The following is a 72,089-nucleotide window of genomic DNA, read 5'->3' on the forward strand; positions in this document are numbered from 1 at the left end:
CGCGAACCGTACCCATCGACCACGTGACCGGTTCTTTTTTTTTTTTTTTTTTAACTTCTTTGCCTAAAAGAAAAAAAAAAGGGGGGGGGGGGGGAAACGGGAGAGACTTCACTTCCCAGAAGCCTCTCGTTAAACACGCAGCCGCAGTCTTGCGCAGGCGCCGCCAGGGCCAAACGGACACGTCCGTCACGTGAACAGTAGCCGGCCAATCCGGTTTGAATCCCCTTTTTTTCCTCTCACCACCCCCCCCTCCCCTTCAGGAGCGGTTGTGCGATCAGATCGATCTAAGATGGCGACTGTGGAACCGGTGAGTATTGCCTTTGGCCCCCACCCCCACTGGTCCCCGCGCTCTGTCTCCCTTCGGACTGGGGGACCCCGCGGGACGGCGTTCCCGGCGCGCATGCTACCCCTTGCCGCCCCCTCCCCCTCTTCTTGGGCCTGACCTCCCCGCGGACAACTGGGGGCGCCCCGGAGGTTGGCCGCTACGGCGTGTGGAGCACACGTTCTGGTGGGGGCCCGAGAGCTCGGGGAGAGGAGTGGGGGAGGGGCGGCGCCTCCGGCGGAGCCTTAAGACCACGAGGATGGAGGGTGTTCGGGGCCCTGGGCTAGGGTTGTGAGAATTGTGTTTTCGGGATAGGAGGGCGCGGGGCCGGCTCCGAGCAGGCATCGGGATCCGCAGGGAGGGTGGGCGGCGAGCCGGCCAGGAATGAGATGGAGGAGGGCGCCCCGGGGCAGCCTTTCCCTCTCTCCCTCCCGAGCCTCTCTATAGCCCAGGGACTCGGGTGCGGCGCGCGTGCCGGGGTTCCTTAGATCGGTGGGCCGGGAGGCCGGTGGGCTCGCGTTGCCAGAGGGTGGGTTGGGCGGGAGTGGTGCCGCGGCACGCGCGTAGAAGCTTCGACCTCGCCGAGGGGAGCCGAGAGGGGCGAGCGCATGTTACTCCAGCGCGTCGGAGAGTTGCCGGGGTTGGCGGCAGGGGAGGCGAGAAAGGTTTGGGGTGGGGAGGGGAACCCCGTGCCGCGCGGTAAACCTCTGAGAGGAGGATGAAAGTGGGGGGGGGGGTGGTTAGAAGGGGGACCACATTGTCCTCGCCCCTCCGTGCTCGAGACCGGGCTGTCATGGAGGAGGGAAGGGGGAGGAGCGAGGCCTACGGAGAGCTGCTGCCGGTCTGGTTGCCGGCCGGACCGGCTGCATTTCACACGCGCCTGTCTTCATTCATTCATCCTTCCGCGCTGTGCGCACGCCTCAGAGAATGCGTCTGGGTCTAGATCTGTCTGTTCTACCGAGTCTTTATCGTCTGGAAGATTTCACAGACGCAGTTTATTGGAAATAGAAACTTAACTTTTCGAGTTCATTTTCCATTTGATTTTATCCGTTCTACTGGCTTCCCTCCCAATTTAGGTACCATCTTAGACTTCTCTGAAGCAAGTTGATCCCAGAGCACAAAGTTGATTGTTACCGCTCAAAGGAGAGAGTATCTTTGTCATAGTTTGGTTTTGCCTGCACTGGCTCACTGAAACTTCTAGGCCTATGTTGCCGTTTTAGGAATGTCGCATCTAAGTGATAATTTAGAGGCGTAATACATTCACCAGAAAACCTTTGATACTCTGGAACCAATTCCAGACCTTCGTTGCCAGATGTTTTCGTGTATCTTTAATGGTAGTTTGTGATTTTGATAATGGCTTCCCAATTTGCTTTGACTCTTTAAAGATTTCTATAACTACTTTGAAAACTAGGTATAGAAAGGTCTGTAGAATACACAAATGCTTATTTTTCATTACATTGATGTAAACTATCCTTAGCTTCCTGCCAGAGTTAAAGGCAGAAAGCTTGGTTATTTCTTCTTTTATTGGTACCAGTATGTGTTTATTTTCCTGGAAATTAGATTGATTACAGAACTCTCTTTAAGTTGCTGATACAATTAACTGATTTTTAGAACATTGATGTTAAATAGCTAAACGATAAATGTGTAAACTTTAACTTAAAACCCTTTAATGGGTTCTGGTATTACTTACAACTGATCAACTCTCTTGCCCTCTGTACTAGCATCAGTTAAAAGCATTACAGCTGGTAATAAGGGCAAGGCTAAACCCTCTAAACAAAACAATAATGTATTCTCCGAAGTTTCAGTAACATTTAGGTCCTTTGGGTTTTGCAAAGCTATGCTGTTTTGTTTCAAAAGCAGGGAGCAAAACCACAAAGTGTTGAAGGAGTGTTTTAGTTTTTAGTGTTTATTTATAGCCCCTGATATGTTTAGGAGTTTGTACCAGGTGCTCTTGAAGATACAAATTATACAAAATGGGATTTTATACCTTGTTCAGTGTAAACTTTTAGAAGCTTAATTTCTAATGATCCTGGTCAGTGATACAGTATAGTATTCCTTCTAGTTGCTGACCCTTGGGAGATTTGAATACTGCATTTAAATTTGGGGAGTAGGGAACCTAAAAATCTGGTTTGTGAAAGTCGAAAGCCAGATTGAAACTATGGTAGTTTGAGGATGCTTGTAAAATACTTTAAAGAGTTCATTTTTAGTGTAAAAAATGCGATTTTTTTTTTTAATGTACCCTTGTCCACAGATTAGTCATTTAGAATTCTTTTTCGCAATTTTAAATAGTCGGATTTTTTTTTTTTTAAGCAGCTGATTAGTATTTGTTGCAATTGAAGTATCCCTGTAAAGCCTACAAAAAAGTGTGTTTATTCATTGCTATTTCAGTTAGCTTGTGAGTTTCCTTATTCCTTTTTTGCTGGGCATAATCATAAGCACCTAAAGAGTCATAAGTTTTTCCTGCTTGTCCCACCTTGGTAGGCATTCAGGGAATTTTTGTCTCTGAAATAATGTAAAATATCAGTCACTGTCAATTTGATATTATGTGAATATCAAGCGTGTGCGTGTGAGATCAGTTAAATTAAGATGTGTCTTAGACGGAATCTAAAAAACATGATAAAAATGAACTTACTTTAAAAACAAGAATGGACTCGCAGACACAGAATTCTAACAAATTTATGGTTACCAAAGGGGAAAGGGAGGAGGAAGGGATAAATTAGGAATTTGGGATTAACAGAAACCCATGATATATAAAACAGAGCACAGGGACCTGCTTTATAACGCAGGGAAAACTATATTTGGTACCTTATAATAACTATAATGAAAAAGAAGGTTAATATATATGTGTGTGTGTGTATTTAAAACTTTGCCAGTATACCTCAAATTAGCACAACTTTGTAAATCAATGATACTTAAAAAAACACCCAGGACAGAACACATGGACACACAAAAGGATACTGAATGATACTAAATTTGTTAAGAAGGTTGATAGGCAAATTGGAACCATTTATCTTAACAGGTACTGTGGGAAAATTTTGAACAATACTCTCCTGTTACTCTTGGCATTTGAATTGTGGCCAGTTCAGAATTAGAGCTTGTGAGTAGATCAAAGTTAGACGTAATATCAGTTGATAAAAATGGCAGGCCATCTTGCCTCCATTGGGACATTGTTTTGGTAGCTTTTATCTTCATTCTGTTTTCTTCATTATTGGGTTGTTTTTTGACTTGTAATTCTTTTAAAGATAAGAGATTTTTATTTCTTTAGTTAAACTGAAGGTATGTAATTTTACTTGCTTTTACATTGTGTTTTTTCAATTTTTTTAACATAGGTGGAATCCACTTGGACAGTCAGCTAATCTAATGTTTCCTTTTTTATCCCTTAGAAACATGTTTTGCAGAGAGTTTATAAAAAGTAAATCTTAAATTCATGTGACAAATATGTTATATAATGCGATTTTTTTTGCTAAACAAAGACTATTGACAAGCAGATCTTGCATATTAATACGCGTGTTTTTGCTTTAAGAAAACATAGTGTTATCAGAGTTCATTCATCAGCCAAAGAAATTTGGTTCTAGTGTTTATATTTTACATTTTACTTTTTTACTCTGAATTAATATTATGCCTAATTATTTGACTTAGAGAAGTCCAGCTTAGAAACATAGTTTGTACTCCAGAGTTTCAGAGAATAAAATATTTAATGAATTATGTAACCATAATCCAGTTTGGATAGAAAATTCTACACAAAAATTTTTTTAAGTATCCTATATAATTTATATAAGATTAAGAATATAGAAGTACCTGCAGTCCTGGATGTAACAAGGAACCTGTGAAGTAGTAGTTATAGCAGTGGTAATTTCTTCCTTTCCTTCTCTGCTTCTATTAGAAATTTTCTTGCTGTTTTGGAGTTGCTCCGTCTTTGTCATAGAGAATTTTTTGAGAAGTGGAAATGAGCCTGAATTACAGTCTAATTTTAATATCTGTGTGACCTTGAAATTTCTAAGGCTAGCTGAAAAATGGGAATAAGATACAGTGATTTTGATTTTCAAATACAATATTCAGAGATGACAATTCGTCAGTTACGAAGAACTAGATAAAGTTAATATTCCATTGATGTGCTGCATGCAGGTGCATTCATGCATGGGTATGCTTACCTTTTCCTCTCTTTGCTAGGAGATTCACATAACTGACTTTATTTTTATCTTTTCTTTGCCATTATTCAGAAATACAAAACTTATTACCCATAACTGATACTCTTCTCTTTACAGTAAAAATCAGTAGTGTTCTCTTTAAAAGTTCCTATATGTGTCTAGAGAAAAAAGATGACTTTTGTCTCTTAAGTACTATGTAGTCATTTCTAGTCTCTTACTTCTAGAACCTGAGAATGTGATCAGAAAAATAAGATTTTTTTTCCCCAGTTGGAACTTTTGATACATTTTCATAGAAACAATGGGAAGCTGTAGTTTTTGTGCACTGTGTTCACTAAGAGTCTGGAATTATAACAGATCTAACCAGCTTTGCATTTCCTGGGCTACAGATTTAAAGTTCTAAGCAACTGACTTAATAGAAATGTTCTTTTAAATAATAGTCTGTAATAGTGAATTTTAACTTAAGCAGTCTTTATAGCTTAATAATAGTTAACACAGCACTTACTGTATGTCAGGCATCTTACTAAGTGCTTTACATGTATTCATTGAATTTTTTAGCAGCCTTATGAGGTAGGTATTATTCTTATTTCACAGATAAGGAAACCAAGGCACAGAGAGATGAAGTAACTTTGTGTGACTAACTTCCCCAAGATCGCACAGCTAATAAGTGGTGGGGTGGAGTTCAAACTAAGGCAGCCAAGTTCCAGAGTGTGTTAAACATGACACTGTCTTTCCAACAGGCATGTAATGCGTGTTCCTTGTGTGACTTGGAAAGATTAATTTGATAAACTTAATAGATATTTTGCTACAGCTCTAAAAGAAAATATGTGGACTTTTTTAGTTTCTGTTGTACTACAGTGTTTGCTGATATCCAAAGTATAGAATCTTAAGGAAATAGCAAAGTGTCCAAAGTCTGAGGGCTAAACAAGTTAGTTATACTGTTCATTCTTCAGTAAATGGTCTAGGACTTTGTGGGTTGATTTCTAAAGAAAGTGAATGATCTCTTCCCTTCTCCCCCTTCTCATTTGATTTCTGGACCTTGTCAATTCAAATGATTTGACAGGTAAAATATTTTGCTAGTTGAAACACTATAGTAAAATTTTTTAAAAATTTGCAAATATGAAATCTGTTCTCAGCTACCTTTGTACTTTAGTAATTTTGGTGAAAGGTCTGCCATTTGAAAAAGTTTCAGTTATAATATGTCACTCATCTTAAAAGCTGAATTATTTGGCGGAGGTGGTAATATGACTAAGATTTCTCTGAGTAATCTTTGCAGCAAATTCTTTGCAGTAATCTATAAAGCTAAAATTTCTTTAGTTATGTATTTTAAACTTGTTACTATAAAATGCTGTGCTTATTATGACAGTCAATAAGAATTTAGTATTTATGTGAACTAAATTGTTATAAAAAATTCTTATGGGGTTTTCCATGGGTCATCTTAGGATAACAGTTTATGTAACCACAAAGTCTGATAACTTAAAGTATTAACTAAGGCAAGAAATACTTCAGTAGAGAGAAAATACACATCTTTTTCTTGTAGTTTTAAAAAAATTTTAATGTTGTGGGATAAATACTTTTTATTGGTGAGACATTCACATTTCAAGTAACTAAAAAAAAAATTTCTGCCAGGGTCACTGAGTTCCTAAGTGAGAGCGCTGGAACTCAAACCCAGGTTCTGTCTACAGGCTTTATTACTACACTTAGAAAAACTAAAATTCAACCAATACTCAGAAGTCCAACTCTTTACCTTTAAGAAAAACTCTTACCTTAAGGATAGAATGACTCATAGTTCGCACACAAACATAAAATCAAATCTGAAAGGATGTATGGGTGGTGGCATGATGGGATTATGAGTGATACAATTTATTTTTTTGTTTTGAACTTGTACAACTTGTATTCTCAAACAGTATTAGTAAAATCACGCTTGGATCTTAATTTTTAATGTTATTTTAGGTTTTTTAATTACTTTTTCCTTAAAGGTGATGGATCCTTTTACCAGTCTGCTGGAGCCTGTGACCTCATTATCAGAATACTGTTTTTAAATGCATTAAATAAAATATTAATACTTAGGATTACAAAGGAAAATAATTGAAGTACAGTAAGGATTAAAACTGTTAACATGAAACATTAAGGATGCTGCCTGGCACAGGCCAAGTCCTATCTTACTGGTGTGAGATATCTCCTGTTCTTTCCAACCACCTAGTTCTCTCCAAAGCATTCAGATGTTAACTGGCTTTTTTGAGGATTCTTCTGAAAAAATGCTGTCCAGGAGAACTTTCTGTGACGATCAAAAGTTCTGTATTTGTGCTTCTAATACAGTAGCCACTAGCTGCACTGTTGAGCCCTTGAAATAAAACTAATCCAACAAAGAAATGATTTTTAAACTTTAAATGTAATTTTTAATTACTGGTAATTTAATTCCATATGTAGTAAATGGATACTGAATTGGACAGTGGCTCTAGAATCTAGATATATCCTGGTATATACAAACACATACTGTGTTACAACTTTGTAAGGAATAACTGGATACAACAAATGCCAGTTTCGTTGGGCAAGTTATTGTTTAATTTTATTCTAGGAAGACATCTTTCTAATTTTTTTCTATATTCAACTTGCAAAGATAATTATTTGGTCTTGACAAAGTTGTCATATGACCTTGTTTTGCTGTTTAAGAAAATGTGTGTGTGAATAGCCAGTTGTTGTTTACATTGTCCACAAATCAATTTTTGTACAAAAGAGTATACAATGAGGTTTGCTCAGGCTGTTCCTATCCAGATGGATCACTTCTAGGGGCAACCAGCATGGTCAGTTCTTATCTTTCTGTGGAGATTTGTATATTCAGTGTCCCTCCCACCCTCAGCACGGATTTCCATCCAAGGATTCAGTCAACTGGTCAAATTTTGGAGGGCTCTCTGTGCTGTGCCATTTTATTTAAGGGACTTGAACATCTGTAGATTTTGGTATCTTAGGGGGTCCTGGAACCAATCTGCCACAGATACTGAAGGAGATATATATATATACACACACACTATATTATATGTATACACAAGCAAATGTGATATTGGAAATGTGGGGCTCCACTTATGTATGGATTTTTTAATTTCACTAAATGCATTCTGTGATACTACATGATCTGCAGTTGTTTGAGTCCGCAAATGCCAGGTTTTGGATGAGAAGGGCTGACTATAAAGTTGTGTGTGGATTTTTGACTGTATAGGGTCGGTACCCCTAACCTCTACATTGTTGAAGGATCAACTGTATATCCTTTACAAAAAATAAGTGGTAGCCAACTCCATACACTATTTTGGCCTCTTGTGTTTTTAACTTATTATGTCTTTTAGAGCATTTCATATCAACAATCAAGTTTTCATTTTTTTTTCTGATGATATATATTACATGGTTTGATCTTAAAACATATTATTTATGTATTGATGAACACTTCCTGGGGTCCAATTAAGGCATATCAGTATATCAAAGTGTATAATCCTGAATTGATTATAAGAGGGAATGTGATTGTTAATCTGGGGATGAATTATAGTACCATTTGTGTTTATTGGTTTGGCTGTGTTATCCATACCTAAATTTAAAGAAAGATCGGGGAAGTGAAGTGAAGTCACTTAGTCGTGTCTGACTCTTTGTGACCCCATGGACTGTAACCTACCACACTGCTCCGTCCATGGGATTTTCCAGGAAAGAGTACTGGAGTGGGTTGCTATTTCCTTCTCCAGAGGATCTTCCCAACCCAGGGATTGAACCTGGGTCTCCTGCATTGTAGGCAGATGCTTTACCATCTGAGCCACCAGGGTTAACTACTGTGATTATTTGAGAAAGGCAATAGAAAATTCAAAGGTGTACAAGATTGTTAGTTATGCCCCCTAAAGAATCATACCTCCCTGTATCCATGTAGCCATACTTTTGAGTAGTCTACAGCTCCCCTCCTGTCATACACACACATCCTTTACCTCCCACCCTACTTCACATCCCCAGTTTAGCCATGTAACTTACTTTGGAATTCCAACCATGCTAGTTAAGTGCTATGATGAATAACTCTTACCTGTATTCTATACATGAGGTGGTATATCTGTAGGGTGAATGTTTTGTCAACAAATTGAAAATTTAAAAACTCCTCTGATAAAGCACTTTTGTTACTGTAGTTGGCTATCAGGCTACAATTTTTTTCTTTTTAGAATTCCTTTCTAACTGAGATATTTATATGTAGAAAAAATATACATGTGTCTGTAAGTTTTAGAGTAATAAACTGAAGACCTGTCATGTAAGACATCATCAGTGCTTCAGCTTTTTACTCCATGGTCACATTTTCATTTCTTTGCCTCCTTACCTATTCACTATCCTGACTTTCATGTTAATCATTTCCTTGATTTTTTTGAACAGTCTAATTATCTTTAGAGTTTAATATCCAGTGTGTATCTTTCAGCTGTTTTAATTTTGAAAAACTAAAAACTTAGATGATGTATAAGGAAAGCGCAGTATTGCTACTGTAGTTGAACACACCTTCTGGGTTAATAGCTTGGTTTCAACTTCCTGAAATTTCCACTAGAGCTCCTCTTGGGAAAACCAATGGGTAAGATTATGTTCTGTGAAACACAGGACTCTATGGTTACCTGGTGGGGCTGTGAAATGGGCCAGGCAGAGAACCTTCAGTTAAGAAAGAAGTCTCTTGGAATGAGTTGTTCTGTATTTAAGAATAGGTTAACTTTGGTGTCAAATTCCTAGCTGTTCCAGGGAGTAGGGCACAAAAGAGGGGGAAAGGAGCTTTGTTAGCCTATGTTTAAGTTGAGTTAAGTGTATATAAACACCCAGGCCAGACACATGTCAATCTGTTTTTTAATAGAAGGTAGCATAGTAAGCCCTTTGGTCATAACAGATGCAAAATGAATGTAGCCTGAATCGCACTGCTCCAGTCTAGACTGTTGTTCTCTATATCTGGTGCACACCTGTCTTGCTTGGATCCCTCTTGACTATGTTCCTGATTTGTTCTCGTGACTTCTGTGTTGCACCCCTCTGTTTGCTGTATCTCTTTTCTTCCTCTGATTATGGTTGGTTGTTTCACTATGGTGGATCACATCTTCCAGAAAATTTTTGAGAAAAGGTGCATGAGAAAGATTTTTGACACCATGCGTATTGAACATGTAGTTTGGCTGGGTGTAGTCTTTTGTTCAGAATTTTTAAGTCCCATGGTCATTTTCTCTCATAATTGTTAATTCAGGAATTATTCTGATGATTTTTTTTTTTTAACGTGACTAGTTCCCTTTCCATTCCCCAGAAATTTGTCGAGTTTCCTTGTCCCCATTTCACAGTGACATACTTTAGTATGAATATTATCTGTTGTGCTGGGTACTCATTGAACTTTTTAAATATAGTAACTCTTATCCATATATAGCAAATATATCCATCTCTTCTGAGAGATCTATTGGTGATTTTCCTATCCGTTTTTCTCTTTGAAACAGTTAATTATATATTGGAGTCACTAGTTCACTGAGTCGTTCATGTCTGCATGCTTTGACATGCTCTTGTGTGCTCTCTAAATTAAATATAAATTTTGCTCTCGTTTCCCGTCTCTTTTTTGTTTTGTTTTCTGTGTGTGCTAAGTTGCTTCAGTTGTGTCCAACTCTTTGTGACCCCATGTACTGTAGCCTGCGAGGTTCCTCTGTCCATGGGATTCTCCAGGCAAGAATACTGGAGTGGGTTGCCATTTCCTTCTCCAGGGCATCTTCCCGACCCAAGAATCAAACCTCAGTCTCCTGCATCGCATGTGGATTCTTTACCATCTGAGCCACCAGGGAAGCCCTGAAATGGAAGTAGAGGCATAAAACATAAGAGACTCTAATCCTTACTCATAATATAAGTGAAATCTGAATTAAAACTACACTGAGATACCGCTTCCCTGGTGGCTCAGAGGTTAAAGCGTCTGCCTGGAATGTGGGAGACCTGCGTTCAATCCCTGAGTTGGGAAGATCCCCTGGAGAAGGAAATGGCAACCCACTCCAGTACTCTTGCCTGGAGAATCCCATGGAAGGAGGAGCCTGGTAGGCTACAGTCTATGGGGTCGCAAAGAGTCAGACACGACTGAGCGATTTCACTTTCTGAAATATAATTTTTATTGTACCCATATATCCAGTCTGGTGATAGTGGGTTGCCATGCCTCTCCTCCAAGGGATCTTCCCAATCCAGCAATTGAAACTGCATCTGTTGTGTCTCCTGCATTGGCAGGCAGGTTCTTTACCACTTCAAACCTTTTCTGTCTCATAATTTAAATTTACGGATGTTCTCTGTCTCTCTGATCTTCTGAATGCTCATTTTCATAGCTTCCTGGAATAATTGTATGCTTTTGAATTGAATAACTTTTGGAGGACGTATATAGGTACATATTTTTAAAGGCATGATCTATCCCTGACTATTTTCTCCGAGTTGCTTTTTTTCTTTTTATTCTTGAACTCATGGCAGCAGTCCTGGGGACCTAGAGTGGTTGGGTGGGGCTGGGGATGGAGCTGCTGCTACTGCTAAGTCGCTTCAGTTGTGTCCGACTCTGTGCGACCCCACAGACGGCAGCCCACCAGGCTCTCCGTCCCTGGGATTCTCCAGGCAAGAACACTGGAGTGGGTTGCCATTTCCTTCTATAATGCATGAAAGTGAAAAGTGAAAGTGAAGTCGCTCAGTCGTGTCCGACTCCTAGCGACCCCATGGACTGCAGCCTACCAGGCCCCTCTGTCCATGGGATTTTCCAGTCAAGAGTACTGGAGTGGGTTGTCATTGCCTTCTCCATTGGGGATGGAGAGACCTAGTTATTTCCGAAACAGCTTTCACTGGATTCTTTTTATTTATTTATTTTTGGCTATGCTGGGTCTTTGTTGCTGCACATGGGCTTTCTCTAGTTGTGATAAGTGGGGGCTGCTCCTTGTTGTGGGGTGCAGGCTACTCATTGAGATGACTTCTCTTGTGGAGTACAGGCTCTAGGCCCACAGGCTTCAGTAGTTGGGGTACAGTTGCCACGCGGCATGTGGGATCTCCCCGGACCAGGGATTGAACTGGTGTTCATTTGTTGCAAGGCAGATTCTTAACCATTGGACCACCAGGGAAGCCCTCTCCAAATTCTTTTTAATTTACTCCCTTCACTCCAAGTTATAAAGGTGCTGCCAGGAGACTTTAAGGTGTATACTGATAGTTACCACTTGTCCATCTACATTCCACTTTTCTTTCTTTTTTTTTTCCTCCTGCTCTCCCCATGATTGTGGACCTTCTTTTTTTTTTTTTTTAATTCACTGTAGTTTTAGTGCAATTTTGACTGGGAACAAAATTAGAATCATTTATGCAAACATTTAAGTGCCTATCATGTGCCATGCACTCTTGAGTGCTTAACCCAGCTCTCCCTTAACCTACGAGATACTGGATTACTGAATAGAAGAGAAATAAAGAACTAATACTTACTGTGACATTTAAAAAGTAACTTGTTGCATTCTGATTATAGAATATAATGTTAACAATTTTTCTATATAAGTAGGCCAAAAATGCCAGGAATAATAACAAACCTAGGAAGTTCTTTGCAGCAATCATATGCTCAAATACCAGAGTCTTTAAGTGCCTAGAAATTATAAATCCTAACAGTTTGCAGGATTCATAAATCAAGTGAGAAATACAGTAGAGGACTTTAATAAGTGAAGAATCATAATTTGCTTTTCAAAGAGTTACTGTTGGAAAGATGTTGTTTTTTTCCTAAAGTTGATGTGTACATTCCGTATAAACTGAATCAAAATATTTGCTAGTGCAGTGGAAGCTACACTTGATGTTGGGGTTCACAAGCTGGCCTTAGGGCTGCTTTTTTGTGTGGCCTGCTAAGAATGGTTTTTATTTCACAAGATTGTAAAACAAAACAATGAATAAGTGATCAGATTCCCAGCCTAAAATATTTATTCTCTGGCCATTTAAAGAAAAAGTTTGTAAGTTTATTTGAAAGAATAAACAAATGAAAATGGCAGTAAATTTTTGAAAAGGAGGAGAAAAGGGGAAAGAAGAATGTCCCCTGCAAGGAGAAAAAAAACATTCAACAAAGGTACTTTTAAGAATGTGATGTTGGTGCAAGTGGGGACTGACATTTCTGGAGCAGACTGAGCAGTCCAGAAGTAGACACTATATATATTTGGGCTTCAATATTAATTTTGTCATAATAAATTTGGAACATTTAGATATGTATGAAGAAAAAAATCATCTGCAATCCTAACAATGTGTTTTCTGGTTTACTTGTTTGTGGACTCTTCCTCCCGCCCCACCCACCATGTCTCCCTTTGTGCCTTTTCCTATTCCTTTGACTTTTTTTAGAGCAATTTTAAGTTCACTACAAAATTGAAAGGAATGTCCAAAGGGTTCTGACATACATCCTGCCCCAACATGCACAGTCTCCTGTGCAATCAACATTCCACACCAGAATGGTACGTTTGTTAACACTGGATGAACCTACATTGACACATCATTAGTACCTGAAGACTGTAGTTGACATCAGGATTCACTCTTATTGTTGCACATTCTGTAGGTTTGGACACTTGACATAACCCATTTATCATTATAGTTTCATACAAATTGTTTCACTGCCTAAAAGTCTTCTGTTTATCCCTCCCTCCTCCACAACCCTTAGCAACTACAAATCTTTTTACTATCCTTTGTCTTTCCCAGAAATGTGATTGTTATCATATAGTTGTTAAACTGTACGTACCCTTTAAGGATCCTTTCACTTAGTAGTATGCATTTAAGATTCCTCCATGTCTTTTCACAGCTTGATAGCTTATTTTCTTATTGTAGAATAATATTCTATTGTCTGGAGGTATCACAATATATTTAGGACTTGTTAAATTAAAAAAGTGGCTCCCAGCCCCCTAAAAGTAAAATTCTCTGTTTATTCAGTCCTGAAATCTTTTTCCGCATTTATGTTAGCATTTTAAAATGATTTTTCGAAACTAGTTCATATATCATAAACACTGATTTATCTGTTACCTTTGGTTGTATCTTTTTTGACTCTACTTTTGCTTACTAATATAAAATATATAAAGCTCCTATTATCCTGAGAGTTCCTTTGAATAAATACAGAATTTAAAGTATAACTGGGTTAAAGATTATAGATGTTTTTATATTTGGAAGTTTGGGTAGTTCATTAAGTGAAAGGATATAACCAAACTCTCTAAACCTGGGGACATTTGAAACAGTGACTGCAGTACCTCGTTTTTTAATTTTTAAAGAAATACAGGTTGACTTCTTTGGAAAGATGATTCAGATACTCAGAGAATAAAAGGATAAATGTAATATTCTTATTAAAACCATAGTTTTAGTAAGAAATTTTAACGTTGAAATTTAAAATTTTAACATTTAGCATTCAGTTCAGTCGCTCAGTCGAGTCCGACTCTTTGCGACCCCATGGACTGCAGCACCCCAGGCCTCCCTGTCCATCACCAACTCCTGGAGTTTACACAAAGCTATACCCCCTTGCTATTTAGCATTATAGAACTTAAAATTAACGCATGGAATTTAAAAAGAATTCAACTGCTTGTTTAACTGTGACATGTTAAAATTGATTATTTAAACTAACAGTTAATCAGTATTGTTACATTTGAGTAATGCTTTTCAAATTAAAAGAAATAAACTTTTAAAAAAATCTTTTTACTTATTTTTTGCTGTGCTGGATCTTCATTGCTGTGTGCGGGCTTTCTCTAGTTGCAGCTTGTGAGGGCTCCTTTCTAGTTGGCAGTGCTCAGGCTTTCCCTTGCAGTGGCTCCTCTTATTCTAGGGCGTGCATACTCGGGCTCAGTAGCTGTAGCTCATGGTCTCTAGAGCATGGGCTCTCAGTACTTGTGGCACATGGGCTTAGTTGCCCCATGAGATGTGAAATCTCCCCAGACTAGAGATAGAACCTGTGTCTACTGTCTTGGCAGGTGGATCCCCAGGGATGTCCAGGAATAAAGTTTAAAAGAAGCAGCAGTTAAATTCTTTACACTGTTTGCCTTTCAAATTATAATTATAAAACTTTAAAGAATGAATGAAATATAAATTATTACATTACTGGAACCAATATAATTTTGTGCAGTGTAGGTGCTTGTCCTAACATTTTAATATTACGGATTTATTTGAAACACTAATTTTTACTTTTATATAATGTTCAGCTTACATAAATTTCTCCATAGCTATTTTTAAATTAGTCTTGAATTGGAAGATTGGTATTGACATATACACTACTATGTATAAACTAGGTAACTAGTGAGAAACTACTGGATAGCACAGGAAATTCACTGCTCTTTGACAACTTGATTGGGAAGGAAATCCGAAAGAGAGAGGATATATATGTATATGTGTAGCTGATTCTGCTTATATTATACATATATCCCTTCTTTTTTAGACAGATTTTATTTTCTTGGGCTCCAAAATCACTGTGGATGGTGACTGCAGCCATAAAATTAAAAAGATGCTTGCTGTTGGAAGGAAAGCTATAACAAACCTAGAGAGCATGTTAAAAAGCAAAGACACCACTTTGCTTTCAGATTCGTATAGTCAAAGCCATGGTTTTCCCAGTAGTCGTGTATGGATATGAGACTTGGATCATAGTGAACGCTGAAAGTGAAAGTCGCTCAGTCACGTCCAACTCTTTGTGACAGTCATGGAATTCTCCAGGCCAGAATACTAGGGTGGATAGAGCTTCTCCAGGAGAGCTTCCCAACCCAGGGATTGAACCCAGGTCTCCCGCGTTGCAGGCAGGTTACCAGCTGAGCTTCCAGGGAAGCCCTGAAGGCTGAATGCTGAAGAATTGATGCTTTTGAATTGTGCTGGAGAAGACTCTTGAGAGTCCTTTGGACTGCAAGGAGATCAAACCAGTCAATCCTAAAAGAAATCAACCCTGAATATTTATTGGAAGGACTGATGCTGAACTTCAATACTGAGGCCACCTGATGTAAAGAGCTGACTCATTTGGAAAAGATCCTGATGCTAAGAAAGATTGAAGGCAAAAGAAGAGAGAGACAAAGAATGAGATGGTTAGATGGCATCACTGACTCAATAGACATGAGTTTGAACAAACTCAAGGAGATCGTGAAGGACAAGGAAGCCTGGCATGCTGCAGTTCATGGGGTTGCAAAAAATCAGACATGACTTAGCGACTGAATAACGCAACTATAGTTGATTCACTTTGGTTTACAGCAGAACATTGTTTTATATTCCAATAAAAACTAAAAAGAATATTTGAGTCTTCTGGTTGCCTTTGGTTTAAGTAGCATTAACATTTAAATTTTATTATTAACCTTATTCTAGATCATACATGTTTGTTATTTCTTTAGTCTCTACCACACTTTCTGAATTGGTAGACTTGTCCAAGATGTGCAGAATAATTTGGTTGACAAATATTAATGCTATTTTAAAAATTAGTTTATTTTAAATGGCTACAAGTCTTTCTAGTTTTAAAAATTAGGTTCTAGAAGATCAGAAATTCAAGTAGGACCTATAGGAATTATTTTATGTTAGTAAAATGTCATTAGATGTAGCTTGCTGACTATCCAAAAATACTTATTTTTTAGTTATAGTGCAGCAAATTAAACTCAAAAATCTAGTGCTAGTCTTCAATTTTAGATAGTTATTATAACTTAAATTGAACAGTTATTAAATTTTGCAGTAATTTTGGGACACAGTACAGTTTGTGCAGATGGTCACAGTTCTTCCCTCTATACCTCAATTTTCAATTTTTTTCAGTTTAGGTGTCATATTAAATTAGTTTAAAAGAACATTAAAAAGTACTATCTGGAATCAGAGGTAATATATAGGCTCTCACAGTCCTTTACATGAAAAAATTATCTATTTGAGCAGTGTTTTAAACTCGAGAAGATTTGTATTTGCTAAATCAACATTTATTGTTTATCTTCTCTAGCTTTTTAGTTTGTGGCACGAAGGTGTCACCAATTTGATCCTTTGATACAGACAGGGAATACTTGAAAAATCTATAGTTAGACTTCTGATGAGTGATGCCAGGTTAGTGGGTATTCCTTTACTATGGATAATGTAGTTGAAAACTAACACCCAAAAATAGTTGGTTTAATTATTTGTGGCAGTTTTTAGTGTTTATACCGGATTTTTCATTCCTTATAAGGCAGATGAGGCTATTTGTTTTTGTGTACTAGTTAATTGTACTAATTTACATATGGGAGGGTCTGTGGGGAATGCATCTTTGCTAAAAAGAGACCTGGGAACTGAATGTTTGGATAATAAAAGGAAGAGTCAAAGAATCATGAAGTCTATTTACATATGTTACTTATATCAAATAATACTATTCTTAGAGTTAATTATTTGTATCCATAAAAGAGCTTTTATTTATGTTTACCTGTAGCTCTTAAGATATTTTGATCATATAGGTATTTAGTATACTATCTTGCATAATATCAAATCCCTATAATTAATCATTGGTATTTACATATTTTTTCCTAGTGGAGTGTGTGTTTGTGTTGGAAGAGTGAAGTGTACTATTCCTGTCTTTTTTGTGGCATGCACGTGGAAGAGAGTGAAGGTGTGGAACCTGAGGCTGTGGTATAAAGCATGGTATTAATATATACTGTAGGGTTATACCACCTGGAACGAGTGTCTTGGTAACCGTTCTGGACACTTGTGAGAGTGAACAAGGGCTCTAGTAATAATAATTGTGCTAAAACAACAAACAGGTAAAACTTAGAGACATAGTATCCCTATTTGTGAATCCTGACAGTCCTGCTGTATACATATAGACAGTACATATTAGTGTCCACGGCTTAAGTTTGAAGAGCAGAGAATAGTAGTTTCATATATTGTAAAGATTGAGATGAAAGTGAAAGTCACCTAGTCATGTCTGACTCTTTGTGACCCCATGGACTATATATAGTCCATGGAATTCTCCAGCCCAGAATACTGGAGTGGGCAGCCATTCCCTTCTCCAGGGGATCTTCCCAACCCAGGGATCAAACCTAGGTCTCCTGCATTGCAGGCAGATTCTTTACCAGCTGAGCCACAAGGGAAGCCCTATATTGCTTCCTATAGGCCCTATAGGGCTTCCTTCCCTATATGGAGATAATGTATATAAATGTAGCCTATTGCTTGTTAGTGACTGCTTAGTAAATGTTACCTATCATGTAAAAAAACTCATAGTTTGGTACAAGTGTGAGGATTGGTGTTACCACTTGAAAAGTCATAAAGCACTGCTGTCCTTTTCTGTTCTTTGCTTACCCTTCTGTTCATTATTTCCTATCTTTAATATGTAGTGCTTTCAGTTTACTGAAGTGCTGGGTTAATAAGCTGGTAGTTGTTGTTCAGTCACTAAGTTGTGTCCGACTTTGTGACCCTATGGACTGCAGCACAGCAGGCCTCCCTGTCCTTCATTATCTCCTGGAGTTCTCAACTCATGTCCATTGAGTCAAATGATAAATTTGTAATACTGTATATTAAATTTTTAAAAATTGAAATATAGTTAATTTACAACATCCTGTTAGTTTCTGGTGTACAGCCTAGTGATTCAGTTTATTAATGTATGTATATACATATAATGTTATGTATTAATATATGTACTTCTCTGCATTCCACTATAGGTTATTGCAAGATATAGTTTCATGTGCTGTATAGTAGGACCTTGTTTATTTTATATATAGTAGTTTGTATCTGTTAATTGAAAGCTCTTACTCTCCCTCTCCATATTTTTTTAAAAATTACCTATTTATTTTTGGCTGTGCTGGGTCTTCGTTGCTGTGTGCAGGCTTTGTCTAGTTGTGGCGAGCAGTGCACAGGCTTCTCATTGCGGTGGCTTCCCTTGATTCAGGGCACAGGGCTCAAGAGTGTGAGGGCTTCAGAAGTTGCGGCTCGTGAGCTCTAGAGCACGGTGTCTGTAGTTAACGGTGCTTGGGCCTAGCTGCTCTGTGGCATATAGGATCTTCCTGGACCAAAGATTGAATCTGAGTCTCCTGCATTGGCAGGTGGATTCCCAACCACTGGACCACCAGAGAAGCCCTCTTCATATATTTTTAATTTGAATCTCATAAACTCAGCAAATCCAAAACCAGGTTTAATAACTTGTTCTTAAACTGGTTGTCTCTTCTATTGCCTTACTTGTTGTGTTTAATAAATTTGACCTGTCAATTATTGGCTTCCGCTGCTTCCATGTGGAAAGATACAGTTTTAGCCTGAGGCGTTTTACAGTCTTGCTCCAGTCTACTGTTGTAACTCAATCTTTGGTTTCATAAATGCTCTCTTTAGACTCCCTGCTTCCTTACTATCTCTAGAGAAAACACTGTACCATCTCACGGCTTTATTCACCTTTCTACCCACCTGAAATGTGTTATACAGTGGTTTTTCACTTGCAGATTGTCTTTTAGGTTGAAATTGCATTTGATTACTTTGAGAGTGGCCATGGTCTTTAAAATTAGCCTTTCCTGGTTTTGTCTGGGTAGTTTCTGGGATATTTAAAATGTAATTTTCAGTGAAATTTCCTTCTGTGGGGTGACCACCAAGCTGGGTGGTCACCAAGCTGGAGGGATGTTGCAGGACATTGCAATAGAGAATTTTGTTTTTAAATTGGATGTAGGAAATACCTTGGCTGTCCAGTCTCTTGGACCGGGGATTGAACCTGGGCTGTGACAGTGAAAGCACTGAGTCCTAACCACTGGACTGCCAGGAAATTCCCCCTTTCAGGGTTCTTTTGAATTATGTTACTTAATTCTTTTTTGGTATATGTCTGTAATTAATTTGGCATATGTCTAAGATTGAAGGCAAAAGGAGAAAAGGGTGGCAAAGGATGAGATGGTTAGCATCACCGACTCAGTGGACAAGAATTTGAGCAAACTCTGGGAGATAGTGGAGGACAGAGGAGCCCGGTGTGCTGTATCGTCCATGGGGTCACAAGGAGTCGGATATGACTTAGCAACTGAACAACAACTATAATTGTAAACTAATTTTTGATCAAAGAATTTAATAATACAGCATGGCCATCATTCTGGACATTACTTCTCATTATATGTACTACCACAGATTTAAAAGTTAGGGGAGGGACTTCCCTGGTGGTCCAGTGGCTAAGATTCTGCATTCCCAGTTCTGAGGGTCTAAGTTTGATCCTTCGTCAAGGAACTAGATCACTGTAGCTAAGATGTGGTCTAGCCAAAAAAAAAAGGATATTGGAGCTTCCCCATAGAACAGACCACCGCCATGGAATTAATCATAAAGGTTAAAATAACATCGAACATGGCTATACTTTGGTGTGTTTTTTTGCTTTATCTAAGTTGAAAAAATGCACCCTGGTTATTTATATTAAAGTTAAGAGATTTTAAGCAAAAAATAAAACAGTAAGTTGAAAGAAATGAACAGAAAATGATTTTATAATGGAGCATGTCTCAGTAGTCTCAAACAAAAATATTTTCCTTTGCAATAATGTACAACATAGTTGTAGAATCAAGAAACTTTCAGGGTGAATGGTTGATTGAAGCTTTTTAAAGCTTTGAATTGTTGTGATAAGTAGATGGCCATAGCACAACATGACCTGAGAAAATTTGTACTGAGAAAATATGTCCTTGATTAATGTTTTCATAAGTAATTTCCATCATGAAAATGATTTCTTACTAGATCTGGTCTGTGCCATATTTTTGTAGAGTGAGTAATTTTTATTGTGTCATGGAAACAATTGGCTATTAATCATTTTATTAGGATTTGAGAAATTCAAATAAGCTTAAAAATTTGAACATCTATCAGACTCTAGATAGTAGCTTAAAAGGCTAAAAAAGACAGGAATTCACTGGTGGTCCAGTGGTTAGGACTCTGTACTTCCATTGCAAGGGGCACAGCTTCCATCCCTGGTCAGTGTGGCCAAGGAGGGGAAAAGGCTTATTATATTAAAAAACGTCAAATACTGAAAAGATTGTCTGTGGTTAATAAACATTTTCTTTCAAAGCATTTTAGAGTATTTGTCTTAAAATCTAGCTTGTTTGTGTAATATTGAAAGCAAAGATGAAAGATTTTAAAATAGTATACTTATTCATACCTATACACATTTATTTAAAGATTAGTCACTTTTTATTTCAGTTATAGGAAAACTCCAGAATTGTATATTCTTAATATAAAGACTAAAATTTCAATTAAAATAGAACTTTCAATTTAAAGGAACACTTTTTAAGGAAGTGAACGTATTTGGTTTTTGTTCTTAAATATCTAGAGACTTTTGATACCATCTAAGTCTTCCATCATTCTGCTAATGGTGAAAAGAGTAGAAATAGGAGAAAAGAATGTACTTACTTAGGAAGTGACATTTTGTATCCTCTGAAACTTGTTATTACTCCTAGTGTAAATTCATTGTTTTTTTATGTTCTGCTGAGGTATTGATAAAAGATGTAAACACTGGAATTTTACAATTGTGGATTGTAATGAGGATTTTGAAGTCATGAGTACATTTTACTAATCATTGTCCTTTAGGTAAATAAGAGAATTTGCAGTATTTCTTAACTTTGAGAGGAAGAGTATCTTTTTTTTAAAAAGTTTTTTGCCATGCTGCATGCATGTGGGATCACAGTTCCTCAACCAGGGAATGGCAACCCACTCTAATATTCTTGCTTGGGGAATCTCGTGGGACAGAGGAGCCCCATGGGCTGCAGTCCATGGGGTCACAAGAGAGTCAGACGCAACAACTAAACAAAAAAAGTTAAGACTGTCTGCTAGTCCTGTTATCTAGATCCTGTGTATGTTATCTAGCTCTCTTTCTATAGACAGTTTAATCTCTTGATCATCAGTTGCTGTAGAAATTTTTTTTGCATGTTTGATAATGTTCGATTGTTTGCTATGTATTGTTGATAATATTCATAGAGGCTCAGACTTGTGTCATTTTCCTGTGAAGAATAGAGAGTTCAGTCCTTGTGGGGCAGTTAATTTATCAGATTACCTTGATCCTGTCAGGGATTACCTTTAGAATTTGCTAGGCATATGGATTTCTTCTGAAAGCTGGATTTTCAACCATCCACTCTGGCTGGATCTGAACTTAGTCTTCCAAATGCTGTTCAGCCTCTGAAGTCTTGGCTCAGCTGTTCTCATCTAGGCCGCCCAGAGTTGCACTCTGAACACCTCAGTTCAGGAGTCACAGCCAAGGATTTGAGAGATTTATACATAGATTTTTGAGTCTCACTCCTGCAGCTCCCTTTTCTCTGGTACCACTGTTCCTGAAACCCACCTGCCTTATCAGTCCCTAATTGTTTCCTGTTTTCTCTATTCACTCAGACTGCCCCTGTTTGCAGGCCATCATTAATTTTAAGCTAGTGAAGAATGGCATTTGGTAATGATCATCTGTTTGAAGATTTAAATGTATTGTGATGAGAAAATGCTGGTTAAAATGGTGATATTAAGGCATTGGCTACTATATGTAAATTTTAGGGCCTTAACTATTCTGTATAAACATTTAAAATTTAAGGAATCAAGCCAGTAAGTTTCTGTTGGGTGTAGCATTGTCATCATTGGCATTACAATTGTGAGCAAAATCGAAATAAAGCCCTTGCTGTGAGTGACTTCATAGGCTAGTAAAAAGTAGTTCCTGAAAGTGTCTTTTTGATTAGAAAAATGAATTTTATTTTGTAAAATATGTATCATCTGTCTGCTTTGAAGTCTTTTAGATCATACATTTCTGATTTATAAAATGTTAATGTGAATATGTATCTTTATTTTTCTGGTTCAGTTTAAATCTGATATCCAAACCCTTGTTGCAGTGCCCTCCTCTTTTTTATCAACTTGTTTCAGCTTCTGGTCCCTTTTCTTAGCTATCTTTTTGTTGGTGCCAATTTAAAGTAGGGTGAAGAATTACATAGATTAATGTGGAGAATATGCATTATTCTCAGGCTCCATTTTTCCATGACATTTTTAAATGATGATGATAACTATGTCTCAGTTCACTTCAGTTGCTCAGTTGTGTCCAACTCTTCGCGACTCCATGCACTGCAGCACGCCAGGCCTCTCTGTCCATCACCAACTCCCAGAGTTTACCTAAACTCATGTCCATTGAATCGGTGATGCCGTCCAACCATCTCATCCTCTGTCGTCCACTTCTCCCGCCTTCAGTCTTTACCAGCATCAGGGTCTTTTCCAACAAGTCAGTTCTTCACATCAGGTAGCCAAAGTATTGGAGTTTCAGCTTTAGCATCAGTCCTTCCAATGAATATTCAGGACTGATCTCCTTTTGGATGGACTGGTTGGATCTCCTTGCAGTCCAAGGGACTCTCAAGTCTTCAGCAGTTCAAAAGCATCAATTCTTTGGCACTCAGTTTTCTTTATAGTCCAACTCTCACATCCAAACATGACTACTGGAAAAACCATAGCCTTGACTAGACGGACCTTTGTTGGCAAAGGAATGTCTCTGCTTTTGAATATGCTGTCTAGGTTGGTCATAACTTTTCTTTCAAGGAGCAAACATCTTTTAATTTCATGGCTGCAGTCACCATCTGCAGTGATTTTGGAGCCCAAAAAATAAAGTCTCTCACTGTTTCCACATCTGTTTGCCATGAAGTGATGGGACTGGATGCCATGACCTTATTTTTCCGAATGTTGAGTTTTAAGCCAACTTTTAAGCTCTCCTCTTTCACTTTCATCAAGAGGCCCTTTAGTTCTTCTTCACTTTCTGCCATAAGGGTGGTGTTATCTGCATATCTGAGGTTACTGATATTTCTCCTGGCAATCTTGATTCCAGCTGTGCTTCATCCAGCCTAGTGTTTCTCATCATGTACTCTGCATATAAGTTAAATAAGCAAGGTGGAAATATACTGCCTTGATGTACACCTTTCCTGATTAAGAAGATTTCACTTCAAGCTGGTATCCAGCTTTTTTCCTTAGGGTCATTTGAAAATGACAGAAGTTGCTCAACTTTAAGTTACCATATATCATAACAGTGTGACATGAGGGCAAGGATCTGTGTAGTATTGCCTTACTCATTTTATAAAGATTTTTTGTGTGTCATGTAATAAAGTTAATTATGCTCTCCAAACTTTAGTTGAACCGGCCCTCCCCACTAACCACCCCTGCCACGCACAGCACTTTTAATGGGATGTTAAAAGAAAGATACTTCGTTTTCCTATTTTGCATGGTGTCTAACAATCTTATGTTAAATGTGTAAGTGGAAGATAACAATATATATTTTAAATTTGAGAAACGTTTTGCTCTTAATGAAGAGATGCTAGAAGAGTCTGGTGCTTTTCTCAGAGTTTGGCTAGTGGTCTACTTTATCAAATGCTTCTCCTATAATTCATTCTTTAAAAAAACGTTATGGACAGTATTGGTTCAGATTTATTTAGACTATTGCTGTCATAGAGATTAAGTTTTCACAACATTGTAAATTAACTGTATTTCAATAAAAATGTACAAATAAATTTCCTAATGTTATTTTTTCATGTTAAGAAGTTTATAATGTTTAATTATTTTCCACTAGGAAACCACCCCTACTCCGAATCCCCCGCCTACAGAAGAAGAGAAAACAGAATCTAATCAGGAGGTTGCTAACCCAGAACACTATATTAAACACCCTTTACAGAACAGGTAAGCTTTCTGACACATAGATTTTTTGACTTGGGCAACAAGGTAAATGGTGAATGGGACAGGTTTGGAGGGGAAGATTAGATAAGACTAGTTTTAGGTATGTTAGGTTGAGGATTCCATTTTCACTTGGATGACCCACGTCTGGCAAGCAGTTTTATATGTGAATCTTGAGCTCAGAAAGTAGAACTTTGAATGGTAGTTGAAACCATAGTAGTAAATGAGTTCTCTTAAGTGAATTTGACTCACAACAGAGGCTAGGAATATTAGCACATGGGGATTTTTTTGGGTAAGAATGGCTATGAAGAAAACAGACGTGGTACAAAGAGAGAGGGGGTTGGGCAGGGATGGACTGGTAGTTTGGAGTTAGCAAATTATTATATATAAAGAGTGGATAAACAACAAGGTCCTACTGTATAGCCCAGAGAACTATGTAGTTAATATCCTATAATAAACCATAATGGAGAAGAATATGAAAATATATATACATATGTATAGCTAAGTCACTTTGCTGTACAGCAGAAATTACCATAACATTGTAAATCAACTGTACTTCAATAAAATTTTTTTTAAAATGCCTATGGAAGTGTATAGAAATATATACTATATAAACTAGGACAGAGTGTTGGTCATGGAAACCAAGAAAATGATTTAAGGACAAGGTACAGCATATATGCCCCAAAAAGGTCAAATATTCATTGGATTGAACAATAAGTCCTTGCTAACACTGGAGAAAGTTTAGTAGAGTAGATGATAGAAAAGATTGGCGTAGTTTGAAGAGTGAATAGAAATATACAAATGTATAGAGCAGGAATAGACAATTTGAAGGAGAAAGTTCAGATGGTCTGTGAAGGAGAAAGAGCCTAGGGTATATGGAGTCTGGATATTGGTTGGTTTGTATTTTAAGAGAAGTTTAGAAGAGGAAAAGAGAGTTTAGGATGAGTTAAGTTTTCATAGTTGCAATGTAGTAGTTCAACACTTCAGTATATGGTTTTTCCTACCTCCACCCTACCACTTCCCAGTGTGTTTGTGCTTTTACTTAAATATCTTTCTGGTTTATCTGATAAAACTTAACTTTAATTCACTGAGAGCTGATGGTGGGAACACTCAGAAACATTGTAAGAATCTGGAGGAAAGTAAATGGGATAAATTAACTTTCGAGGATCTTTAATTCCTTTCATTCCCCTTCTCCCACACCCTACAAGTCTATAATTAGGTTTCATTTATCTGAAAAATGTGTTGTCCCTTTATGTCCTTTTTTTCCCCTTCATTATCATTGTAGACTTCCTGAAGTAATAGTCCAAATATGCTTTAGTAGTTTTTTCGTAGGAGGTGGGTGATTCAGCATACCCTCCAGGGAGGAACAAATCAGTTCTCTAGATACTGTGGATTGTCAGCCAGTGTGTGAAATATCAAAGGTCAAATAGTTGATAAAAGGAAAAAATTCTTCCTCAGGAAAGATTGTGCCAAAGTAATACTAAGTTGGACAATTGATTAGTGGCAGTTTTATATAGTTCATCCTAGCAGCAGTACTAAAACCTTTAAAGTATTTTCCCCCCATCTTTTCAGTGGTATCGTATAAAAAGCTCACTGTCTTCTGTCTGTGAACACAGTTCATGTCGCTGTTATTGTGGGAGATCAAGGCATATATCCATCATAGCTTAAGATGAAATCTGAGATTCCTGAAAGGTGCTCTTATCAGTGAACAAACTGATTAAATCCTAAAATGAAGTCTGAGGATTTTAATTTCTCTATAATTTCTATTTTTTGTGTAAAATAATATGAAATTAAAAACTGTTCTGAGACATTTTTGGTTCTGATTTTGGTAATTTCTTCATTATTTACTTTTTGTAAATAATTTTGTAAGGAATTATATTTTCTTTTTAAAAAATCGCTATAGTATTATAAGAATGATTAAATCATTGAGGCACAAAGTATACAGAGTTTTCAGTTCAGTTCAGTTCAGTCGCTCAGTCGTGTCCAACTCCTTGCAACCCCATGAATCGCAGCACACCAGGCACAAAGAGTTAAGTTTTCTGTTTTTCTCTGATACCTTCTTCCCCATTTTGTTTTGCTCCACTCCCCAAAATAATCAGTGTTAAAAATTTGGTTTGTATTTTTCCAAAACCTTTCAATGTACATATATATATATACTTTCTTTTTTTAGTACGGTATATCTATATGGTAAAATTTCCGAGTTCTTAGGCTTAAGACTGCCCATTATCTACCTTTATAGACACTGCCAAATTATCCTCCTTTATCTGCTTAGACTTACTGATTTCTACATCCTTGACAACTGGTACCATCAATCTTTTAAATTTAATTGCCTGTCAGATTGGTTCTAGCCTAACTTGCGAAAACCATGTCTTATTGTTTTAAATGTGCATTTCTTCTATTGAAGTTTCAAACAGTTTTGTTCAAGACAATTGTTTATTTGTGTTTTTACCTGTGAGAAGTCTGTTCAGTTCTTATTGTTTGTTATTTTCTTTTTGGTTATCTTTTCAAGTTTATTTCCAAGCATTGTACATTAGGGATGCTAACCCATCCAAGGGGGGATTAGGTTGAAATACACTTCCAAGTCATTTGTCTTTTAACATTGTCTAAAGAGTTGTGTTATTTTAAAGGTTTTTTATTTTCATATAATCAAATACCAACTTTCCTCCATGGTTTCTGGGTTTCATGTCAGTCTTAAGAGAATTTTACCCACACAGTTATCCTTTTTTTTTTTTTTAACCCACACAATTAACACATTTAATAGCGGCCTAGAAGTCTTGCATGTATATATTATGTTTATTATATTTTTAAAATTATTTATTGTTATTATTTAAATCTCAACTTCTTTGGGCTCATGACCCCTTTACATTCTTAGAAGTCTTACTTGCATGTATATATTATGTTTATTATATTTTTAAAATTATTTATTGTTATTATTTAAATCTCAACTTCTTTGGGCTCATGACCCCTTTACATTCTTAAAAATTATTGAGGATTCCACAGTGTTTTACAGGTTATGTAGATTTTCATCTATTTTCATTTGCTATATTAGAAAATAAAATAAATCTCAAAAAATAGAAAATTACATATGTACTTAACCCATTGCATGTTAATGTAAATGATTTTTATGGAAACATTTATTCAAAATAAAAAATACATAGTGGGAAGAACAGCATTTTTGTAAATATTTTTTAGTGCCTGGCTTAATAGAAATCAGCTAGGTTTTCATAGCTGGTTCTGCATTTTCAAGTCTTTGGAGATAACGTTGTTTCAGAGGAAGTACAAGGATAAAATATGACCTCAAATATACATAGTTGGAAAAGGAGAAATTTTAATGGCCTTTTATAATTATGAATAGCTCCTTCCTTTGATACTAGGTTTGTTGCAGGTTAGTTGCAATGTAGAATCTGAAACCACATCCAATAACTTTTTTCTACTCTGTTACTTTAAAATCCATTCATCTGTCTTGCATTTGGAATATATCCTTCTTCACTCATGCATACGACTGGTCATTTAGAAAATACTGGTTCAGTGAGTTTGTAGATCTAAATATTGACATTTTTCATTATATGATATCAAAACAATAACATTATCATTACTAAATGCCTCAGAAATGTACCCAAGTTTTGTTAAATTTTCGTGCTCAGTGACACTTGCAGGCTTGCCAAAATTCTGATTTTTCTCCTGAAAGCTTAAATTTTGGCAACATGCTCACTCTGTTCATTTTTCAAGAAGTAACCATAATTGATCAGCCTGTTCTTCCAAGTAAAAGCGGTGTTCTTTGAAAAAGCGACTAGTTCTCCTCACAACTCAATTGTCTAAGCATTGCATTTGGTATGCAGAAGTATTTTTTGTACAGAAAAAACATGTGCACAGATTGAAATTTAATAAAACAAGTATTTTATTACTGTTTCATTAGTGGCATTCTTAACTGAAACTGACAGTTATTCTTCTGAGAGTTGGTGACAATACAGAACAGTGACAAATGGTAGACATGGGTGCCACTGTATGATTCTTGTTATGTGCATCACTGCTAGGTTTACTGTTGTTTTTGCATCATCAGTGAAAATGTCAACACAGTGAAAAATAAAATATCTTAGGATTTTTATGAAGTAGTTTTTACTCATCAGTGTTCCTGAAAGGGTCTTAGGATGCCTACGGGGACTTGTAAACCACATTCTAAGAACTGTTGATAGGCACTTAAGATGTTTCCAGTTTTCCAAATTTAAGAACATTATTGGACAAATATTTTTGCTTAGTCATCCAGTCATTTTCTTAGAATAAACCTTTAATCAGATCAGATCAGATCAGTCGCTCAGTCATGTCCGACTCTTTGCGACCCCATGAATCGCAGCACGCCAGGCCTCCCTATCCATCACCAACTCCCGGAGTTCACTCAGACTCAACGTCCATCGAGTCAGTGATGCCATCCAGCCATCTCATCCTCTGTCGTCCCCATCTCCTCCTGCCCCCAATCCCTCCCAGCATCAGAGTCTTTTCCAATGAGTCAACTCTTCACATGAGGTGGCCAAAGTACTGGAGTTTCAGCTTTAGCATCATTCCTTCCAAAGAAATCCAGGGTTGATCTCCTTCAGAATGGACTGGTTGGATCTCCTTGCAGTCCAAGGGACTCTCAAGAATTTGTTGGCTGACTGCAAGTTTTTTTTTAAAAGATGGAATGGAATTTTATTATTTTCAGTTGAGGTATAACAATTTCAAATGTACAACACAGTGATTCAGTATTTGTATGTATTGTGGAATGATCATAATCAACATCTATCACAATACATATTTATAATTTCTTTTATAATGAGAACTTTTAAGATTTAGTCTCTTCACAACTTTCAAATTTGCAATGCAGTATTACGAACTATATTTACTATGTTACTATGTTGTACATTGCATCCCCGTGATTTATTTTATAACTGGAAGTTTGTACCACTTGAAGGTCATGCATTTCCCCACCCCTTTGCCTCTGGGAACCACAAATCTGTTCACTGTATCAGTGAGCTTGGGCTGGGTTTTTCTCCTTTTTTTAAAGTTTTTTTTAGATCCCATGTATAAGCAAAATCATATAGTATTTGTTTTTCCTGTCTAGTGTGTGATTTATTTAACTTGTTACAAAGTCCTATGGTCCATCCTTCTCTTTTATGACTGAATAATCCATTGAATATACACGTTCATACATACATACATATTTTCTTTTTTCACTCCTTGATGAACATTTAAGTTGCTTCTGTATCTTAAGCTCTTGTAAAGCTGTACTAATCATGGGGATTCATATATCTTTTTCAAGTTAGTATTTTCATTTTTTCAGATAATATCCAGAAGTGGAATTGCTGGATCAAATGGTAGTTCTGTTTTTAATTTTTTCAGGAAAGACTGAATTAGTTTTAGAAATCCAGGGTACAGTACTTGATACTGTGTGTTTAATAGTTTTTCTGTCTTTGCTTTTTCAAAATATTTTTTTCCTTGATCAGGGGTTGGCAAATACAAATTACCAAGTAGGTGTTGAAATGCATCTCATTTTTTATGTCTGAGATTATCAAGCATTGATCATAAAGTTATAAAATGTATGTCTACTTGGAAAACTGTCTTCAGACAACATTTTTATTAGTAAGTGAAACTCACTGCTGCTTTGAACGTGGATGTAAAACTTCTGTTGACACTGACTTTCTGTTTTTAGATGGGCACTCTGGTTTTTTAAAAATGATAAAAGCAAAACTTGGCAAGCAAACCTTCGATTGATCTCTAAGTTTGATACTGTTGAAGACTTTTGGGCGTAAGTAACCATTTTAGGATGTTTGTTTTGTGTACTTTTTTATTTTAAGTTGTATTCGCAAAAAGAAGGGTAAGGTGTACAGTTAATATTTACTTTTTTGCTTGTTCATCTTCTCACAACTGTTAGAATTGGTGATTATTTCTCACCAGTTTTAGAAAGCTTCCATCTTGTCATCATTTAGCTCTGCCTATTCTCTATTCCTTGTCCTAAGATGTCATTCATTGAGAATCCTTTATTGTCACTGGAACTTCTGACAACTTTTAGGACCTTGTCCCCTTTCTTGGTTACCTACGCATATTTGCTCTATTTTTATTCCAGAGCTTTCTTAGGAAAAGAATGCTTTTCTTAGCATTTCTGCAGATTCTTTTTAGTATAAACTGTGGATTTCCTGTGATAAAGATTCTGAGATTTCAAAGGCCAAACTGCTTATAAATCAGGGTTTGTCAAAGAATGACAGTATCTGTGATGATAGATAATTTTATTACACTTAGTGGTCAACTTAAGAATACTTGAAATATTTTTGAGATTTTGTTTCAGATTTAGCAATATAATTTAATTTAGAGCTATAAAGTTCTTTGCAAGAAGTTTTGGAATATTGATTCTTTAAAAACAGTTTATTTAGTTATGTCTTATTTGCTTGAAAAATATATAGGGAGAAACTGTTGGAGAACATGAAAGATACAGCTTATTAAAAACGTTTTTAAGAGCTATAAATTATCGAGCAGTTATCTAAGTATTCTAATTTGTTCAGTTGGTGTATTTTGGATCATAGCAGTGATGTGATTCCTATGTTTTAATGTTAATACTTGGGTGTATCACACAGATAGATTGTGGTTAGAAAATTATAAATTAATAGATTATGATTTAAAATTTTATACATATGATGTATACTTCAAATGCATACTAAACTAGGCATTTAGTATGCATTTGAATCACTGAAAACAAACAAAGCATAGGATAATGAAAGAAAACTATGTTGAGATCACTTGGGTCACTTTTAATTGAACTTATGGGCTTTTTTTTAAAAAACAAAATTTAATTTAGTGAAAAAAAATTTTTTAAATGAACTACATTTGAAACTCCCAGTAATTCATAGGCCTAGTTAAATTATGGTTCTGTTTTGCCCTTCATCAAAACATTGAGTGTTTTTCTTCTCTAATTGTATTTATTCAAGAGTTTTCTGAAACATAATAGTCTCCAGTATCCTGTGGAGGAGGGGAGAGCAAGAGTCCTGAGCCATTCTCCCACTGAATAAGATTTGCATTTATCTAAGTTTGTTTGGCTGTCACCAGTTTTACATAATTATATATCTAAGTGACCTCTAATTAGAACATGACGCCACAGTTTTTAGGTATGTTGTAAGAAGTGTTATTGCTTAGTGGATTATTATGCCATAATTGAGAGATAAACCCTTAAGCTTTCTATCTTTGTCACTTAGTTTCTCACTTTTGGGGGGCAAATTTAACGAAACAGCTATTGAGATTTTCTTTTTTTAATCTAGTCTTGTCTGTAGCATTAGGATTCTATTTAAGTGTGCCATTACAGATTCTAATTGTAAACTTAGTAAGAGACCTTAGAGCATGATTAAGGAGAAAGCAGGCGGCAGAAAGAAGCGTTGGTCTTTTCTACTTTGAATGCCATTAAAGAATGTCCCTTCCATACTAGACATTAATTGTATAGAAATGGTGGTTCTAATTCTGTAGTTACTGTTAGTTTGCATGTCTCTCTTCTTGCCTAGTGGAATCTTGTCAGTGATAATCTAGTTTGGAAAGAGTTACTATTAGATAGAAAAACCCAACAAGCTGTATGCTGTCTTAATGTTCTCTCATTCAAACTGGATTTGTTGTTAAACTGTGGGATGTCATCCAAAGAATCCTTGACTCTTTCTTAAAACTCTACATGAAATACTCACAGACTGGGTTAAAATAGCAGTAAGAAAATCTTACTAAGGGAAATAATACCATCCATGTGGTATTATTGCTAGTCGTATAAGATCATCACTTCTGTATAAAATACTGGAGACAGGCAAGGCATTCTTACTCTGTTGCCAGTTTTATAACAATTTTGCTATGGTAGACTTCAAGATCAAATGATCCAATCTAGCATTCTACCTTCAGGCTAGTGGAATACCTAATTCATCCCAAATGTTAATCTGTTACATTGCTATTTGGGAAATAGTTTAGAAATACACATTCTGTGGTTCCAGCCTATATTTAAGGAATTAAAATTCTAAGAAGTAGGATGTGGAACTGTTCTGTCTTTAAAAGCTCCCCCAAAGATTATTATGCTTGCTCACTTAAACTAGTAATGGTGTGTGTTGTTTGGGAACTATTGATCTTTTCCACTCTTGGGTACTTTCACAAATAATAATAATGTTGACCTAGTTTAGTCATGCAATCCTGATGATCAGGGAGTTTTGTCTTTCTTTCTCTAGATTTGTCTTTTTGTATGTTTAAAATGCCTTATTAGCCTCATGGATTTTTTACTTACAGCCATCTGGTACATCTCTTCTCATTTCTTATAATAATGTGTATATATTAAGTTAACTAATACACCAAAATTGTCAGGATAAAATCACTGAAGATATTTTCTAAAAATCATCAGATGTTGATTCTTAAAGCTGACTTATTAAGATCTGTTTGGTCTGTTTCAGAAATTGACTCCATAGGGGGGAAAAAAGTAAATGAGTTTTTTATCTTGTTTATTTTTATCATATTCTCTGAATGTACACATAAACACCTAAACTCCGCACTACATTTTCTATGTTTATAATTGTTCTTTTCTTTTACCTAGTCTGTACAACCATATCCAGTTGTCTAGTAATTTAATGCCTGGCTGTGACTACTCACTTTTTAAGGTATGCTTAATTGGTGACTTCATATATTTATTATAAGACTGGACCATTCAGGTATTCATTAAAATCTTACCACGAACTTAGAAATAGTTAATGTTGTGATGCTTGGAGAATAATTACATTAGCTTTACCATATTTTAGCATAAGTATATTTTGGCTTCTTTTAGTATAAATAATTGAAATTAAGTGAGAATTTGGCTGTATGGGCACATACTGTGATTGATTTTGAGGAGAGCTTTGATTATCCACTCCTATTTCTTTATATACTTGAGCAGACCGAAGTGCAGAGTTTGTCAGGAGTATGTGTGTCCTTGAGATACTTATGAGTTTTGTCAGCTGTTAGTGGGTGGGACAGTCATTAGCTCTCTCATATGTATTTTTTAGATATAGAAATGTGTATAGCTTCTCAAAGGTGTATGTTACTCAGAACCTCCAAAGTATGTTACTTTAGAACCTCCAAATTAAGTCAAACCCAAGATTTGATAGCTAGTAAGTACCCTAGTCAAGGCTCTGTTTTTGCAATCCCATGCCTCTAGCTTTGTTTTGTGTGCTTTCCCACTACCTCAATAACAGTTTTACGAGTATAAAGTAAACAACACGGTTGTTGCTTACTGTTTTTAGTCATTATCTTAAGTTAAACTAACAATATTGTCTCATATTGTTGTATCCCTAACCTTGTAGGATGGTATTGAGCCTATGTGGGAAGATGAGAAAAACAAACGAGGAGGACGATGGCTAATTACACTGAACAAACAGCAGAGACGAAGTGACCTCGATCGTTTTTGGCTAGAGACAGTAAGGTTTTACAATTATAAAGCTGTTTTTGATACTAAAACTTTGTTGTCGTTGTTATTCAGTTGCTAAGTTGTTTCTGACTGCGACCCCATGAACTGCAGCACTCCAGGCTTCCCTGTCCTTCACTATCTCCCATAGTTTGTTCAAACTCACATCCATTGAGTCAGTGACACCATCCAACCATTTCATCCTCTGTTGCCCTCTTCTCCTCTTGCCCTTAATTTTTCCCATCATCAGGGTCTTCTGTAATGAGTCAGCTTTTTGCACCATGTATCCAAAGTATTGGAGCCTCAGCAGCAGTCCTTTCAATGAATATTCAGGGTTGATTTCCTTTAGGATTGATTGGTGTGATCTCCTTGCTGTCCACGGGACTCTCAAGAATCTTCTACAGTACCACAAGAGTCTTCACCAGCACTGCAGTTGGGAAGCATCTTCTTCGGTGCTCACCCTTCTTTATAGCCCACCTCTAACATCCATACATGACCGCTGGAAAAACTATAGCTTTGACTATACGGACCTTTGCCAGCAAAGTGATATCTGCTTTTTAATATGCTATCTAGGTTTGTCATAGCTGTTCTTCCAAGGAGCAAGTGTCTTTTAATTTTGTGGCTGCAGTCACCGTCCACAGTGCTTATGGAGCCCTAGAAAATGAAATCTGACTCTTGTTTCCCACATTTTCCCCATCTGTTTGCCATGAAATGATAGGACCAGATGTCATTATATTCATTTTTTTGAATGTTGAGCTTTAAGCCAGCTTTTTCACTGTCCTCTTTCACCTTCATCAAGAGGCTCTTCCTCTTCACTTTCTGCCATTAAAGTGGTAGAAAACTTTGTTCCTTTTTCATTGGTTACTCAAAGAGAAGATAAGGATGCCCACTCTAGAAATCTAGGCCAGGACTTAATTTTGTTCTATCATGTGAACGAATCTTGTATACTTTTACTAGGAGAGTAAAATGCCCTGCTACGTATTACAAATCCAGAAAGTGATTGGCAGTTGACTGACTTTCCACAATAAGGTCATCCTAGTCATTTCATTAAGTTCAAAATTGTGGTAACTTTCACATTTTGTATGATACAAAGTTTTACAGTCCTTAGAGTATTGCTCTGTGCACTCAACTTTTTAGATCCGTGAAGGAAATAGTGAAATTGTAGCTTGATATCATTCAGCTTATATGTTGTGATATAATTTCGAACTTTAGGCTTCATACGACATTTATTAAATTGAGATAATACACATTTTCTCTAGTGAAAGGTTTTAAACCCCAGGCTTTTAAGATCAGGGATTATAGTCTTTTTTGTATCCTGAACACTGGTCTGGTCTGTAGGTAGCATATTAAGCGTGCCACATGGCATGCACAGTCTTAGTTCCCTGACCAGGGATCGAACCTGAGCCCTCTGCCATGGAAGCATGGAGTCTTAACCACTGGACCACCAGGGAAGTTCCTGGTTAGCACACTAAATTGAGCAATAAAAAATATTTCAATAAATGGCTTTTATTGAGGAAAAACTTAATTTTCTTTTGGGAGAGATTATCAGTAAATACCATTTTAGAACTCTTTATTAAGTCATTTCAGTTTTGCAAGATGACAAAAGTTGTGGAGATGGATGGTGGTACAGTATGAATATACTTAATGTTACTAAACCATCCACTTAAAAATGGTTAAAATGGTAAATTTTATTTTATGTATTTACCATATTGTTTTTAAAAAATTAGGGAAAGTTCATGAAAAGCAACAGGAACAAGAGGCATTTCATCCATGAGCAGCTTTTTCATTTATTCCATTAAAACTTGTTTACTGGCAAGTGTAGCAGCAGCAGAGCAAATGAATATTAGTAAAATAATTCACCTTTTTTGTGCCCTGACATCAGTTTCCCAGTTTACTAAAAAAGTTAGCAAAACTGTTTGTTGGTATTAAAGAATCTAACAGTTTTTTAAAGGCCAGGACAAAAAACTACATATATAAAACTCTTGATTTTAAAAACTTTTTTAGCTTTGTATATAAATATATGAGACATTTTGCAACTTAAAGAAGCTGTTTATAACCTGTTGAATGTAATTTGAAATTCAGTTTTTTCTTTTAAGCTGCTGTGCCTTATTGGAGAATCTTTTGATGACTACAGTGATGATGTATGTGGAGCTGTTGTTAATGTTAGAGCTAAAGGTGATAAAATAGCAATATGGACTACTGAATGTGAAAACAGAGAAGCTGTTACACATATAGGGTAAGTTTTGCTGTTTGGGTACTTTTAAAATAGATAACTAAAAGCAGAACTGCTTTTTAAAAAATATGTTTATGTAGATCATTATTTTTCTTGTTTTCATGAACACTTTTATAACCTTGAACTGCTGTATTGGTATTCTATGTCTGGTTCATCCTTTTTCATTTCTGTAAAATTTCTTTTTCCTATCAATGGAGTATAGAATCACTGGAACACTGTTTTAGCATGTCACATTTTATTTATCAAATGAGAATGTGTCTTTTCCTTAATGTACTTTAAAAACCACAGTGCTTATGTATAATACTCAATACGTTTGGTGAATATTGGCAAATGGTATATGTGTATTTTGCCACATATGTGTACACTTACATGAAATTTACATTGAGATATAAGTGACAGTAGCTTGGTTTTCTCCATGCTTAAAACCTACATGTATATATTTTAAAACTTTTTGGCAAATATTACTATTTGCAAAAATTGCCTGTCCTTTTTTTCCCCCTCAAATGTCAGTCAGTGTTAATTTTTACTAAATTTAAATTAGTAAAATTGAACTTTAAATTTTATATTGAAATTAAGTACAGGTCATAGGTCTCAATATGTTTGATTTGCCCCTTTGTATGTTGATTTTTCCAGCAGTATGAATTCTATGAACATGATTCCTTTCTGGATTAAAAGGTGTGGGGATTTTCCAGGTTTCATTTTCCAGAGGGTTTCTATAAGAGAAAATTGATAATTGATTGTCATCATATTCCTGATGTTTTTGTCAGCATTGAATCTTATTGATTGTGAGGATCTCATATTTCTTTGAAAATGCATTAAAGAAATTAGATATGAATTTCTTTCCTTGGGAAGATTTTTAATTGTGTCAGTGTTAACAATTTTTGAAATCTCTATTTAAACATTTGACTTCAGTTTTTCAAGGAAGGATATTTTTCCACCCGTTTAAGCTGCATGGCTCAGTGCTCTTGCTTTCTGGGATTTTTAGTGATTAAGTATAATTGAAGGTACATTGTATCCTAATGTCAACTTGATATTAATTATAATTTTAGTTATCATAAAATTATTTTTAAATACCTTATTCTAGGGAAGGTACTGAAATCTTCTGGAGGGTACAGTATGAATAAATTTTCCTGGTATACTGGAGGATTCCACTCCATGAAAATATATATATCTTTATTTTTGTTTCATGTGGTGCTTATTTTTAAATTTTGCTCTTCTCAGAGACCAGATTTCTAGCCTGACCTATGATGTTCTCAGATTATATGGTGATCTGTGCCCAGTTTTACCTTGTCAGCCTTAACTCTCATATTCACTTTTCTTGCTAGCTGTAGCCACTGAGCTTTATTTTTATTCCTCAGCCTTCAGATGTGCTTCATTCTCTTAGCATTATACTTTTGACCTCATAAATTTAAAAGGAGAGATTTCTTTGATTTCCAGGAGATTAGATCCTTCTTGTTAATGATATTGCAGCCCCTGTACTTACCCTCCTTGATACTCATCATATTTGTCCTTAAAATAGAATCACATATGATTTGAAAATATTACAAATTGCCTTCAAAGTGTTTAATTTTTGAGTGTGCTTTCTTGTCAGTAATAGATAAGGTAAATATGTAATTGCAGTAACATAAAATACTAAAGTTTGTATGTAAAATATAATTGAAGCATTTTAGATCAAAAAATTAAAATATGTGCATGTAATTGATTTTATACAAATTAATTTTGTATGTGATACAGCTCCACCATATGTATTTGTGATTATTTGTTTGTAAATAATCAAATAGTCTAAACTATAAATACCATAACCCCAGGGACTGTCCTTGCTTTGTTTATTATTAATTTATTGATAATTACCACAGTACCTGGTACATAGTAGATTCTCAAATATTGGTTAAGTGATTAACCAAGATTGTAGTGAAAAGGAAGAGTATATTTTGCTAAAAAGAAAATGTGCAGTTTCTTATTTCACTCTCTAGTTTTTTTTTTTTAAATAAAGAATAGTAATGCTGGATTTGGGGTGTATGTTTGAATAAAAATTAATGGCTACTTTTCTTTTTCTTCCTATAGGAGGGTATACAAGGAAAGGTTAGGACTTCCTCCAAAGATAGTGATTGGTTATCAGTCCCATGCAGACACAGCTACTAAGAGCGGCTCCACCACTAAAAATAGGTTTGTTGTTTAAGAAGACACCTTCTGAGTATTCTCATAGGAGACTGCGTCAAGCAATCGAGATTTGGGAGCTGAACCAAAGCCTCTTCAAAAGCAGAGTGGACTGCATTTAAATTTGATTTCCATCTAAATGTTGCTAAGATATAAGAGAAGTCTCATTCGCCTTTGTCTTGTACTTCTGTGTTCGTATTTTCTTTTTTTTTTTTTTTTTGGCTAGAGTGTCCATTATCTCAATCAAAGAATTACAGTACACATCATCCCCAGAATCCATGTGTTCCTGGCCCACTCTGTAATAGCTTAATAGAAATAACCATTACAAACACATTTGACCCATCTGCAATATTAAAAAAAAGAACTTGCATTTCTATACCTTACAAGAGAATGATTTTGTTTACGTTCCATTGTATGCAGGAGCATATTTTGCTGGTTTGAAAGAGTATGATGCATACAGTTTTCTGGCAATTTTCTTTGTTTCTTTTTACAGCATTATCTGTGCTGTACTCTTGCTGATGGCTGCTAGATTTTAATTTATTTGTTTCCCTACTTGATAACATTAGTGATTCTGATTTCAGTTTTTCATTTGTTTTGCTTAGTTTTTCTTTCTCATGTAACATTGGTGAAGGATCCAGGAATATGACACAAAGGTGGAATAAACATTAATTTTGTGCATTCTTTGGTAATTTTTTTTTTATAACTTAAAACTACAATGCTTTGCTACAAATTTATGCATTTCATTCAAATCAGTGATCTATGTGTGATTTCCTAAACTTAATTGTGGATTATAAAAAATGTAACATCATAATTACATTCCTAATTAGAATTAGTATGTCTGTTTTTGTATCTTTATGCTGTATTTTAACACTTTGTATTACTTAGGTTATTTTGCTTTGGTTAAAAAATTGGCTCAAGTAGAAAAGCGGTCCCATTCGTATTAAGACAGTGTACAAAACTGTAAATAAAATGTGTACAGTGAATTGTCTTTTAGACAACTAGAATTGTCCTTTTATTTCTCCATCTCTGTAGAAGGAATTTGTATTTCTTATTGCAAGGCAGTCTCTCTTGTGTCATATCTTGTAGTGTCTTCCACATGAACAGCATAAGTTTGGAGCATTAGTTTGGTTATTTTGTTTATTTTAATTTTTAATAAATTGAATAGGTAGCATCATATATATGAAATTAAATTGATGTGGCTTTTTTTTTTTTAATAAGGCGCTACCTTTAGGCTTAGGTAAATAATGTACTCTTAATATGTTAAAACTCATGAAAATTGCCACCTTGATGCATCACCATTTGATTGGTAGGGATAGTAGTTATAAAACTTGGTTGTTAATTGAGATGTTCTTCTTTAAGTGTCAAAATAATAACATAGGGAAAGACTTGTAGGTGATGGGGGTGTATGCATTAAGAATTTTGTTAGTGTTGCTGTCTAAAGAGAATTGGAATAAACAGGTTATGAAGACTCATATTTTTAATGATAAACTGGTGTATGGCTTTATGTAAAATTGAAAACATGATCTACTCTTTAAGCAAATTTGAAAACAGCTTGTCTGTAATGCATAATTGTATATTTCAGATATGATAAAATGAAATATAACTATTGTAGACAGAGTGAGCTGAACTGTAGGTAGAATAATCATTAGTTGAGAGGAAATTTTGTCTCTAGATGGTGATTATGAATTAATCATTTAAAACTGATAAGTTTGACAAGAATCCTATGTAAAATGTGAAATTAATAATACTGATTTTATTGAAGAATTTAAAACAGCTTAGAGGGTACCACAAGCTACCATCTGAGTACTCTCAATACCACCAACACCCCTTGTTCAGTATTCTATAAATACTGTGTCTTTTATATTTATAATCTCAATATATGTACCTAATAATATCTTGTTTAAATTTGGGTGATTGGCTAAGGTGACTTATTGTCTTTTGGTATATGTAGTTTGTGAGCACTTCAAGAGCTTGCTTAAAAGTAACAGTGGTAGTGTTAGTATGTTGGCAGTGGGTGGCATTGGAGGAATGTATCAGAAATCAGTGCTTTATTAATTCTAGCATGCAGTCCATTTTAAGAAGCATCAGCCTTTGAGAGTCGAGAAGAAATAATGCATTAAATGTACACAGTTCTAAATTGTGAAGAATCCTAATTTACGGCATTTTATTATCCTCCTCATTATCAGCTGAGAATCACAATTGGTTTTAAGTCTTTTTTTTCCAGTGTGGGTAGAATGATTCTGAGTGTCTTTTGGCAAATATCACTTAAATATCACAATAACTTGCAAATTTTATAACTATTAGCATCTTTTCTAAATATAAGATTAGATTGTACATGATTTTCTAATTTACTTTTTCCTTTCTGTTCAACAGGATATTATAGCTTAAATATATTTTCATAATAGATTATTAAAATAATCTTTAATGGATAATTAGTATTTCATCATAAGGATATGCCATATTTCATTTAACCAATTTAATTGTTAAAATTCTAGTTCTTCAGAGGATTTGAGTTATACTATGAAAGAATCAAAAAGTTAAAATCCTTACTTAGTACTTACTATATGCCAGGCAGTGTTCTAAGCACTTCACATGCACTTTAACCTGCACAATAACCCTTTGATGTAGGTGCTCTTATCCCCTTTTTACAGATGAAGAAACAGAAACAGTGAGAATTTAAGTCACTTAGTATGGATTTGAGTCCTGGAAATTTTGTTCCAGAAATTCTGTAAAGCACATGATACAGTCTCAGAGGTATGGAGCCTACCTCATGGGCTACAGTACATTGTACCAGATTGTAGTCAGTGTATATAGGTCAGAACATTTTAAATTTTACTTCCTTTGATAATGAAACATATAAGAGATAGGGAATCCCCTGAGGGTACTCTGTTCACACTCAATCATTCGGCTTTTTTTCCTGAGAACATGGAAACAAAGGTACAGGAGTTTAGAGGTACATAGATCAAGTGAATATTTTCATATCTGGTTTTAAGTATCTATGTCCTGTTAACTTCTAAGATAAATGGCAAAATAAAGTGAAGTTTTCAAGTTGAGATTCTTACATGCTGAAGTTTGCATTCAAAAGGATAATTTTAATTTACTAAGGCAGTGTGATAATGTGATGTTTTACATTTTAAAATTAAAACAAGTTAATGACAAGTCTCTGTGCTACTTTTTATCTAATTGTTGGATTGGATGGTCTTCATCTACTGAGTAGAAGGAAAAAAGAGCTGAATTTTCTCACTCAAGAGTTAGACCCGGATAAATACAAGGTTTCAGATCAAATTGACGTTAAGAAACAAAACCCTAGGTAGTGCTAGTAGGTGTCTCTCTAGACCAGTATAGAAATTGAGTATCTAGAAACTTCTACAGAAATCAGATATTGCTGTGACATTGTGTGTGTGGAAGTTGCTTCAGTTGTATCTGACTGTAGCCTACCAGGCTCCTCTGTCTGTGGAATTCTCCAAGCAAGAATACTGGAAGTGGGTTGCCATGCCCTCCTCCAGGGGTTCTTCCGACCCACGGATCACGCCCATGTCTCTCGTGTCTCCTGCATTGGCAAGTGGGTTCTTTCCCTCTAGCACCACTCGGGAAGAAGTATGTGATATATATATACAATATATATTTGTGACAGGAGTGTGCATTTTGGGGTTTAAACCTGCTCCTTTGTCACATACAGTTGGAGAGACACCACTCTTAGGTTGTCTTCAGTAGTCAGGATCAGCTCATTTGCCCATCAATTGCTAAAACCAGCCAGTTTTATTATCTCTACTTCTCATCTCACAACTAACTGACTTATTGTGGAAGTTTCGGCCCCAGTCTGTGGCATCTTTCAATAATACTTTGTTATATCTTGCTTACTGTGAATTTCAAAGTAGACATGAGGTAGTCATCCTAACACCTTGGATAGTTTCATGTTTTAATACTCATGTGATTGTTTTACTGCCAGAAGCAAAAAAATTGAAACTGGGTGTGAGATGAAATGTGCTATGCCTTTCCCAATTCACAGGAACCAGATTCCGTGTTTTTAATCTTGCCCCTTTTTCTTGCCCCTTTTTCTTTTACTTCTGAGCTTATAAATTCGTAATAGTTTTGCACAGAAGTTATGCCCCTACTTTTTCTCCAAAAAACACATTTTGAGTACCTCAGTTTATTGTGCTGTAGATGCTGGATGTACAGAAGAAAACAAAATAGACTGGTCCCTGCTCTAAACTTTTAAAAGCGGATATCTATTCAAAATAATTCTATCTTTCCACAGTTTCTGCAAATAGCTTATATTATTGTAATAGAACTAGAGTTTCTGTTACTAGGGATTAGTAGTCTAGAGGTAAATATAAAACACCCTTTCAACACTAACTTAGAGTGAGTCGAAATGGATCACACTACATAGGAGGACTGGACCAAACCCTCGTGTGTAAATTACAGCTTTTGCAAGACAACTTCTACTTTACATTGCTGAAATCTGTATGACTGTCCAAGTGGTTTTGTGGGTGTGGCTCTTTTTCAGTTATGAGATTGTGCTTTTAAAAAGCTTCGTCGTTTTAGCATACTTTTGAATTTGTTGAAGCATTTTAAATGTGATTATGTTTGCTTTTATGTGGTTTTGTAGATAGCAATTCTCCATTTAGTCACTTGTTTTTTTTTCAGTGTTTGACCAGACAGAACACATACCTATTTTGACTACAGAAAGGTAGTCTTTCTACACAAGGTGACAATTGCCTATCTTCTTCAATCGTACTTTTCTTTTTCAAGGTACCACTCAAATTTCTTATATATGTCCAAGAATTTTCTGTGCATACACCAGGTACGTGTGACTTTTTTCTTTGGACCCAAATCATTCAGCATTGTTTTCTCATTTAATAATCTTGGAAAGTTCAGTTTTACATGTCATAACACATATAAAGCTTTTATATTCTAGTGATTGATTATATGAATGTATGTCTTATTGAAGGACTGGGTTCCTTCCTTGCTTGCTTGAAATTTTTGTCTTTACGTTTTCCCAGTGTAAGTTGTAGTCTTACCTTTGCATAGTATAATTTTTTTGATAGAAAAGCAGTTTCCTTTTTTTTTTGTTGTTTAGCTGCTAAGTCGTGTCCAAGTCTTTGCAAGTCTGTGGGCTGAAGCCAGCCAGGCTCCTCTGTCCACGGGATTTCCCAGGCAAGAATAGTGGAGTGGGTTGCCATTTCCTACTCCAGGGGTCTTCTGAGACCAGGGATCAAACCTGTGTGTCCTCCTGGCCAGGTAGATTCTCTACCACTGAGCGACTTAGGAATCCCTTTTCTTTAGCACTAAATGGCCCTTAGTCTCTATGCATTCCAAACCCAGACTGTTCTAATGTACATAAAAGGATCATCTTCAGTGTTCTAGTTGTGTTCTACAGAATGCTGCTTAGCAAGTTTTTCAGTTTTGGTCCTCATGATATTTTTATGATCGATTCTGTTTTATTTTTTTCTAATGAGCCAGTATTGTTTTAAAATACAAGTAAAATAGTTCTCTAGATTAAACTTTTTCCAAAGGATAAGCATTAAGTTGTTAATTCTGTTTTAGGCTTGTAAACGTTTAAAAAGCTTGAATCAGCACTGATAACAGGACCTAGTTTTGTTTTCAAGCCTCAGACTGAATTAACTTTGCAGTTTTTTTTTAATTGAGTATATTTCCCAGATGCATCTTTATATTGTCATAAAAAGTTTCTTTTGGCACTTGATTTTAAGGATGTTTGTTTTTCATAAGTTCCCATTTCACACATTTTTCTCCTTTCAGAAAATCATTTACCTTCTCTTCATGCTTTTTTCAAGTGTTGCTATTTTATAAGAATTCTGCCTTTAAATGTTCATATCTTCCATCTTTACTATTCTTAGGTTATCCTTACTGTCACTTTGTGACAGTGGCTTCCAAACCTCTGTCCTTAGCCACGACCTCCCTCTTGTGTTTCAGATCCATGTTTCTTCGTGCCTGCTGAACCTCTTGTCAGGGCAGCAAATGACACCTCATAGGTCATATTTGGTATACATTCTGTTTTGTAATTACTGTAAAGTTTTATTAAAACATGGACTTGCCCATTTGTTCACGTGTGGTTTTTTTTTTTTTTCCCCTTTGATGTGTGTTCTATAATGACAGAGTTGACTAGTTGTGACTAAGACAGGCATGCAAAGTGTAAGATACAACTCTCGGGACCTTTGTAGAAGTTTGCTGATCCTTACTCTAAATGTTTTTTGGTGTCAGTAAATCTAAATGTCTTAACCTGTTTTCATTTCCTTTGCACTTCCAGCAGGCCCCTAACCCCATTCCCACCTGATGACCTTAGTTAACAAAGTGTGATTAGCCTCGATATCTAGTTTTTTCCTCTCTGCTTGTCCTTGAGTCCACTGCAGTTTCTCTTGATTGTCCGTGGTATTGTCTGGGTTCTTAGCTTAAAGACATGCCACTGAGCCCTGTTTTACTTTTTTCACATCCTCAAATGCTCATTGTTTATCTGTATGTTAAGGTTTCTTTTACTTTCTGAAAAGCAGCCAAGGTAACCAGAGGTCTGTAACTGGGAAATACTGGAGCTTATGTACTTATTCTCAGAATGATAATTGGGATTTTAACTATAAAAGTGATTGCACGGTAGTTTCTACATCATTTAGCAAAGCTTGTACTCACTCTATTAGGACTGTCTTAATAATAATAATACATTTTTTTGTATTACCTAAAGCAGCATGTGCTATGCTTCTTTGTTTCTTGCTTTATTATAGGAAGTGAAAAAATGAAGATAGAATGTGAGAAAAAATTAAGCCAGAAGTGAGGTTAGCATCCAAAGTGCATTCCATAAAGCCCATTCTAATAACCAAATAAAATGGAGAAGCAAGTCCTTCAATGATGCTGTCATGCTTGGGCATTGCCTTTTGTGGGACACAATTTTTGTGTTAAGTATCCAGCTGGCTAGATAGTCAAAGACAGGGTTCAGTAGATGCTCTACAGTAGAGGTGAAGACTACATGGCAACCTGCTCTGGAAAACACACACATGCTTTGGTGTCCAATAGCCTCAGTTCGGAAAAGGCAATGGTACCCCACTCCAGTACTCCTGCCTGGAAAATCCCATGGACGGAGGAGCCTGGAAGGCTGCAGTCCATAGGGTCGCTGAGGGTTGGACACGACTGAGCGACTTCACTTTTACTTTTCACTTTCATGCATTGGAGAAGGAAATGGCAACCCACTCCAGTGTTTTTGCCTGGAGAATCCCAGGGACAGGGGAGCCTGGTGGGCTGCCGTCTGTGGGGTCGCACAGAGTCGGACACAACTGAAGCGACTTAGCAGCAGTAGCAGTAGCCTCAGTTCACATTCTAGTTCTGCAGTCTATTTGATGTATGGACCTAGTCAAGTTGGTTGAGATTTCTAAGCTGGTTTTTGTCATCTCTGAAATGAGTGATAACCTGTATCAGAGGGCAGTCGTGAGACAAGATTGGTTGTATATAGTTCAGTGCTTGGTGCAGAGCAAATCTGTAATGAATTTTAGTTTTCTGTAGGTCTTCCTTAAAAAAACTCCTGTAGTGTACATCATGCAGTGACTGACACTCTATAGTAATTCTAGCTTTTATGGGATTGTTTTTTAATAGCCAGTGTAGGCTGGTAAAATGATGCAAATTGCAATTCCATAAATGAAATTGGGTGTGGGGCCTCACCACATTTTGAGATCCAAGTTTATAATCCAGCCCATTGTATATAGTTTCAGGGTGTGATGTAGTAGTTGTTAATCTTAACAGTTTTGGGTGGAACAGAGTTATGTGTTAACCCCTCAGGATGGCTAGATGTATGTTATCAAGTTGTATTATTTAGAATTTCTATTGTTGTGAAGCCACTATGGTTTCCTTGGGCTGAATGTCCTTGTATTCTCATATCAAGGACCCCTGAACTAGGGGAATGGTAGGGGCTGCATAATTTCTTAAACCAGTTATATATTGCATACTCATTATCCTCAAGTGAAATTCATAGTTAATATAACTTAAGTCACTCAGTCGTATCCGACTCATTGCGACCCCATGGACTGTAGCCCACCAGGCTCCACCGTCCATGGGATTCTCCAGGCAAGAATACTGGAGTGGGTTCTCCTTCTCCAGGGGATCTTCCCGACCCAGGGATCAAACCCAGGTCTCCTGCACTGCAGGCAGACGCTTTAACTTCTGAGCCACCAGGGAAGCTTACTACTTATTTAAGAAAAAATTCCCTATCTAGAATAACAGAGCTAGTAATAGAATAAGACGGGAAATTAAAGGGAAGCTTTTAGGAAAATAATTTTAGCTCAAATGTAATTATTTAAGGAAGGTAATCAGATATTTGAACACATACCCAGTATCAGTGTGAACATAACTCTAAATGCAAGTTAGCAAATTACTCTGAAATGGTAAACAATGCTTAGTTAAGTTGCCTTTTTTCATCTTATACAACGCTTAGTTAAGTATGCCTTTTTTCATCTTATACAAAATATTTCTGGAAAATTCAGTGTATTAAAATTGTGCAAAGATTACTTGGTGTTACATGTTAGGTAATACAGTTAGATTCAAATTTCAATATTAGAAGTAGACTTTAAAATCTTTTACATGAATGGCTGGCAGGGTGTTTGAATGTCATTTGGGATACCAGCTCTTAGGTGTGTACATCTGTGTATTGCTCATCCCTAATAATTCCAGATGTGCCTCACCCATAATTGTTACAATGCAAGTGTCCCATAAATTTCTATTGGTTATGGTAGTCAGTGGTCCTGTGTCCCTTGAGAACCGATCTTTTTCAAATTGCATTGTGCGCATGAATCAGATGGTCAGTCTGAAAGATTATTGCTGGAGTCAGGCCTTAATTCTACATTTCTAAGAAATTTTGTAAGTGGATCTTGTGATTAATGTGACCCAGGGACCATACTGTATGACATAATCTATATCTACAGTGTTCAAAACAATAGCTCAGATATTGGGCATTTTGTCATTGCTTTAACAAGTTTCAAATAGCAGTGAGTTTTACTTTCGGGCAGGTATCTGAAGAACTAAAGTGCTATACTCAATATGTCAGCTAATTTGAAAAACTCAGCAGTGTGGCCATAGGACTGAAAAAGTTCAATTTCCATTCCAGTCCCAAAGAAGGGCATTGCCAAAGAATGTTCAAGCTACCATACAGTTGTGCTTATTTCACATGATAGGAAGGTTATGCTCAAGATCCTTCAAGTTAGGCTTCAATAGTAACATGAACCGAGAACTTACAGATCCCCAAGTTGAGTTTAGAAAAGAGAGGAACCAGAGATCAAATTCCTCACCTTCATTGAATCATAGAGAAAGCAAGGGAATTCCAGAAAACATCTGCTGCTTCATTGACTGGGCTAAACTCTTTGTGTACGTCACAACAAACTGGAAAATTGTTAGAGATGGGAATACCAGACCTGTCTTACCTGTCTCCTAAGAAACCTGTGTGTGGCTCAAGAAGCAACTGTTAGAATTGGACATGAAACTACTGACTGGTTCAAAATTGGGGAAGGAGTATAACAAGACTGAATACTGTCACCCTGCTTGTTTAATATACATGCAGAGTATGTCATTCGAAATGCCAGGCTAGATGAATCACAGGCTGGAGTAAAGATAGCCGGGAGAAATATCAACAGCCTCAGGTAATGCAGATGGTACCACTCTAATGACAGCGAAGAGGAGCTAAAAAGTCTTGTTGATTAGGATGAAAGAAGGAAAGCTATGACAAACCTAGGCAGCATATTAAAAAGCAGAGACATTACTTTGCCAACAAAGAGCTTGCTCATTGGAAAACACTCCAATACTGGGAAAGATTGAAGGTAAAAGAAGAGGGCAGCAGAGGATGAGATGGTTAGTTAGATAGCGTCACTGATTCAGTGGACATGAATTTGAGCAAACTCCAGAAAACAGTGGAGGACAGGGGAGCCTGGTATGCTGCAGTCCATGAGCTCTCAAAAACTTGGACACAGCTTAGCGACTGATCAACAGCAACAGTAAATATACTTTAGAAGCAGAGTTTCATATTTTTCTTGTGAAGGTTGAGCTTGATAAAGACATGCCTGAATGGAATGTCATCAAATCTGCAGATGGGTCTAGCTCTACTGAGAGATTGTTCTAAAGCATCGAACAGCATTTTTCAGTATACTTCTTACTGTTGCCTACAATAACATTTTATGTTGTGGCTTTGTTTATATATGTATATACCAAAAGTTTCACTCAGCTGTATTCTACCATAGGGAATGAAGGCATCTTGAGATTTTTCTACGCTAGTCTATTTTAAAATTTTGGTCTCGGTCCTTTTCAGATATTCACAATCTGCAGTTTGAAAAAATACCATGAAAAGTATCCCTAGTAATGTGAACCTTTAAATTTATGAAGCAGTTTATATCAGTTGGCATTAAAAAAAAGTCTAAATCCTCCATTGATGGTTTACACTTGGTTAATTTAATTTTTAATTAGAGTCAAGTACAAAATACATTCCTAGATGGCTGAATGAGTTATCTTGCCACTTGGCGTTGTTAACTCTTAATCAGTTAAATAGTTTAGACATTCTCCAAAGTAATGATGGTTTTGTGCTGATAGGTACTCTGTGGGATGTGGATTTTCTTCAGAGTACATGGTGAGACAATAATTACATTGTAAGACAGCTATTTAAGATCACATGGTTCATGACTGGTAAACCAATCATTTGCAACAACATGGATACTTACTTTGTATAGCAAAAGAGCCTGTATTAGTCTTACCCAAGTGTAGTACCAGCTTCTTAAATTAAAAATTAGAAGGTGGAGAGAATATGTGCATTAGATTATCATACTGTAATTCTAATCTATTAAAGATACTACTCCATGTCCCACAAGTATGAAAGTGCAGATTCAGTATTTAGTTATTCAACAAATATTGATTGAGCATCTATTATGTGCCAGCCATTGCTGTTGAATAGACATGAGAACAAAATAGACATGATTCTACCCTAATGATGATCATAATCCATGAGTTTATGTAAATGTGTGAAAGTACACTTACTAAATGGTTGCTATATGCCAGACTATACTAACAGAACAAAAATCTCTTCCCCTAATGATGCTTTTGCTCTAATGATAGATTTGTAGATATGTTCATTTTCTACATGCATTTCTAACGGTTTTTGCTTTGTACAGTTCAATGCAATGTTACTTGATGCTCAAAGATGACAGTTTTCGTTGTGCTTTATTGTAAGGGAAATGGCTATTTTTCCATTGCAGTAGACATCGCTGATGTTACCTGCCCAGAACCTTTTGCTTCTAGGAACTGTTGCTTCTCTCTACTCCCTGAGGTCCACTTGGCTTTAGATCTGACTCTTAAATGAATAGATTTCATTTCAGACCAATAAAAGTTATCTATGTATGAACTACAGATAAGCATTTTAAAACTTTTAATTTTGACACAATTTCAAAGTTATAGAAAATTTGCAAGAATAATATAAAGAATTTCCGTATACCCTTCACCCAGATTCATCAGATGTTAACATTTTATCCATTTTATCTTATTTTGATTTTTTTCGCCATACCACGGTGCATGTGGGATCTTAGTTCCCCAGTCAGGGATGGAACCCATACCCCATGCAGTGGGAGCACAGAGTCACTGCTAGGGAATTCCTGCCACTTATTTAAAATATGTTTCTAAACCACTTGAGGATAAGCTGATGTCCCACTCTGTCCTAAACACATCAGTGTGTTTCCTAAAAGTTTTGGTGTATATTTTCTAAAAACAAGAACATTTTCTTACATAACCATAATGCAATGTCAAATCAGGAAATAAGGGTTATCACAGTAATATAATCTATAAATTTTATTCAAATTTTACCATCATTTTACTGGACAGTTTCCTTGATACCAAATGAAAGCCTCCATTTATACCCTGCATTCAGCTATCAATATTCCTTTAGTCTCTTTATTTGAAACAAGTCCTCAGTCCTCTATGTTTAAGGAGATAACATTTTTGAAAAGTATGTGCCAGTATCTTGTAGAATATCTCTTTCTGGGTTTGAATGTTTGCTCATGATTAGAATCAGGCTATGAACTTAGGGCAAGTATAGAGTAAATACGTTTCTCAGGGCATCTTAACCAAGGAACACATGATATCAGTTTGTTCGATTACTGGTGGTAGTAACTTTGACTGCTTGATTAAGGTGATATCTGTGGGTATCTCTATTATAAACTTGTGAATTTTCCTTTGTAGTAGTTAAATCTCTTGTAGCAGATTTAACTGTTTCTCCATAAATATCCTCAAAGTTTTGATGCTCATTGATGGTCTCACTTTCAGTTACGATTGGCAAGTGGTGATTTTTCTACTTCTGTCATCTCTGTATTCATTAGTTGGCTTCTTATTGTAAGAGCTTTATAGTGCACACTCAAGATTTTTTTGTTACAGCCAAAAAATAAAAATTCTCCCCAATATTTGATTGCTACTTCTTTTTTCAGTGTTTATTTTAAACTATTTTCTTTGCTTTTGTCTTTATAAAATGTATATTTTATTTTTGCTTCTTGCAGTGGATATTCTGTTTTCAAAGCATTCTTGTGTTCTTTGCAAATGTTAAATATTCCATGACATGTAATATTTTTAGCCCTTCTTATTTAAGATAATGCTTAAAGTTTTACAATTTTCAGTTTTTTAAGAGGCTAGTGAGATTATTTTTACACTGCATTTTCTCAATGAGTAATAATTTTAATAATTTATACTGTTACATAATCACACTTACAATTTTTAATGTTTATCTCTGACCCTGAAGTTATCACTTTTAAAAATAGTGAAATCAGCTTTATTATTTTGATCTGACTATATAAATATTTGCTTATTAAAGATTCAAACAATTTAAACAATTTATATAATTATGAGAACTATGTTAATGTTTTGATGGTCAAATTTTCATGTATTCATAAATACCCACATAAGCACAGAGCTAGTTAAGATACAGGGCTACAGTTGACTCAAATATTTTGCTAAAAGTAATACTAACTATAGAGGTTTATTAATTAAATATAACATAGTACGAAACTAGAGGTTGGTGGTTATAGGATTTAGAGCAGTTTACCAAAGTCAAGACTTTGTATGGACTTGATTTTCTTGGCTTTCCTTTCATAGTCACAAGATGGCTCTCACAGCTCCAACCATAACTTCCTCAGATAACTATGTTCAACAGCAGGAAATAAGCTGTTTCTCCTCCTATCCCTCTTTTCAAGGAGAAAAGAAATCTTTCCTAGGAGACCCTAGCAGAATTTTACTTTACATTGATCAGAGTACATGGCCATGCCTCACCCTCAAGAGAGGCTGGGAAAGAGTGCTTCTGGCGTTTTCTGCTTCTCTATTGACAGGTAGAAAGATAGCACGAAAGAATGAAAGGGGAGGGCTGTTGGATGGACAGCCAATGATATCTGTCATATCTGTAACTTTATAAGGTGGCCATATCTTGTGTTTATTTTGGTGTGGACATTTTTTCAAAAGAATTCTTGTTTTCCTTACCAAACTCAAACCCCACATAACCATTATTTAAAATCTATCACCTCAGCCTTCATCATGCCTATTTATGCACACAGATACAGAGAGGAGGTTTCATTGGTTTGTAAAATGAGCTCACATTGTATACATTTATCTGAATATTGCTTTTCTTGATTACTATTTAATACAAATCCTCCTGTCAATAGGCACAGATCTAATTTCAGCTATTTTAAAGCTTACATGGTCTCTGCTGTCTATGTACCATGTTGTATCCAGCCATATCCTTATTGGTGAGCATTTTTTTCTTGTCTCCAGTTTTTCTCCTCTACAAATAGTATCATTACACACATCCTTTTTATGTATATGTCCTTAAATTTTGAAACTTTACTTAGATTATATGGATGCTGACCCATTAAAGGTTAAAAGGAGATATTGTCATACATGTGCATAATTTTATATACATTTTAAAATGTGTGAATCCATATGTCCTTCTTTAGAAGAGTTCCATTTTCTTAGCACCTTTACTCGTGGTTGTTCATTGTATGTTTGTTCATTCCACCAACAAATTTTTGAATATTTCTGCCGTGTGTCTGGCATTATTCTAGACACTAGATTGAAAAAAAGTTTCTGCTTTCCTGGAGTCTAAAGTCTACTGAGAAAGAGAAGCAATAAGCAAGTACATTACAACGACTAATACAATTCTATAAATATTGCACAAATGCAATAAGACAATCAGTTACACTAGGTAACTGATAAATGTAAGGAAGAATAGAGTAAGATAAGCGGAGGAAGCTTTGTGGGAGGGGGATTCTGCGTTAAGTGATAAGGGCACATTTCTGAGCAGTTGACTTTGGAGCAAAGACCTGATGTAAGTGTAGGAGAAAGCCATGATAATATCTAAGGAGTGAGTGTTTAGGCAGAAGGAGCAATGTTTTTTTACATTTGAAGATGTATTTGAAGCTGGACAGTGGCTGAGTGATAGAGAAGAAAGCAGAGAGGTCAGAAGGGGCAGTCTAGACTAAGTTAGGCCTGGTCAGTCATAGGGGCTTCTTTGATAGCTCAGTGGTACATAATCCACCTGCAGGAGGAAATGGCAACCCACTCCAATATTCTTGCCTGGAAAATCTCATGGACAGAGGAGCCTGGTGAATTACAGGCCCATAGAGTCGCAAAGAGTCAAACACAACTGAGCACGAGCCAGTCAGCCATAGGAAGACCTTGCGTAAGGTGTTAACTGAGGCTCATAATTCTTGACAGTTTGATAGATGTAATACATCTTTATTTCTCTGTATATTAGTGTTTTGAAAATATTTTCTTAGGTGTCTGGATTGACTCATCTGCCTATTAACATTTACTCTTCTGCATATTTATATTTATAGTCCACTTTCCTGTCAAGTTGCTTTTTACTGTTGTTTTCTATGAACTACTTGTTTTGCATTATAAATACTTTTATAAGTACTATATTTTCTCATCCGCAAGTTGTAAACTTTTTTCTTTTTTTTTTCTTTAATTTTATTTTATTTTTAAACTTTACATAATTGTATTAGTTTTGCCAAATATAAAAATGAATCCGCCACAGGTATACATGTGTTCCCCATCCTGAACCCTCCTCCCTCCTCCCTCCCCATACCATCCCTCTGGGTCGTCCCAGTGCACTAGCCCCAAGCATCCAGTATCATGTATCGAACCTGGACTGGCAACTCGTTTCTTACATGATATTTTACATGTTTCAATGTCATTCTCCCAAATCTTCCCTCCCTCTCCCTCTCCCACAGAGTCCATAAGACTGTTCTATACATCAGTGTCTCTTTTGCTGTCTCGTACACAGGGTTATTGTTACCATCTTTCTAAATTCCATATATATGCATTAGTATACTGTATTTATGTTTTTCCTTCTGGCTTACTTCACTCTGTATAATAGGCTCCAGTTTCATCCACCTCATTAGAACTGATTCAAATGTATTCTTTTTAATGGCTGAGTAATACTCCATTGTGTATATGTACCACTGCTTTCTTATCCATTCATCTGCTGATGGACATCTAGGTTGCTTCCACGTCCTGGCTATTATAAACAGTGCTGCGATGAACATTGGGGTACACGTGTCTCTTTCCCTTCTGGTTTCCTCAGTGTGTATGCCCAGCAGTGGGATTGCTGGATCATAAGGCAGTTCTATTTCCAGTTTTTTAAGGAATCTCCACACTGTTCTCCATAGTGGCTGTACTAGTTTGCATTCCCACCAACAGTGTAAGAGGGTTCCCTTTTCTCCACACCCTCTCCAGCATTTATTATTTGTAGACTTTTGGATCGCAGCCATTCTGACTGGCGTGAAATGGTACCTCATAGTGGTTTTGATTTGCATTTCTCTGATAATGAGTGATGTTGAGCATCTTTTCATGTGTTTGTTAGCCATCTGTATGTCTTCTTTGGAGAAATGTCTATTTAGTTCTTTGGCCCATTTTTTGATTGGGTCGTTTATTTTTCTGGAGTTGAGGTAAACTTTTTTCAAGACACAGCTATTTGTGTTGTTGGAGCTTACAGATTTATGATCATTGTACTAGTTGCTTTTTCTATAATGTGTCTTTTTATTTTGCTTATGACTTAAAAAATTTTTTTTAATTTATTTTTAAATTTTTCAGCCACATCTTGCAGCATGCAGGATCTTAGTTCCCCGACCAGGGACTGAATCTGTGCCCCCTTCAGTGGAAGCACAGAGTCTTAACCACTAGACCACTGAGCAAGTCCCTGCTTAGAACTTTTAATATTATATTGTACATTGGCTGATGTGAGTAGAGAGAAAAGGTTTCACCACTTACAAGCTTGTGACTTTGGACAAACCTCTCTGCTTTCTTTCCTCATCTATAAAATAAGGATTATAATAGCATCTACCTCATGGAGTTGTAAGCATTAAAAGAATTAATGCTTTTATGTAGAACAGTGTCTGGCACACTATGTATTATACAAGTGTCTGTCATCCTTAATTTTTTTAGTGGAAAAAAAAAATCCCAGATAGGGAAATATTCAGAAACTCTACCAGCCATCTACACCATCTTAGCAAAATACTCAAGAAAAGACTAAAACTTAACTAAGAAAGAAGCTAAACTAATTTTATTTTGTATTGTTAGGAAAGGAAAATCTAACACTGATCTTTTTCAAGGGGTGGGATGCGAAGATGATTCTTTTTCTTTCTCTCAATCTTTTTTCCTTTTATCCTAGAAGCTTGTATGATTTTATCCTTGAAATAATCAAGTTTTATGAAGCTAATCTAGGTGTGTAGATTTTCTCAAACAGCCTTAACTGGGGCTCCTAACCCCTTTAATCTACAGGTTTACATTTTCTTTTACTATTTTTTGGGTTTTTTTTTTTTTTTGCCTTACCTTGTGGCTTGTGGGATCTTAGATCCCCTATAAGGGACTGAACCTGGCTGGGCCCTTGGCAGTGAGAGTGTGGAGCGCTAACCACTGAACTGCCAGGGAATTCCCCATGAAGCCGCTCATGTTAATTATTGCCTTTCCTTCATCTATATTTCCTTAATTTCTCCTGGTACTCCATGATTTTTTTTTATGAGAGATGCCTTTGGATCTGTCCAGCTCAGTTGTCATCTTTTCTCTGGAGTCCCATTTTTTGCATGCTTGCTAATGTTTTGAGATAGGCTTCTGACCTGACCTTTAATGAATTGAGGTCTAAACAGTGACTTTTCTCTATTAAAAATTTTTTTTAAATTTAAATCCATGGTTTGTGGTCTGTAATCAGATTTTCTTAAGCACTTTCATTTTGTATGTTTCAGGTCACTTCTTTGCCCTCCAGTGGCTCTGTTCTTCCTCACTCTGGCTGCTTAATTAGGGGCCTTGTTAGTTCCTTTTGCCTCTGTAGGCTTCCACCCTTGCTTGGGGTTCAAGTCCTGCTGCTGATGTACCTGCAACTCAACTAGTTCTGAGAGGCAGTGGGTTTTCTATCTTGCAGTCTGCTGGCACTCAAGCCAGAGGGTTGTTTATCCCCTACTCAGAACTCTCTGCTTGCCTGAATCCTCAGATTCTGGGGGGCAGGAAGGATTCAGTCAGTGAGTCATTTCCCCCTTTATCCCTAAGAGCCAAACATGTGAAAGGACTGAGACCTGGTCATGTACCAGGTCATGTACGTGATCAGGTCATGTACATGATCATGTATCAGTGACTTTTCAGTCCTTACTCCAAGGCTCTTTCTCTTTCTACAAGACTCCCAGGTTTTGTCAGGCCTGAAAGGGTAAGTCCAGACTTCACTGTCTTCAGAAGAGATCTAAGGAAATTTGAGATCTAACTTATGCACACAACCTGCCCACTTGGTAGAAGTAGTTGGTATTTGGGCTGCAGTTCAAAGAGTTGAGCAGTAGGAAATACATTAACACTGCCGTCTTCCCAGAAATTTCCCAGTCTTGAACTCTTAATTTTGGGTTACTTGTTAGACATCTCTTTATGTACCTTTTCGAAGAAGGAGTCATGATACATTTTCTCAGTCTTTGCATATCTGAAATGATCTTTTGGTTTCTTTTTACATGTTAAAGGAAACTTGAATATATATAAATGGCTAGAATTGCAATTCTAGAATTGCAGTTTTCTCTGAACACTTTATAGATACTGCTTAATTATTCTTGGTATTTGAAATTACAGTCAGGCCCACCGCTGATGTTTATAGGACCCAAGGGAAGAGTTTGAATGGAGATCCATATGTCTAATATTTTAAATGTTTGAATCATAACAAACTTAAAATATGCTCTTACCTTGGCAGATAAAGTATTATTATAATAAAATAGAAAAAGATGTGCAATGCTATGGTTTTTATATGACAAAGTCTAAAATATCAAAGATGACTGAATTTCATTATTGCACATATCTGAGTGTTTAACAGCAGTGTTTGGGTGAGTAATAAAGACATATGCCTTTAAATAATGATTCTGTTTCGGTATTCTCCTTTAGGAACACTGCTTATTTTGATTCTATTCTCTACATATTTAGATATTCATTCATTGTTTTTTCTCATCTTTCCAAATTAAAAAAATTTTCCCTTTTTTCTTACTTTAATTCTAATGAAATCATTGATTATATTCTTATAAGAATTTACTCACAATGTCTATTGGCAGTAAAGTATAAAAAATGTATTCTAGGTATATAATATTTAAATATTTCATCAAAAGGAAATTAAATATTAAAATTATTTTTATATTTTAAAAAGTCTTAAAATATTCAAAATGTTAAAATTAGGCAAATATGAATACAATTATCTCAATTTTAAATAAAAATTTAAATAACTTTTAGAAACTGTAATGAAATGTAATTAAATAGTTTTATAAATAAAACTCCTTGCAATTCTAATGTTCAATGTCCATCTTGTTGCTCATGTAAAAAATCAGTAACACACTTTACATGTTATTTATTATTTCTACAACTACTTATACAGAAATGTAAGAGTAATAATAAGTTGTTTAATATTGCAAAGTGTTGAACTTTATGTACCTGGTGTGAATGCCTTACTATTTGTGAATCATTGTTATTTTAAAATCTATTCTTATTTAGTCCCTTAACCTAGAACACCTTTGTCAGTTTTCCTCCTTGAGATTGCCATTAGACGAAACCAGATCATTTGTCTTCTAGGATGTCGCATATTCTGGATTGCTCTGATTGTTTAACTTAATCCTTTAACTCCCACATTCCTATTAACTGGAGGGTTAGCCCAAAGGTTTGGCTAGAAACACATTAAACTTTTTGTATTTTGGCAAGAATGCTTCATGGTTAATGTTGTGTACTTAATATTGCATCCCATCAGTGAGCACATAATGTCAAGTTTGTCACTTGGCTGAGATGATAATGCCAGCTCAATCAGTTGTAAGATACATTTTTCCTTTTCAATAAGCAAGTAGTCTGTGGGGTGATACTTGATTCTGTGCCAATATCATCTTCAACAACCTTTTACCCAGTGGTTTTAACATCTTGTCTGAATTAATTATTTCACTAAGAATTGCAGAAAGATTTTCCAGTTAAACAATTCCTTCTACATTTATTAACTGACATTCTCCTGTAAAGAAGAATTTTCCCTCGTCAACAAAATATAAGTTATAGTTCTTCCCCAAAGGCAGGATAAATGTTTAATTCTTTACAGAGTGAAAAAATTGTTACCTATAATGGATGAAGGGGGCATAGGAACAGGAGAAGGACAGAAGTAAGACTTCTCTGAGTATAACTTTTTTTTCCCCTTTTTAAAAAGCCATTAAAAAGTTAAAGTATAGTTAATTTGCAATATATTAGTTTCAGGTGTACAGCAAAGTGATTCAGTTATACATATGTATATATGAGTACCTTTTTATATAGTTTTTATTTTCTCTTACAAATGTGTCATATAGTAAACATTACATTTAGAAGAAATATAAAATGCAAACATCCAAATGTAACTTGAGCAATCAAAAGGCCTATTTTTATTTTGGTAGAATCTACACAGAGAAAGATAAGTATTCCAGGTGAATGTTGAATCTAATACTCTATTTGTACATGCTTAATGGAACATATCCCTGAAGAAGGAAATGGCAATCCAGACCAGTGTTTGGGAATCCCTGGGAAATCCATGGACAAAGGAATGTGTTGAGCTACAGTCCATGGGGTCGCAAAAGAGTCTGACACAACTAAGTGACTAAACGACAACAACAAAAGGGATATATTCTAAGGACAAAAAGAACCACAGATAAATTTTGAAATTTCACTAGGTAATTTTACTGCTGATAATAATAGACCCCAGATTTTCACTGCCAGAGAAAAGATACACAAAGATAAACCCAAAAGTCCAGAAAGTCCCTATAATATCAAATATGATGATAAATACTATTATGAAGTCGTTTTAAAATATTTAAGAATTATTTCCTAGTTTTGCCCATGGAAAGAAAATAAAACTAGTGATACTCCAACTGGTAAAATAAGATTCCCAGGTATATATGATCTCATTCATAAAACTGACATTCTGTGGGAAAACTAAAGCTGGTTAATTTAGTGCTCTACTCTAGGTGCCTGCATAAGTGGAGAACACACCACACTAACTGAATGCATCACCCCAACCTTAAATGGGCCTCAGTCATACCTCACGGTTGAAGTACCTACAGCTCCTTGGTCCATTCACTGTACTACCCTTCTGATTATTTCACACTTCTCTTTTCACCTACTTCCAAATCACTTCCTGTATCCTCACTCTGCCAGTTTCACTTCCTAATTCTCTGAGAAGATGGAAACAATCAGAAAAGAACTTCCTAGGCTCTCATCACATCTTATCCCACCTCGCATAGGACATTACTCCAGCATTTTCTCTGTATCATTGTCCCTCGCTACTGAGTTATTCCTTTCAGCACTGAAAGGAATAACTCAGTAGCGAGGGACAATGATATATATATATATATATATATATATATATATATATATATATATATATATATGTTATTTCCCCTGTCCTTTAAGAAATTTCTAATCCCACTTTCTCTGCTACATACTGCCTTGATTCTCTGCTTGGCAGCAAAACTCAAAAGAATTATCTGTATGTTCCATAGGACCCATATAAATTTATGGAATACTTCATCTCTCCAGAAGGTTTACTCATGCCTGTTCCTACTCAACACATCCTCAAAAGGTAATCAATATTTTGACTTCTATTGTTATTTGCTTTGCCTAATCTTAAACTTCATATAAATGCATCATCAGTATGTACTGTTGTGACTACTTTCACTTAATACAATATAGTCTTCATTTGTTTTGTTGCAAATATCAATAGATTTTGGGTTTTTAAATTAAATTATTATGTAGTATTCCATGTGAGACTCTACCATATTTGATTCGTTCTTCTATTGATGGACATATGGGTGGCTTCTATTTTGACTATTTTGAATAATGCTGCTGTGAACATTCTTAAAAATATATTCTGATAGAAAGGTGCACTCATTTTTTGTGGGTAGCTACTTTGAGGGTAGGTGTATGTTTCATTTTACTACAAAGTATCATTAATTTTTCTATTGCCTATTTTCCAAAGTGTTTGAAATAATTTACCTTCCCATCAGTAGTATATGAGAGTTCCAACTATTGCTTTTTATCCTTATAATATTTGACAGTAATAGTCCTTTAAATTTTAGTCACTCTCATTATACTCTATTATTTCTGTGACAAGTAATTAAACACCATTTCATATGCTTGTTGGCCTTTTGAATGGCCTCTTTTGTGACAGACCTCTTCAGGACTTTTACCTATTTAAAAAAAAATTGAGTTATGGTCATTTTCTTACTGATTTAGATATGTTGAATTTATGTCATGAAGATCTCTGTGTCTGTGATTTGCCTTTTTTTCCTTGCTTAATTTTGTCTTTTAATGAGTATAGTTCTTAATTTTAATGAAGTCAGTCTTTTATAGTTAGTGTTTTTTGTATTCTACTTAAGACTGTCATGAGAAAACTTTCTTGTTTTAGTCTAAAGGCTTTATTGTTTTACCAATTTACAATTGTGATGTATCTCAAATTAAATTTTATATGTCACGTTTCATAGGGATCAAGTTCTGTTTTGGTCTGTAAAATACCAAATGTTCCAATACCCCTTACTGAGAAACCATTCATTTCCTCATCAGCTTAGCTCAGCTCAGCTCAGCCTCTCAGTCGTGTCCGACTCTGCAACCCCATGAATTGCAGCACGCCAGGCCTCCCTGTCCATCACCAACTCCTGGAGTTCACTCAAACTCATGTTCATAGAGTTGGTGATGCCATCCAGCCATCTCATCCTCTGTCGTCCCCTTCTCCTCCCGCCCCCAATCCCTCCCAGCATCAGGGTCTTTTCCAATGAGTCAACTCTTCACATGAGGTGGCCAAAGTATTGGAGTTTCAGCCTCAGCATCAGTCCTTCCAATGAACACCCAGGACTGATCTTTAGAATGGACTGGTTGGATCTCCTTGCAGTCCATGGGACTCTCAAGAGTCTTCTCCAACACCACAGTTCAAAAGCATCAATTCTTCGGCCCTCAGCTTTCTTCACAGTCCAACTCTCACATCCATACGTGACCAGTGGAAAAATCATTTCCTCATAGACCTGCCCTAATTAACGTAGGTCTTCTTCTGACTATTCTGTTCCATTGGTCTGTTTGTATATCTTGTGCCAGTCCCACACTATCTTAACTACTATAACTTTGTTCTAGTTCTTGAATTCAAATATGTTCTTTTCAAGCTTAACTGGGCTCTTCTGGTTCTGATTTTTTTGATACCTTAAAGTAATACATATTTATGCACCCAATGTGGATAAGACCCAATTTAGGTTATTAGCAATCAGTTGATAGAAAAAAATCCCTATATGGTGCTTGAGCAAATATTTTGAAAAACTTTAGATGGCAAAATCTCACCACTAGTATTTTAAGTTTCCATAGTACATATGTTCTCATTCCTTCCTTCTCCCCATTCCTATGATGTATAGAAATGTACCAGGTTTTACAGTGAGGGTAAAGTTATCACTTTATACTGGATCCTTGATGTTCATTTTGAGACTAGTGGTAAGAAAAGAAGGGTTAAGAATGATTAACTATGATAAAAGCACAGAATAAAGATATAGGTAACAAGTTCCCAGCTTTATCCCATGTATTATAATTGACACCACAAAAGGATTTATTAAATAATGTATTGAGAAACTTTACATTTATACCAGAGGTTCTCAACTAAGGAGTGATTTTTACCTCCTGGGGGATGTCTGACAATGTCTAGAAACATTCTTTTGGTCATGATTGGAGCAGGAAGTGGGAGGGAGAGGAAGGTGCTTCTGACTTCTAGTGGGTCCTGGCCAAGAATGTAAGAACAACTGCACCAGACAACAAAGGATTATCCAGCCAAAAACTGTCAGCCTGCAGAGATTCGGAACCCCTGATCTGGATGGTCACATCTTTCTCCAAAAGAAAGATCTTTGAGTCAGTACCTCACCCATTTAACTCTGCTATGGTATATGCAAATAAAGACAGCAATCAGGCAGTGTGTGCCTTGATTAGCGAATATGCTGCAGAAGGGTGGAGAGGTAGGATTTAAATGTTAAGATAAATCACATCCAGTTAACTGGAGAATTAAAATCAAGAACTGAAGGAGGAAATGGCAGTAATGTGAACTAGGGGGGTCATAGCATCCCCCAACCCCAACACAACCATGGAGATTAAAGTTGACAAACTGTCTTGCGCCTTGGTGGATAACTGTTCTCTTCTGACATAATTGTTTCTTGGAAGGGGATGGAGATATGCTGCCTTACTCTCAGGTATTCAGAGAGAAATGGGTTTTTTTGATAGCTACAATTTGAAGCCAGAGACTACATGTCTACATACTGCTTTTTAACAGTCACAAATTTTTCCTGCTCTTCTGCTTCTTCTCTTTCACTGCTTACTTCTCTCTCCTAGAGTTTAGAATCCCAGGTTTTGGAACCACCAATGCACTTTTTCTCTTCTATTGGGTCATTTATATTAGCATATAAATACAACCTTTGTCAGCAAAGTATGACAAAGGTCTGTCTAGTCAAAGCTATGGTTTTTCCAGTAGTCATGTATAGATGTGAGAGCTAGGCCATAAAGAAGACCTAGCACTGAAGAATTGATGCCTTTCAACTGTGGTGTTGGAGAAGACTCCTGAGAGTCCTTTGGACTGCAAGATCAAGCCACTCAATCCCTAAAGGAAGTCAGTCCTGAATATTCATTGGAAGTACTGATGCTGAAACTCCAATACTTTGTCCACCTGATGTAAAAAGCCAACTCATTAGAAAAGACCCTGATGCTGGCAAAGATTGAAGGCAGGAAGAGAAGGGGACAACAGAGAACAATATTGCTGGATAGCATCACTGACTCACTGGACATGAGTTTGAGCAAGTTCCGGGAGATGGTGAAGGACAGGGAAGCCTGGTGTGCTGCAGTCTATGGGGTCTCAAAGAGTCGGACACAACTGAGGGACTGAATAACAGCAACATAATTACGACACTATAATGTCTACCAACTTAAAACATAAAACTTCTGCTTGAATCATTCTCTGTTCCCCTTTTCAGCAAAGCTCAGAAAGGTTGTGTTTCCTCACTGTATCCAATTTATTTCTTCAAATTTTTCCTGAAGTCACTTCAGTAAGACTCAGCCTGGACTTCCCTGGAAGTCTAATGATTAGGACTCCACAGTTACATTGCAGAGGGCATGGGTTTGATCCCTGATCAGGGAGCTGGGATCCCACATGCCACTTGGTGTGACCAAAATAAATAATAAGGCTCAGCTTACGTTCTGACTTATCTCTCTACTGCCATCCTCGATCCTGTACGTTCAGTACTCTGTGTTGCATTTCCATTTCTATTTCTTTCCATAGTGCTCAGCAACTTCTAAAATTGTTGCTTACTTATTCAACATTTATTGATCACCTACTGTGTGCCAGGCATAGTAGCAATTGCTGGGGATATATCAGTGAACATAAAGGAACAAAGATATCTTACTTCATATAGCTTATATTTCAGAGGCAGGAGACAAGATAAACATAAGGAAATCATATGGTTTAAAAAAAAACGAACAGTGGATGATCATCAGAATAACTGTTGTTGTTCAGTTGCTCAGTTGTGTCTGATTCTCTGTGATCCCATGGACTACAGCACACCAGGCTTCCCTGTCCTTCACCATCTCCCGGAGCTTGCTCAAACTCACGTCCATCGAGTCAGTGATGCCATCCAACTGTCTCATTCTCTGACATCCCCTTCTCCTCCTGCCTTCAACCTTTCCCAGCATCAGAGTCTTTTCCAATGAGTCGACACTTCGCATCAGGTGGCCAGAGTATTGGAGCTCTAGAATAGCAATTGAAAAAACCCCACTGATCTTGGTCTCACTTCAGATGTACTGAATCAGAACCATTAGGGTATGGCGTAGGACCTATATTTTATAAAACTCTAGGTTATTCAGAACAATTGGGATAAATGTTTTAAAGTATAATTATGTGCCAGAACCAAGGATAATGGCACATTTGTTCTTTAACAATTTATTCACATTATACTTATATCTTGATAGAGAGGAAAAAAGAGACCACCCCTCATGGCTCAGATGGTAAAGAATCCACCTGCAATATGGGAGACCTGGGTTCAATCCCTAGGTTGGGAAGATCCCCTGGAGGAGGGCATGGCAACCCACTCCAATATTCTTGCCTGGAGAATCCCCATGGACAGAGGAGCCTGGCAGACTACACTCCATGGGGTTGCAAAGAGTCTGAGTGACTCAGCACAGAAACACATGGGGAGTATGATAAGTACTCTAAAATTTAGGTTTCTGGATGATTTTTCCTGAGCCAGGGCTTTTCCCACTGGATGGGTATTATTTGGGAAAATAGTCATTAGGCAAGTGGTGAGGGCAGACCATCGTTCAGGAAGAGAAATGAAAACTTTCAGAGTCTGGGTAAGAGGCAATGATCTTATGGTTAAACTAATGAAAAGATGGGGCTTCCCTGGTGGCTCAGTAGTAAAGAATCCACCTGCAATGCAGGAGACCCAGGTCCAATCCCTGGGTTGGAAAGATCCCCTGGAGAAGGGAAGGGCTACCCACTCCAGTATTCTGGCCTGAAGAATTCCATGGACAGAAGAGCCTGGCAGGCTATAGTACATAGAGTCACAAAAAGTCAGACACTACTGAAGAAACTGAGCATGCAGTAAAAAAGATCCATGATGGGGAGAGAAATGTTTTGGAGAGGTGCCTCTCAGCAATTGTGTTGGGAGCAAAGTATATGAAACTTGGTATTAGTTATCTGTTGAGTAAAAAAAGGACTCTAAAACTTATTGACATAAAAAACAAACATTTATTATTGCATTGTTTCTATGGGTTAGGAGTAAAGGAGTGGCTTAATTGGTGGTTTAGCTTGAGATGTCTTATGAGGTTGCAGGCAAAATATTGGCTGTAGTTGTGGTCATCTGAAATTTCACTGAGGTTGGAGGATCCATTGCCAAGATGATTCATTCCCATGCCTGTTGGCAGGAGATTTCCAACACAGTAATTCTTCACCACGTAAGCCTCTCCATTGAGCTGCTTGTGTGACCTCAAAACATGGCTGCCTGCAACTACAACATCTCTCATGACTTAGGCTTAGAAATCTGCCCTCTTACTTTTTGCAATATCTTATGGTTATCCTCCCATCAGAAGAAGACCAGTTTCCCCTCAGTCAGTCTCTACCATCAGGAAGCTTCCATAAGCCTCTTATCCTTCTCCATCAGAGGGCAGACAGACTGAAAACCACAATTACAGGGAACTAACCAATCTGATCACATGGACCACAGCCTTGTCTAACTCAGTGAAACTATGAACCATGCCATGTAGGGCCACCCAAGACGGACGGGTCATGGCAGAGAGTTCTAACAAAACGTGGTCCACTGGAGAAGGGAAAGGCAAACCACTTCACTATTCTTGCCCTGAAAAGTCCATGGACAGTATGAAAAGGCAAAAAGATAGGACACTGATAGGACACTGACCTACACCCCAGGTCATTAGGTGCCCAATATGCGACTGGAGATCAGTGGAGAAATAACTCCAGAAAGACTGAAGAAATGGAGCCAAAGCAAAAACAACACCCAGTTGCAGATGTGACTGGTGATGGAATTGAAGCAACTGACAAATAACTAATCTCAAAAATATACAAGCAACTTCTACAGCTCAACTCCAGAAAAATAAATGACCCAATCAAAAAATGGGCCAAAGAACTAAATAGACATTTCTCCAAAGAAGACATACAGATGGCTAACAAACACATGAAAAGATGCTCAACATCACTCATTATCAGAGAAATGCAAATCAAAACCACTATGAGGTACCATTTCACACCAGTCAGAATGGCTGCGATCCAAAAGTCTACAAGTAATAAATGCTGGAGAGGGTGTGGAGAAAAGGGAACCCTCTTACACTGTTGGTGGGAATGCAAACTAGTACAGCCACTATGGAGAACAGTGTGGAGATTCCTTAAAAAACTGGAAATAGAACTGCCTTATGATCCAGCAATCCCACTGCTGGGCATACACACTGAGGAAACCAGAAGGGAAAGAGACACGTGTACCCCAATGTTCATCGCAGCACTGTTTATAATAGCCAGGACATGGAAGCAACCTAGATGTCCATCAGCAGATGAATGGATAAGAAAGCAGTGGTACATATACACAATGGAGTATTACTCAGCCATTAAAAAGAATACATTTGAATCAGTTCTAATGAGGTGGATGAAACTGGAGCCTATTATACAGAGTGAAGGAAGCCAGAAAGAAAAACACCAATACAGTATACTAACGCACATATATGGAATTTAGAAAGATGGTAACAATAACCCTGTGTACGAGACAGCAAAAGAGACACTGATGTATAGAACAGTCTTATGGACTCTGTGGGAGAGGGAGAGGGAGAGGGTGGGAAGATTTGGGAGAATGGCATTGAAACATGTATAATATCATGTAAGAAATGAGTTGCCAGTCCAGGTTCAATGCATGATACTGGATGCTTGGGGCTAGTGCACTGGGACGACCCAGAGGGATGGTATGGGGAGGGAGGAGGGAGGAGGGTTCAGGATGGGGAACACATGTATACCTGTGGCGGATTCATTTTTATATTTGGCAAAACTAATACAATTTTGTAAAGTTTTAAAAATTAAAAAATATATATATATTAAAAAAAAAAAAGTCCAATGCTATAAAGAGCAATATTGCATAGGAACCTGGAATATTAGATCCATCAATCAAGCCAAATTTGAAGTGGTCAAACAGGAGATGGCAAGAGTGAACATCAACAATTTAGGAATCAGTGAACTAAAATGGACTGAAATAGGTGAATTAACTCAGATGACCATTATATTTACTACTATGGGCAAGAATCCCTTAGAAGAAATGGAGTAGCTATCATAATCAACAAGTACTGAAATGCAGTACTTGGATGCAATCCCAAAAATGACAGAAGATCTCTGTTCATTTCCAAGGCAAACCATTCAATATCGCATTAATCCAAGTCTATACCCTGACCAGTAATGCTTAAGAAGCTGAAGTTGAACAGTTCTATGAAGATCTACAAAACTTTCCAGAACTAACACCCCAAACGATGTCCTTTTCATTATAGGGGACTGGAATGCAAAAGTAGGAAGTCAAGAATTACCTGGAGTAACAGGCAAATTTGGCCTTGGAGTACAGAATGAAGCAGGGCAAAGGCTAATAGAATTTTGCCAAGAGAATGCACTGGTCATAGCAAACATCCACTTCCAACAACACAAGAGAAGACTCTACACATGGATATCACCAGATGGTCATTACTGAAATCAGATTGATTATATTCTTTGCAGCCAAAGATGGAGAAGTTCTATACAGTCAGCAAAAACAAGAATGGGAGCTGACTGTGACTCAGACATGAACTCTTAATTGCCAAATTCAGACTTAAAATGAAGAAAGTAGGGAAAATCACTAGACCATTCAGGTATGACCTAAATCAAATCCCTTATGATTATACAGTGGAAGTGACAAATAGATTCAAGGGATTAGATCTGATAGACAGAATGCCTGAAGAACTATGGATGGAGGTTCGTGATATAGTACAGGAGGCAGGGATGAAGACCATCCCCAAGGAAAAGAAGTGCAAAAAGGCCAAATGGTTGTCTGAGGAAGTCTTACAAACAGCTGTGAATAGAAGGGAAGTGAAAGGTAAAGGAGAAAAGGAAAGATATACCCAAGTGCATGCAGAGTTCCAAAGAATAGCAAGGAGAGATAAGAAATACTTCCTCAGTAATAAATGCAAAGAAATAGCAGAAAACAATACAATGGGAAAGACTAGAGATCTCTTCAAGAAAATTAGAGATACCAAGGGAACATTTCATGCAAAGATACGCTCAATAAAGGACAGAAAAGATATGGACCTAAAAGAAGCAAAAGATATTAAGAAGAGGTGGCAACAATATACAGAAGAACTATATAAAAAAGATCTTCATGACCTAGATAATCACAATGGTGTGATCACTCACCTAGAGCCAGACATCCTGGAATGTGAAGTCAGTGGGCCTTCGGAAGCATCACTATGAATAAAGCTAGTGGTGGTGATGGAATTCCACTTGAGCTATTTCAAATCCTGAAAGATGATGCTGTGAAAGTGCTGCACTCAATATGCCAGCAAATTTGGAAAACTCAGCAGTGGCCACAGGACTGGAAAAGGTCAGTTTTCATCCTAATCTCAAAGAAAGGCAATGCCAAAGAATGCTCATACTACCGCACAATTGCACTCATCTCACACACTAGTAAAGTAAGGCTCAAAATTCTCCAAGGCAGTCTTCAACAGTACATGAATGTTGGATGTTCAAGCTGGATTTAGAGAGGTAGAAAAGGCAGAGGAACCAGAGATCAAATTGCCAACATCTGCTGGATCATCGAAAAAGCAAGACAGTTTCAGAAAAACATCTGCTTTATTGACTATGCCAAAGCCTTTGAGTGTGTGGACCATAACAAACTGGAAAATTCTGAAATAGATGGAAATACCAGACCACCTGACCTGCCTCTTGAGAAATCTGTATGCAGGTCAGGAAGCAACAGTTAGAACTGGACATGGAACAACAGACTGGTTCCAAATAGGAAAAGGAGTATGTCAAGGCTGTATATTGTCACCCCGCTTATTTAACTTATATGCGGAGTACATCATGAGAAACACTGGGCTGGAAGAACATAAGCTGGAATCAAGATTTCCGGGAGAAATATTAATAACCAGATATGCAGATGACACCACCCTTATGGCAGAAAGTGAAGAGGAACTAAAAAGCCTCTTGATGAAAGTGAAAGAGGAGAGTGAAAAAGTTAGCTTAAAGCTCAACATTCAGAAAACTAAGATCATGGCATCTGTCCCATCTCTTCATGGCAAATAGATGGGGAAACAGTGGAAACAGTGACAGACTTTATCTGGGGGGGCTCCAAAATCACTGCAGATGGTGACTGCAGCCATGAAATTAAAAGATACTTGCTCCTTGAAGAAAAGTTATGACCTACCTAGACAGCATATTCAAAAGCAGAGACATTATTTTGCCAACAAAGGTCTGTCTAGTCAAAGCTCTGGTTTTTCCAGTAATCATGTATGGATGTGAGACTTGGACTATAAAGAAAGCTGAGCACTGAAGAATTGATGCTTTTGAACTGTGGTGTTGGAAAAGACTCTTGAGAGTCCCTTGGACTGCAAGGAAATCCAACAGTCCATCCTAAAGGAAATCAGTCCTGAATAGTCTTTGGAAGGACTGATACTGAAGCTGAAAGTCCTATACTTTGGGCACCTGATGCGAAGAACTGATGCATCTGAAAAGACCCTGATGCTGGGAAAGATTGAAGGCAGGAGGAGGAGGGAACGACAAAGGGTGAGATGGTTGTACGGCATCACCGACTCGATGGACATGAGTTTGAGTAAGCTCCAAGAATTGGTGACGGACAGGGGAGCCTGGCGTGCTGCAGTCCATGGGGTCACAAAGAGTCAGACATGACTGAGCGACTGAACTGAACAGTAGAAAAACACAACACAATGATAAAATAACCTCAGCAACTTGTCTGTGCCTTTAGAGTTTTCCTATAGGAGACTGAAGTGATATGAGCCTTCTCTTCTCCTCAAGATTACCCAAGTTGTCTCTTATAGGACAACTGGAAACCGTACCACAATAATGCGGGCTTCCCTGGTGGCTCAGACGGTAAAGAACCCTCCTGAAATGTGGGAGACTTGGGTTCAATCCCTGGGTTGGGAACATCCCCTAGAGGAGGGCATGGCAACCCACTCCAGTATTCTTGCCTGGAGAATTCCCATGGACAAGGGAGCCTGGCAGGCTACAGTCCATGGGAGGTCACAAAGAATCAGCCGTGACTGAGTGACTAAGCACAGCACGATAAAGCAGTGATAGTCTATGCCCTCACTGGGTTCATACCAGGAATGCAAGGAAAGTCACTAAAACAACAATAATAACTAAACAGATTAATAAAGGAGAGAAGTCGTAGGAGTACCTCTGCAGATATATACAGGCATTTTTATAAAATTTGACATCTATTATTGATTAAAAGTACGCTAACAGCATAAGAGATTGGTAGAGATTTTCTTAACATCTTATTAAAGAACTCATGTATAGGCTGGATTGGGCTTTATCTTAGAGGTTCTGGAGAGGAATCCTCTTTCATCCTTTTCAGGTTGTTGGCAACATTCTGCTCCTTGCGGTTATAGAACTGATTCCCATTTCTTTGCTGGCTATCAGCTGGGGGCTGCTCTCAGCTTCCAGAGGCTGTTCATATTCCTAACAACATGGTCCACTCCATTTTCAAAGGCAGGAAACTCATGTCCAATCCTTCACACATTTGGAATCTCTCTGACTCCCATTTATATTACCAGCTGAAGAAAATTCTATGTTTTTATATGGCTCATGTGATTAGGTTGCTGCTGCTGCTAAGTCACTTCAGTCATGTCTGACTCTGTGCAGCCCCATAGACGGCAGCCTACCAGGCTCCCCCGTCCCTGGGATTCTCCAGGCAAGAACACTGGAGTGTGTTGCCATTTCCTTCTCCAATGCATGAAAGTGAGAAGTGAAAGTGAAGTCGCTCAGTCATGTCCGACCCTCAGTGACCCCATGGACTGCAGCCTTCCAGGCTCCTCCATCCATGGGATTTTCCAGGCAAGAGTACTGGAGTGGGGTGCTATTGCCTTCTCCGGAATGGATACCTATCGGGCCTCAACTTCAGGTATTCATCACAATCACCTGTTACACCTGTAGTCACTTATATTTCTGCTGCTGCTGCTAAGTCACTTCAGTCGTGTCCGACTCTGTGCGACCCCATAGACAGCAGCCCACCAGGCTCCCCCATCCTGGGATTCTCCAGGCACGAACACTGGAGTGGGTTGCCATTTCCTTCTCCAGTGCATGAAAGTGAAAAGTAAAAGTGAAGTCGCTCAGTCGTCTCCAATCCTCAGCAACCCCATGGACTGCAGCCTTCCAGGCTCCTCCATCCATGGGATTTTCCAGGCAAGAGTACTGGAGTGGGGTGTCTTTGCCTTCTCTGTGTGATTAGGTTAAGCCCACTTATATCCTCTCTCTATCTTAAGGTCAACTGACTAGTACACTTAATTGCACCTGCCACATCCTTTTGCTATGTAGCTTGTATAATCATGGGGAAATTGTTAAAGGGCAGAGACCATAGAGACCTTTAGAATTCTGCCTGCAACAAGTTTAGAGGAACAAGGATGGGATTCTGAAGGTGGAATGCGTGAATGCACAATAAACAAAGAAGTAACATGAGGCTATAAAGAATTTTTAACATGCTCTTCCTCTGAAATTTAAATGTAGTCACAGTTGGGAAAAAATTGTTCTTACAAAGAGAAAGCATTAAAAGAAAAAAAGATGGATTGTAAGTTACAAATAGTAAATTACATATTTTTGGAATAGAGTCACTATGGCACGCCACTCTAGTACTCTTGCCTGGAAAATCCCATGGATGGAGGAGCCTGGTAGGCTGCAGTCCATGGGATCGATGAGTCGGATACGACTGAGCGACTTCACTTTCACTTTTCACTTTCATGCATTGGAGAAGGAAATGGCAACCCACTCCAGTGTTCTTGCCTGGAGAATCCCAGGGACGGGAGCCTGGTGGGCTGCTGTCTGTGGGGTCACACAGAGTCAGACACGACTGAAGTGACTTTGCAGCAGCAACCACTTCTGTCATTAATTATATAAATTATATGAAGACTATTCTGAAGTTCTGTTCTCTAACCATTAAGAGATTTTTATGTGGGATAATTTGGAGATGTGTTTTGCAAAAAACATTTACAAAGCTCTCTCTTTTTTTCTATTTTGAGTATTTTTTTTGAAGTGTAGTTGATGTATAGTATTGTCTAAGTTACATTGTCTAAGTTACAATGTAGTGATTCATAATTTTTAAAGGTTATATAGTTCATTTATAGTTTTTATATAGTATTGGCTATATTCCCTGTGTTGTATAATATATCCTTATACCTTATTTTTTATTGAAGTAGAGTTGATTTACAATGTTTCCAGCATACAGCAAGTGATTCAGTTTTATATGTATATTAATTATATATTCTTTTTCAGATTCTTTCCCATTTAGGTTATTACAAGATATTGAATATAGTTCCTCGTGTTCCTTGTAGCTTAGCTTATACATAATAGTTTGTACCTCTTAATCCCCTGCATCAATCCTGTCCCTTACAAAGCTTTCTTAATGACTGTGTAGTACTAGTGTGTGCTCAGGTGCTCAGTTGCTCAGTTGTGTCTGGTTCTGCAACCCTATGGACTGTAGCCTGCCAGACTCCTCTGTCCAGGAGATTTCCCAAGCGAAAGTACTCGAGTGGGTTGCCATTTCCTTCTCCAGGGAATCTTACCAGCCCAGGGATCGAACCCGCATCTCCTGTGTCTCCTGCATTGCAGGCTGATTCTTTATTGCTGAACCACTGGGGGAAGCCCTATCTCTTTAAACACACAGAAAAAAGAACTATCGAGTTCAAAGTATGTTTATTTTTCTTTTCTTAATCCACTGGTACAAAATGGATTACTGAGTCCTTTTTCAAGAGCCTACTGAAAACTACTCAGATGTATTATAATTAACCATCTCACAATATTCCGAAGTAATAGGAACTGTGTGACTAATTCTAGTCTGATAAGAGATGCTAATGCTATGTAACAATTATTTAAACTTTTTAAAGTATTTTTTAAAATTGAGGTTTATCAAAGTTTAGAAATTTCTAAATGAAAAAGTTGTTAGGGATTACTAAATAAGCATGTGGGGTACTTACACTGTATAGTGTGTTATTTTGTATTCTAAGGAT

At 36.9% G+C, this 72,089-nt stretch overlaps 1 protein-coding gene across 2 annotated transcripts; it reads left to right on the forward strand.

Annotated features, from left to right (window-relative positions):
- The first annotated feature begins 276 nt into the window (after nucleotides 1–276).
- EIF4E (eukaryotic translation initiation factor 4E) lies at nucleotides 277–40,973 on the forward strand. Of its 2 annotated transcripts, none has more exon segments than NM_174310.3 (7): nucleotides 277–307; nucleotides 23,909–24,015; nucleotides 29,693–29,788; nucleotides 32,582–32,645; nucleotides 33,324–33,437; nucleotides 35,521–35,660; nucleotides 37,722–38,807. In NM_174310.3, coding segments are annotated over 7 exon segments (654 nt in total). In that variant the 5' UTR covers nucleotides 277–289; the 3' UTR covers nucleotides 37,837–38,807.
- Nucleotides 40,974–72,089: the final 31,116 nt, after the last annotated feature.

Source organism: Bos taurus, chromosome 6, assembly GCF_002263795.3.
Source record: "Bos taurus isolate L1 Dominette 01449 registration number 42190680 breed Hereford chromosome 6, ARS-UCD2.0, whole genome shotgun sequence".
In the NCBI taxonomy this organism is placed as follows: domain Eukaryota; kingdom Metazoa; phylum Chordata; class Mammalia; order Artiodactyla; family Bovidae; genus Bos; species Bos taurus.

What these genes read in the sequence shown, in the direction of transcription:
- EIF4E (XM_059887315.1), top strand. Translation starts at nt 931, where the DNA reads ATGTTACTCCAGCGCGTCGGAGAGTTGCCGGGGTTGGCGGCAGGGGAG. An exon ending in CGGCAGGGGAGGCGAGAAAG is followed by an intron (nt 988 to 23,908) that starts GTTTGGGGTGGG and finishes ATTTTCCACTAG; the next exon opens with GAAACCACCCCTACTCCGAA. An exon ending in ACTGTTGAAGACTTTTGGGC is followed by an intron (nt 29,789 to 32,581) that starts GTAAGTAACCAT and finishes TCTTTTACCTAG; the next exon opens with TCTGTACAACCATATCCAGT.